The 72,089-nt window shown below is 32.5% G+C and overlaps 4 protein-coding genes across 4 annotated transcripts in view; 3 read left to right on the forward strand and 1 right to left on the reverse strand.

The window, feature by feature from the left end:
- LOC127254850 (11-beta-hydroxysteroid dehydrogenase A-like) overlaps positions 1–1,879 on the reverse strand; it is a 3,579-nt gene extending 1,700 nt beyond the window's left edge. Inside the window, exons 1-3 of the mRNA XM_051280160.1 lie at positions 1,572–1,879; positions 1,304–1,496; positions 1,136–1,221 (exon numbers count right to left, since the gene is read on the reverse strand). Coding sequence (XP_051136117.1) covers positions 1,136–1,221; positions 1,304–1,496; positions 1,572–1,760 — 468 coding nt within the window. The 5' untranslated portion in view covers positions 1,761–1,879. The remainder of the gene's footprint in view (positions 1–1,135; positions 1,222–1,303; positions 1,497–1,571) is intronic.
- Positions 1,880–25,111: 23,232 nt separating this feature from the next.
- Positions 25,112–25,558, forward strand: LOC127254375 (uncharacterized). Its single transcript, XM_051279465.1, has one exon. It carries the CDS (start codon positions 25,112–25,114, stop codon positions 25,556–25,558), a length of 447 nt encoding a protein of 148 aa, XP_051135422.1.
- Positions 25,559–43,209: 17,651 nt separating this feature from the next.
- On the forward strand, positions 43,210–47,317 carry LOC127254816 (palmitoyl-acyl carrier protein thioesterase, chloroplastic-like). Its single transcript, XM_051280117.1, has 6 exons — positions 43,210–43,724; positions 45,219–45,352; positions 45,864–45,977; positions 46,094–46,271; positions 46,368–46,436; positions 46,805–47,317. The coding sequence occupies exons 1-6, from the start codon at positions 43,314–43,316 to the stop codon at positions 47,102–47,104; spliced, it is 1,206 nt and encodes a 401-aa protein (XP_051136074.1). The 5' UTR covers positions 43,210–43,313; the 3' UTR covers positions 47,105–47,317.
- Positions 47,318–71,752: 24,435 nt separating this feature from the next.
- Positions 71,753–72,089, forward strand: part of LOC127254376 (uncharacterized) — a 2,469-nt gene continuing 2,132 nt past the window's right edge. Inside the window, exon 1 of the mRNA XM_051279467.1 lies at positions 71,753–72,089. This exon is cut by the window's right edge and continues 2,132 nt beyond it. Within this exon, the coding sequence (XP_051135424.1) occupies positions 71,753–72,089 (337 nt within the window).

The following is a 72,089-nucleotide window of genomic DNA, read 5'->3' on the forward strand; positions in this document are numbered from 1 at the left end:
AAAATATTTTAATTAAAAAAATTATGTAAAATATCAAATAAAGAATCATTCATATATATTTTTTTATTATATTAATTATTGTTTATTAAATTTTAATGTAAGATTTATATAATAAATGTATATAAATAAATTAATAATATTTGTCTTCTTTATTTGATTTATTTTTAATAGATTTATATATTTTACAAAATAAAATAATTTGTAGATAACAATTAATAATAGTAATTATTTTAAATTTACAAAAAATAAAATTATAATTTAATAATCAAATAATTTAAAAATAATTAATAAATACTCCAATAAAAATATATTTATATATGAAATAAATAAATAATTTTTAAGCATAAATAATTAATAAACAAAATCTAAAACGCGATGTAGATTATCTTTTAGCTTTTTCGAAATTAACTTTTTTAAGTTTAAAAAATTCTTTCAGAAAAGTAATTTACAAAAGATATCAATTAGCTTTGTGACGAGTTAAATAACTTTTTCTTCGAACACTCCCAAATCTTTTAAGAGCTTATAGCAAAAAAAATTATTATTCAAAATCAAACTTTCATAAGCATCGTTGCATAACATATACTATAATATTATATTATATGTTTATTTATAAAATATCACTTTCTCCCTCCTAACTAACTGATTTTTGTATTTTAGTGGAACACAGAAGTAAATAAAAATTAATTAAAAAAGATATAAGTGAAACAATTAAAATTAAACTAATTAAAATTACGGTATAAAAATAATTAAAATTAAAATTAAAATAATTAAATACTTTAATTAAAATAAAAAAAAAGTGTGATTAAAATGTATAATTTATATTTTATAAAAAAAAATAATAAATTATGGAAACATACGGAAATAAAAAGTCTGAATCAATGATGTGGTGGGTCGGACGGATATAGTAATTATTTAATACGAAATGTTATATTTATATTATGAAAACAATTTTCCATAGTTTATATATATCAAAAAAAAAATATTTCAAACTCAAATTTTAAACAAACAAATCAAATCAAATATTTTTGATATAATTTGTAAGAAGAAAATATATATTTAATTTTCATGTTAATTTGTAAATCGGCACCAGCATGTACGTGTAGTGTAATAGAAGAAGAAGAAGAGTAGCGAGTACCATAATCTCTCTAAAATCAGTGACGTCATGGACTTGGTCGAGCATAGCGACAGACATGATTCCAGCATTATTGACCAGATGATCCACTGCCAAATTAAAAGATATTATTATATAATTTACATGTAATTAATAATTAGCCATCATAAATAATTGATCATGGTACGGTACGTCTTCCAAAGGCATTGATAGCACGGTCAACGAGGCTCCGGCAGTCGTCGGGGTCGGCGACATCGGCGCGCACGGCGAGGACTTCCGGCGAGCCCAGATAGAGAGCCCTTTCGCCCACTTCTTCCAGGCTCTTCTCTCTCCGGGCAGCTAGAACCAGGCACGCCCCCCTCTTGGCATACTCATACGCAACGCTCTACAATTAATTAATTAATTTATTAATTTTAAATCATAATTAATTAAATTTTAGAGTGAGAGACGACAGACTTACTTCGCCGATGCCGGAGGAGGCACCGGTGATGAGGACAACCTTGCCGGCGACATCTTCGGTGAAAAGGGCGCCCAGAATGGAGAGGAAGAATTTGAATATGCGGAGGGGCGGAAGGACAAAAAGGAGGGTGAAGAAGGTGAAGGGAGGAGCTACCAAGTCGAGGAACGTGTGAATAATTGCATCCATCATCTCCGCCACCCCTACCACTATCACTAATAATTAATTAATTAATATACTTTATTAATTTCTCGATCGCGTTCGCCACCGATTCAATTAATTCTCGATCGGGATGGGATTGGGATGAGATGGAGGAATAACTTTTATAGACATATATATCAGATAAATTGTTATAGAAAGAAAGTAAAGGAGGAGTGGTGGCACCTCTGCATGGAAAGGAGACGACACGTATTTGGATGACGTTTCTCCTTTTAACAAACTTATAAATTGCGGGACAAGCGGTCGATCGGTCCCGGTCCAGGTTCGTTTTTATCTGGTTCACAAAAAATTAAATACTTCATCCGTTCCAAAACTATAATTTGAATTTTGTTTGACATGAGATTTAAAAAATATTAATATTATATTGGTAATAAGTAAAAGTTTTTTTTTTTGTCCTTGTGAATATATTAATGTAAAAAGTAATGACAATTACGTAATAATAATAAAAAATGAAGGGTAATTTTATAGTAATATAATTAATTATCGAAATGAGACTATTATTTTTTGAACGGACAAAAATAATAAATAAAATTATTGTATTAGGACTGAGGGAGTATAAGCTTTCCTAATTATATATATATATAAGAAATATATGGAAACAAATTACTCGTTCATTCCACCTGTTTTATTTATTATTTTTATTTTAGTTTGTCTCAATTTGTTTGTCATTTTTTTTGAGAAAATATAATTATATATATTTATCACATTTTATAATTTATATATTTTTAATCTTAATTATATTATTTTAATTTTAATCTATAATTAATTTTATTATATAATAATTATCTTTACTAATATATTTATTAATTACTCATTAATTATATTTTATCTAAATTCTCGTATCTATAATAATCGGATACAATAGGTGGGAGGGAGAGAGTATATATTTAATAGAGATGGTCAAGTCCGGTCGGATTTTAGATCTGATTTGGACCCGGCTATATCCGAATCCAACAATATATACCCAAATTGGATCCAAATAATATCCAACAAGATCCGATAGATTCAACATGCTTGCAATTTTTTTTATAATTCTTAGACTTGATATATATTTGAATTTATGTATTTTAATAAATTTTGTAAAAATATAAAATATTTTTAATATAATTTATATTGTTAGAACTATTAGAAAGTATTATTTTTTTTTATATATAATTATATATTACTAATATATTAATTAGGTCCGGGTCGAATTCACCCTTAAACTCGAGATCCGACTAGAACTAAAAAAAGTACACAATATCCGACTCATACCCGATCCGATATCCAAATAATTGAATCTAATCCTAAATAAATAGGTTAAATACAAATCAAATATTGAGTTTACACGAATCCATTGTCATCCATAATTTTTAAACAATAAATTCCCGATTATAATATTTAACAGCAGCTATATCTTATACATAAAAGAAAATATGTATATATTTATACATATTTGAATATTAATAATATCAAATATACTATACATTGGAAATGATAGGGTAGTCTAGTGACTACCTTTCAACCCCTTGATTATCAGGTCGAGATCTAACCTAACGAATCCCTTAATAAATATAATTAATTAGTCTACTCCTTAACCCTAAGTCCAAACCTTTATACGCAATCCTAACCTTTGGCCCATTTATTTAGTTGTTAGATTGGTTCGTTAGGTAGTTTCTTTTTTGTGCTCTTATAAGTAAGAATTTTGGGTGAGTGATAATGAGTTAGATTCAGAAATAGAAATCAAAACCGAGTGTCATAAATAGAGAGGGTAGAGAATGAGAGCCGGCAACTTATTCTAGTGAGTTTCAAGAATTTTTGTTGAGAATTCAAAGCCCTTCTTTGTGCCGATTCCGGTGGGTCTCAAGGGCTAAAGTGACGTGCCAACCTCCACCTTGCGGCTTGGTTAACTTGGGTCATTTTACATCTGGTCTAAGCCAAAATATATCGTCTCAAGAAGACAATCACTTGTTCGTCTTTGCTGGACAAACATAAGGGGTCAGAGATTGACGTTGTCCGTTTTGCTCAGGTCAATCCCAGTTGTTAGAAAGGTGCCAAGAACCAAACAAAAAAAACATTACTAATCAGAGTTTATGCAATGAGGAAGAAGTTGAAGCAGGATGAAGAATTTCACAATGTATATTTTTCACATGTTTGGGCCTATTATTTATATTTTTTGTAAAATAAGCCTAGTCCTATGTTTTTCTTTCTTTTTGCTAAGCCTAGACTCTTTTTTCTTCTTCAGTTAGTTTGTTATACTTGTATGTATATATTTGTACTATGCTTCGGTGAGTGAAATACGATTCATAAAATTCCAATCGCCTTCCTCACTTATCTCATGGTATCAGAGTTGAATCATCTGTTGCGGTGATTACTCTATTGTTCAAATTTCTCCCTCGATATCATACAGACTGCATAATGGCTACAGATTGAACTAATCCATCATCTGTGTCATCGAGGTCCAAGTCTAGTGCCTTAAGCTCTAACTTATTGATGTGCTTAATACCTCTATGGCATACTTGGAACTACATCCATCTTATCATCTTAGTATAAGTCTATTATCCACCAAACTCAAAGATGAGCTATATTGCGTTGCTTCTATACGAGAAGAAAAGAAAGAAATAGAGGAATATTTGAACAAGCAGGATATTATGGATTATTTCAAAAGATTGAATAATATGTATGACTCAATAAGAAGCAAGATACTGATGCAAGACTCCGTACCTTCTTTGAACATAATATTTGGAACTCTTATCAATTGTTGAAAAACAACAAAAAAATTTATGATTTAATGATCTATTCAAGTCCTATAATACTGATGAGCAACGACATGACTGCTGCTAAGACACTTGATAAGAAGAAAATGGATAAAAGGTAATTGGTTTATGAGCACCAAGAGAATAGACCATAGCAAGGACACTTGCTTCAAACTTCATGACACTCCATAATGATTTAAACCCATTCAAGATAAAAGAAAGAGAGAAGGGAAAGAGAACCTCTCAAACACTGAGGTAACCTTTCAAATAATTGTTGAAAGTACCTCTACAACTAAAACTACTAGCTAGAATACTGATGCTCTCACAAAATTGATTCAAAAGAAAATTCAAAAAGCTTTTGAGAATGTGAAAACACCACTTGAAGTTCTCAACATGTGGGAAATTGACCATTCAGGTAAATAGTGCTTACATATTTCAAATGACTCGAAAAATTATAGTTCCTAGATGTTGGATTTAGGGGCGGCAACATGTCATGTTAACAATAATTCTGCTCACTTAAAATACTTGGAGCCCCTGAAATAGCCAACCAAGATACACCTACCAAATTGGACTACTCAAGATGCTACTTATGCAGAAAATATTGAGCTAAATAATACAATCACCTTACATAATGCTTACCTTATTCCTGAATTGAAGTATTTTTTAATATTTTTGCATTACTTGTGCTTTGGTTCCAACTTATCAATGAAGTTTATGATTCATAAAAAACCAAAGAAATGAAGAAAAGTTAGGCAGAGGCAAGCTCAAGGGTGATCTATATCATCTTTTATTGGATTCATCCTTGCAGATCATGGCAAATAAGAAGAATTTTTCTTGGCATTACAGACTTGGATACCCATATAATAAATTTCTTGAAACATATGGCTTGTGGCCAAAATATTGTTAGTTCATAGACCTTGTGATACTTATCACTTCGCCAAAAAAAAAAAAAAAAAACATGTTAATTTAATAAAAGTGGTTCTTGTGCTCCTAGTTGCTTTGAGTTAAGTCACTTGGATATTTGAGGTCCATATAGCATTGTTTCTTCAAATAAAAGTAAATACTTTTTTTACTATAGTAGATGATCACAATAAGGCTACTTAGACATACTTGATGAAGTTAAAATCACAAACTACTATTGTATTCTCTGTGTTCTTGAAAATGGTGGAGACACAATTCAACTCAAAAGTAAAGAGTGTAAAAACAGATAATAGAACTAAGTTCACCAGTTGCAATTTTCAAGATGTATGTAGGGAAGTGAAATTCAACATCATAAGTCATATTCCTACAATTATCAACAAAATGAAAGGATTGATAGAATACACCAGCATCCATTGACTGTAATGAGAAACTTGTTGTTTAATTCAAATATGTCCACATCATTTTGGAGAGAGGCCCTATTTTCAACGACATACCTTATAAACTTGTTGCCAACACCGATACTTGTGTGAAAATATCCATATCAAATAATGTATGGTGTTCAACCTTAATTGAAGCACTTTAGAGCATTTGGGTGCCTTTGCATTGCCTTAAATATAGACTCCCACAAGTCTAAACTTGGCAAAAAAACAATAAAGGGAAATTTATAGGGTATGAATAAGGAACAAAAGACTGCAGAATTCTGAACCTTGAAACAAGTAAGGTGTAATACCCCTGGAATTGAGCCGGTATTAAGCCAACTCCCATAGATGAGCTGGTGTCAGGCCATTCGTGATTGAATAGGGGTTAAATGGATTTAATAGACTATTTATATCAACAATGTGCACATTCCTTTCCGGAAGCCCTACTGAAAGAACTCTAGAGTTAAGCGTGCTTGCTCTAGAGCAATTTGAGAATGTGTGACCCCCTGGGAAGTCTCCCAAGGGGCGTGTGAGTGAGGACAGAAGCGTTCTGAAAGGACTCATGTTGACCTGGGGCCAGTCTGCAATCCCGACACACTCAGCTTTGCGTGGCTTGCGGGCCGGGGGGTCACAGTTGGTATCAGAGCCAATCTGCGATTGCCCTCAGTCGTTTACCGGATTGGTGATGGGTCTAGCAGTTGATGATCCTTGGGGTACAATGTGGATGTTGCATTCTTAAGTGGGGGAGGGATGTAATGCAATGTTGATCCGTTGCTAGGCCAACTCCCGTGGATGAGCCGGTGTCAGGCCATCCGAGATTGAATAGTGGTTAAATAGATTGAATAGACTACTCATGTCAACAATGTCCACATTCCTTTTTCGTAAACCCTACTTAAAGAACTTTAGAGTTATGCGTGCTTAATCTAGAGAAATTTGAGGATAGGTGACCCCCTGAGAAGTCTTCCAGGGCCAGTATGCAATCCCAACAGGTCATATTGTGAAGATATGTGATCTTTTATGAAGAGATGTTGTTTGGTGTATCTTCTAATTCTAATTTAACTGATTCTGATTTCAAATTTTGATTCTGTGCAGAGATAATCCAAATTTGAAGAGCTTATTGTATGATAAATATTTGTGCTATAACATTAATCTCCTTGAGAATGAAGATGGTGAGCAAAACCCTCATTGGATAGCAGCCAAAAAAGTAAAGATTGATGCACTAAAAGCTAATGAGACTTGGGAACTAATAATCTTGGTTAAGGGATACCTTCAAAAGTATGGATCTAAATAACAGTGAGATTAGTCATTGTAGTAGCTAACAAAAAGGGATGGAACATTCAACAAATGAATGTCAATAACACTTTCTTGCATGGAATTGGAAAAAGAAATATACCTCAAACCCCCATTTGGTTACCTTGTTGATTTTGGTCAAGTTTGTAAACTTAAGAAATCACTTTATGGTCTCAATCAAGCTTCACGAGTTTGGTACAAAACTTTTGCTGAGAAGGTGATTCAATTTGGTTTTGAAAGATTTCCTCATGATCATTTCCTATTCATTAAATATCATAGAACTGATGTGTTGATCTTAACAGTGTACATAGATGATATCCTCTTGACAGAGTCATGCCCAAACCACATACAAAAAGCCAAAGCCTATTTTCACCAAACTTTCACAATAAAAGACTTGGGTGATGCTATTTTTTTTCCTTGGAATAAAGATTGTGCAGCTGGCTGAAGGGATATTCCTATCGTAGAAACAATACATCTTTGACATACTAGATGACGTGAAAATATTGGATTCCAAGTCCACCTTCAGTCCTTTACCTACTAGATTGAAACTTTCCACTATTGGTGATGAAACTCTTGTAGATCCAACACAATATAGGAGACTGGTAAGAGGGCTCCTATATCTCCATTTTTCTAGACCAAACTTGTGTTTGCTACTTAAAATATGAGTTAGTTTATGTATAGTACTTCCACTGCTCAATGGAAGGTAGCAACTTATCTCCTATGTTATTTAAAAAGGACTCTGAATCAATGCATTTTATTCAGCTTAGATTATTTTTTGCACTTGGAGGCTTATTGTGATGTTGATTGGGGAACCTGCTTGGATATTAGAAAATCCATCACATGGTATATCATATTCCTTGGCTCTCATTTCTTGGAAAGTCAAGAAACAATCAACCATTAGTGTATCTTCGACAAAGGCTGAATATAGAAGTCTGGGCACGACTACTTGTGAACGTCTTTGGATCTCATACCTTTTAAAGAGATTACGAGTGCATGTATAAGCTATTCTTTTATATTGTGATAACCAATCAGCTCTACACATAGCAAAAAATTTTGTTTTCAATGAGCGGACTAAGCACATAGCAATTGCATGTCACCTTGTTCGACATCATTATTTACAAGGCTTTATCTTCCTGTCTCGTATGACTACAAAAAAATGGTCATTTGTAGTGGATTCTAATCCAATACAAATATCTCCTCTCAAAAACTAGTTATTGTACCAAATATTTTTGTTACAAAGGTATTTTTTTTGGGTTGGTCTACCTTTTTAGTTTTGTTGCGGTATTTTTTCGTAATAACTACAATAATTTTAATTTTTAATTTCAATTAACTCTAAAATAATTTTAAATAATGTATCGTATATACATATATAATATAATATACACCCTCCGTCCCTTATTTATCTATCCATTTGCTTTTTGCACGGAGTTTTAGAAATATTAGTATTATATTTGAATGTAGTAGAAATAAAGGTAAAAAGACTAAACTAACATTATTAGTATTATATGATATAAAGGTGATGACATTTGTGTAATATATTGTAAATTTTAAAGGTATTTGTAATGTTAAGTAGATAGTAAAGTTACTAAAAAAGAAAATAGATATTATATTATGGGATATGCCAAAATAGAAATTGGATAGATTGTTAAAGGATAGAGAAGGTAATATAATATTTATATATTAATATATAAACACTAAAATTATAATAATCACTCAAAATTAAAATTAATCTATAAAAATTAAAATAAAAACAATAGGTGTACTTAAAATCAAAATTAAAATTTTAAAATTAAAATAAGAATAATGAGCGTATTTAAAATTATAGTTAAAATAATGAACGTATTTAAAATTAAAATTAAAATAATAAATGTATTTAAAATAAAATTAAAATAAGAATAATGAATGTATTTAAAATTATAATTAAAATAATAGGTGTAATTTTTAAATTTAAATTAATATATAAAAAATTAATTTAAATAATTGATATATTTAAAATTAAAATTAATATGTAAAAATTTAATAAAAATAAAATTATGAAATTAAAAAGCCCTACCTAGCCAGCGCTGTCCGGCTGTGTATTATTCTTCTTCGTTTCTTTTTCTTCTTTGTTCTACCTCTTTTTCTTCTTTTTTTTTTCTCTCCGATCTTCTTCTCCTTTCCGTCCCCGGTTCATTTTTGTCTGAGAAGCAGTCTTCTGCTGTGCGTCGCCGCCGCCGCCCTTGACCTGTCGACTGTGCGCCGCCGCCGCCCTCAAATCGTCGACCGCAAGCCGTCAAACAAGCCCAGACCTGCAACCAGTTTATGCTTTTAGGTTTGTATTTATCTATTTCTGTAAGATTTTTAAATTTTCTTACTACTTAGGTTTTTTCTTATACAAATATTATTCATATTGTTATATTTATGAAGGTTAATGTGATTTTTACTCCTTTTAAAGTATTTTTAGGGCTCCATTTATATTTTCTTACTTTCCCTACAAATTTTTATACTATTGGATCTTAGAATTATTTACCGGGCATGCGATAAGAGTGATAATTAAATATTGTTCATATGGTTAGATTTATACAAAATATTGTTCATATTAAAGAAATATTGATTGGATTTACAAGGCATGCTATTTTTTATTTAGGCCTTGTTCATATTTTCAAGGCATGTGTACTTTGATTTAGGCCTTGTTCATATTGTTAGATTTATACAAATATTTTTCATGCTATTAGAGTGATAATTAAATATTGTTCTTTTGTAAGGCTTAATTTAATTTTTTTTTTAGTTTTCCTTATATAAATATTGTTCATGTTGTTAGATTTATTAGAGTCTTATTATTTATTTATTTCTTTCTTTTTTTACTTTATTACAAGGTATATTGTGTTTACTTTAGTACATGAGATTTATGTTAATGGGATGATCAAAATTCTTCAAAATTTCTTTCTTAGATGGACAAGAGTTGGATTGACGAATCAAACCATATTTTGTCTATTTATTTGGATGACATGATCCAATTCTTAAACTACGCTTTTCATGGGAGAGACAAACTCGATTGTATGTTGTCCATGTACAGCTTGTTTAAATCGTACCATTAATACTTGTAGGGAGATATTGCTTCATTGCATTAGATACGAGTTTGACCCGTCTTATAGAGTGTAGACTAGCTATGTTGAAGTTAGGGGTGAAACATCAACTATCACGAAGGCCAGATCTAGGTCATCACTGTGGAAAGATGACCTAGATATGCTAATGTGCAATTATCTTATGTCTGACAACATGGGTGAAAGGGTCAATGAAGAAAACACTACAACCGATGTAGGTGACGACCATAGAGGTGATAACAATAGTGGGTAGAGGCAAATGCTTGAAGACATAAAAAACGATCTTATCCCAGAGTGTAACAAGATAAGCAGGCTTTCATTTATTGCACGTCTATTGCATTTGAAGGTTCTGTGTCAGTGGTTAAACAACTAGGTTGACCTAATATTAGAGATGTTGAGGGACGCCCTACCAGATGTTGTGATCTTGCTGAAAAATTATTACGAGGAAAAAAAAATAACAAAGAAGTTGGGATTAAATTATAAGAGTATAGATGCATGCATTAATAACTGTATGTTCACAGGAGATTACGCGGAACTCCATCTTGTGTGATTTGTGGGGCTAGTAGGTTCGTTGATGGTAGCCCTACTAAGGCAGTTAAAGAAGATAAGGTACTTTCCCTTAGTACTCCGTTTACAAAGATAGTTATTATCTTCGAAAATTGCAACTTCCATGCGCTGGCATACTGAAGGCCATGTCAATGATGGCCTATTGTGCCCTTCTGTTGATAGTGTAGCATGAAAGAACTTTGATCGTCGTCACCCATCATTTTCGGCTGACATGCGCAATGTGCAACTGGGGTTGGTCACTGATGGGTTTAATCCTTTAGGGAATATGAGTGTGAGCTATAGCATTTGGCCGGTAGTTCTTGTGATATACAATGTACTACCATGGTTATGCATGAAACAACCATCATTTATCATGTCTACAATTATTGATGGTCCCAAAGGACCCGGGGATCGCATTGACGTGTTTCTTCAACCATTTGTTGCTGAGCTAAAAGAATTATGGAGTACGGGTGTTATAATATACAATGGAGTAAGTAATAAGCATTTTCAAATGCGGGCCGCTTTAATCTGGACCATTAGTGATTTCCCAAGGTATGCCATGTTATTTGGCTGGCCAACACGCAGAGCAAATGCATGCCCTAATTGCGGTGTGAGAACACATTCTGAATACTTGAAAAATGACCATAAATTTTGCTACTATGACCACCGGCGATACTTGCCTGACGATTATAGAATACGTCTGGATCGACGTTCTTTTGATGGAATGATGAACTTTGCAGTACCTACGACACACATAAATTGTACAAAACTAGTACAACAAATATGCGATGTGCCAACTGCGTATGTGAAAGACGATTTAATTGCACAACATTTGGCTCTTCAATTTAGAAAGTTGCGTCGCTATAATCACGAAGAAGTGTTAGGGTGGAAAAACGAGAGCATATTCTTTGAATTACCATACTGAGCTGAGAACGATATACGACACAACTTTGATATGATGCACATTGAAAAAAATAATTTTGAAAATGTCCTTCACACTTTGCTAGGCACAAAGGGCAAAACAAAAGACAACCTTAATACAAGGAAGGATTTACAATTACTAAATATAAAAAGCTCTTTGCATCATGTTTCGAGACTCAATGGTGGATTTTATTTACCTGCAGCCTTTTATACCTTGTCTTTCTATAATCATTTCTCGAAAATGAGCATTGTGTGCTTGTACAACTTCATATCAAACATTGTCTATGTTTCTATTCTTTAGGGCATTACCGAGAGAAGTAGTTGTGTTGATAGAATTGTGCGGCTTTTTCAATTCAATGTGTTCAACCAACAACTCAGTTCATTAACTGGAGAAGTTATAGAAAATGATAGCTTTGACTCTCTACCATCTAAAGAAGTTATTTTCTCCGTCATTTTTTATGTGATAGAAATGTTTTTAAATATGATGAAATATTTGAATTAATATTTTAATATTTTATAGCCATTAAATATTTTGTGAATTGCATTTTGTTTCCGATGATATCCACATATTTTACTTATATATCCGTAGGTGATACCATTGATATAGTGAAGGTTTTTGTCACGGCTGCTATGTTTCCGGAGACTGCTCTTATTTTACGGACGACATTTGAAGCACAAACACTCGGTGATTTTGTCCACTTCGAGCCATTCAACTGGACATTCAAGGATGTACATAACCATATTTATAAGACTTTCTATTAGATTATAACTTAAACATCTCGTAAGTAAATTCTTATATACTTTTTCACTATGTTGGCAGCTCATTTGTCACCCGTAAATGTCGTGTATGTTCACTTTAACGTTGTATGACAGTATGGCATGTGATTGATTAACTTTTGTTTGTAGATTGATGCTGACTGAGTCCTTTCTGTTGGTTGAACTTATATTTTCTACTTTCTTTTGTGTGTTTGTTGTTATACTTTGTCGTATATGTTAGGCCGAATTGTGAAATAGTTATGTTCCTAGATAGTGCGTAGTTGGTGCAAATAATATTTTATGTAATATCTGTATATTTTATAATGTTGTTTCGGAGTATTTTTCTTGCATCGTACAGGTTATTATTAAAAAATAAAGATACTCTTTTTGTTACGAAACTATGGCTACTACAAATATCGGTACAAAAAATATCAATGCCGTTTAAAATAATTTTCTGACAATCAACTATTGTAACAAAATTTATACCGTAAAAATTACCGTTTAAAATGGATGAACATTTAATGTAACCGTTCTTTAATTACGAGAAATATCCGCTACAAATAAATCAAAAATTCAATGCGCGCGTTACAAAAACGGTTACAATAAGATTTCCCACGTGTCTTATAAATGCGTTGGCCGCCAATTTTGTTTTGTAACGAAAAAAGTCGGTATAGAGACCTTTTGTAGCTCGAGCATTTGTATTGTTGAAAATCCGGTACAAAATCATTACAAATAATTTTTTATAACGAAAACTTCGGAGTAAGCTGCAAATTGCAAACATTTTCAGAAAGGCATTGTATATTCCCATGTACTTGCTTAGCTCGAGAGGAGGGTGCCAAGAATTAGACACAAAAATCATTACTTACCAAAGTCTATGTAACGAGAAAGAAGTTGAAGCAGAATGAAGAATTTCTCAATATATATATATTTGTACGTTTTTGGCCCTATTACTTTGTATATCTTTTTGTAAAATAAGCCAAGACCATGTTTTTCCTTCTTCTCGCTAGGCCTATATTATCTTTTCTCCTTTTGTTAGTTTGTTAGACCTCTATGTATATATTTGTACTCTACTTCAGTGAGCAAAATACAATTCACAAAATTTTAATTGCCTTCCTCATTTTTCTCAAAAGTAAACACCGAGCTTTTCGCAGTTAGATCGGAGAAGGAGAATTCGTTGTCTGCAGGATATGTTCGAATCATCGAGATGCCAACTGCTATTACCGGAGAAGGTTACGACTAGTGAAAGTTGTTCGTCAATCTATTTGTGTAGTCGTCGGAGGATCATTGAATCTTCCGGAATTTGCTGCGCTCCAAATCCCCGCAGTCATCGTCCGACATCGTCGTTGTTGGAAATTAAACCAAGCTAGTAATTATTTTTTATTATATTTATTTTAGGAGATAAATATGATGTTACAGTTTAAATATCGTGGAGATAATAATTTAGTTTTTTATCATAGTGGAAACAACTGTTTTTTCTGAAGTTAAAAAGGAATAGAACTTCTGCGTATTTGATTATTGCATTTTTTCTAAGAAAGCTTTTGTTAATCCCTATGGCTGCATCTTGTTAATTTTATCGTGTGAGTGTATCAAATTGGTATCAGAGCTATGACGAATCTCAATTCAATATCCGTGTGTCATGTTCAAAAATTAAAGTGCAAGGCAAAGTTTGTAGTTGATCCTGAACAGGAGCACGGTGACGTATCAGAAACATTGGCATGTAATGTTGTCAATATTGGTGATGAAAATAAATAGTTTTTGGATAATGGATGCAGTAATCACACGTCCGAACAAAATGGATTATTTTTTAAACTTGATAGGTCATTTCGAGATGAAGTTACATTTGGGATAATTCTATTTTGTCCGTACAAGGAAAGAGGAAAATTTTCATCAAATTGAAGATTGGTGTTGTTGATTTTATTTCTGATGTTTATTATGTTTCTGGGCTTCATCATAATTTGTTAAATGTGGGCCAATTATTAGAGAAAAAGTATGACATCCATATTCATAATGGTTCTTGTAGTATTTCTGATAAAAAGTTTGGTTTGATTGCTACAGTACCAATGTCTTTTATTTGTTTATTTCCTCTGTCGTTAAATGCTGGGAAAGCTTGCCTGTTAAGTACTATGATTGGTGACAGTAATTGGTTATGGCATATGCGATTTGGTCACGTGAATTTTGACAGTTTAAAGTTTTAGGCAAGAAAAATGATGGTAAATGTATTGTCTAATATTCAACGTCCTGAGCGTGTTTGTGACACATGTGTTTTGGGGAAACAACATCGAGATTGTTTCCAAACTGAAAAATCTTGGAGGCCTAAGAAGCCACTTGAGTTAATTCATTTAGATTTTTGTTGTGTTGAAACTCTTTCAAATGGTGGTTATAGCTATTTTATTTCTTTCATTGACGATTTAGCCAGAAAGCATGGGTTTTTTTATCAGAGGTTTGTGGTATTTTTCAAAGTTTCAAGAAGTTTGTTGATATGCAAAGCGGCTGCCAGATAAAAATTTTGGGAACAGATAGAGGTCGGAAATATTTGGTCTGTGATGATTTTCTTGCGAAGCATGGTATCCAACATTAACTCACTACCAGATACACACCACAAGAAAATGGAGTCGCAGAAAGAAAAAACCGCACCATTATGAACATGGTTAGGTGTATGTTAAAATTAAAGAATATGCCAAAATCATTTTGGGCCGAAGCGGTAGCATGTGCGGTGTATTTTTTGAATAGGTGCCCTACTCGTAGTCTTCCAAGCAAGACTCCAGAAGAAGCTTGGAGTGGTAGAAAGTCATTTGTTGGACATCTTAAAGTGTTTGGTTGTATTGCATACTCACATGTTCCAGATCAACTGAGGCAAATGAGTACATTGTATATTCATTGGTTATAGTGACGTTTCCCGAGCCTATAAGTTATACAATCCAATAAAGCAAAAGGTCATTGTAAATAGGGATGTGACTTTTGATGAAGAATGAGTATGGGATTGGTCATCTGCAAATTCAAAATCAAGTGATGTGGTTTTGAATTATGAACAAGATTCTGGTGTAAATAATATTCCAATGTCACCTGGTAGTAGTAGTACACAGGGTGTTGCAACTACTAACAACAACTCACAAGGTGAGGCGGCATGTCGTCGACAACGGCAGCGTCATCTTCTAGTTCGCTTCCAAGATTATGTGATTCAACATGATGATGCTTTAAAAGATTGTTAATCTTGCTTTATTTTCGGATTGTGATCCATTAACTTATCAGGAGGCTGCTAGTGATGAGAGATGAGTGAAAGCAATGTGCGAAGAAATTCATGCTATTGAAAGAAGTAAAACTTGAGAACTTTTTGTACTTCCTCCAGAGAAGGAAGCTATTGGAGTGAAATGGGTATACAAGACTAAGTTTAAATCTAACGGGGAAATTGATAAATACAAGGCCATACTGGTGGTAAAATGATACAAAAAAAAAGCCTGGAATTGATTATTTGAAAGTGTTTGCACCTGTTGTAAGACTTGATACAGTTCGTTTGGTGGTTTCATTGGCTGCACAAAAGAATTGTAAAATTCATCAAATGGATGTCAAATTCGGATTTTTGAATGGCCGCTTAATGAAGAAGTGTATGTAGAGCAGTCCCCAGGATTTATTCGAAAAGACGAAGAGCATAAGGTGTATAAGTTAAAAAGAGCCTTATACGGTTTGACGGATTCAAAAAAGCTCCACGGGTGTGTTATTCTAGAATTGATTCATACTGTCTTGATCGAGGATTTCAACAATGCCCATATGAACACATATTGTACATTAAGTGCTCTTCTAAGAATGACATTATTCTTGTGTGTTTATATGTCGATGATTTGATTTTTAACGGAAATAACTTGAAGATGATTTCTGATTTTAGGGAGGTTATAATCAAAGAATTTGAAATGACAGATTTGGGACTGATGTCAATTTCGAATTTGATTATGGAATTTTCATTTTTCAAAAAAAATATGCCATTGATATATTAAAGAAATTCAAAATGGATGCTGCTAAGCTGGTTTGGACTCTTGTTGAGAAGAATCTGAAGCTAACAAAGGAAGCTTCAGGTGTTTTTGTGAATCCCACGTATTTTAAGAGTTTGATTGGAAGTCTAAGGTACTTGACAACTACCAGACCAGATATTACTTTTGCTGTTGGACTAGTTAGTCGATTTATGGAACATCCGAGGTAGTCGCACTTGCAGATAGCTAAAAGAATCTTGAGATATATTGGAGGTACGCACACAGATGATATTTTTTATTCTAGAGACAGTGAATTTGAGTTACATGGTTACACTGACAGTGATTGGGGAGGTGATACAGTTCAAAGAAAGAGTTCTTTTAGATATGCTTTTTTCATTGGCTTAGATATATTTTCTTGGAGTTCAAAGAAACAACATATGGTAGCTTTATTTGCCGCGGTAGCCGAGTATGTAGCAACCACAAATAGTGCTACTCAAGTTGTATGGTTGAGGGGCGTTTTAAATGTGTTAAAACAGAATCAAATCAGCCAAACAAAGATTTACTGTAATAGCAAGTTGGCAATTGAGATGTCCAAAAATCCGGTATTTCATGGTCGTAGCAAACACATTTATATTAAATATCATTTTATTTATGAGCTAGTTCGTGAGGGGAAGATTGTGTTAGAATTTTACAAATCTGGGAGCAGGTGGCTGATATTTTCACGAAGCAGTTGAAGATGGAAACATTTGTGAAGCTAAAGAAGATGCTGGGAATGTTTAACTTTGAGTAGCTTGATTTAAGGGAGGCAATGTTGGAAATTAAACCAAGTTAGTAACTATTTTAATTATAATACAATTAACTTAAAGTTATACTATTATTTTTTTTATTTTTAATTTATATATTATCATTGGATTAAAAAATATTTTTCTATCCAAATAAAAAATATACATTTACTTGTAACGCGTAGTTTAAAAATAATAGTATTTTAATGTTTAAAAATAATAGTATTTTAATTATAGTGAATAGTTACAAATAGTGTAAAAATAATTTTTCTCTAATTTTTTTTATATAAAAATAATAATATGATAGTAAATTAAGAATATTTGTAGAAAAAATAAAATATTTTTAAAATGATTACTTTGTAATTGAAAAATTATAAAAATATGAATATTTTGTGAATGAATGGAGGTAGTATAATTGAAATATTTAACTTTAATAATATATTTTTAATTATCCTAGATAAATTTTAAAATATAAATTATAGAAGTTTAGTAGAAAATATATTTATATCAATAATATACTTCACATTTTTGGTAATTTTGACGATTCAAAAATACTTTAAATTTTATTATATTAATTTTATTTTTATTTTAAAAAAAAAAACTATTTCTATGAAATTATTCATCCAAATATAAAATTCATAATTTTTTAACATATATGAATGATGTAAAAAGAATTACAAATATGTATGGATGAGAAAATAAAATATATATATATATAAAATGAATCATATCAATAAAAATATATATATATATATATTTAAATAAACAAAGTCGTTAATTCTAAACAATTATTCTATTTTTTTTTTTCTTCCAAGTAATTGTTTTAAGATAGAGCATCTTGAAACCTAAATGGAAAGCAAACCCTAAAACCACTGTCCCAAGCAAAGGGAAAGATTCTAATCCCCTTAACTATACATATTTGTGATCCAGGGCCAACATCGATCGATGTACATTACACATCCATATTAATTCCAGTTCATTCAACATATATATAAGATTTTGATAGAATTGAAGCAATCAAATTAAAGCTGCAATGCTGAACTGGGGTCCCATACTGATCGGATTGATTCTGTTCGTGGTGCTATCTCCAGGCATCGTCTTCCAGATTCCGGGCAATGCAAAGCATGTCGAGTTCGGGAGCTTCGGAACCAACGGGAAAGCTGTCATTGTCCACACCATGCTCTTCTTCGGAGCTTTCACCATTCTTGTTATGGCTCTACAACTTCGTATCTATTTTGGATAGCCAATTAAGTATATTCATATCAGTTTCCTGCTCCATGCATCCACCTACTAATTAATGTTTATATATAGTTATATATGGTTTCGACAGGTTTTTTCTTTACCGTGTAATAGAATTAATTAATTGGAAGGACTTCTCACAGAGATCTTCCTAATTGTAATTAATAGGGATTGAAATGTTTCATTGCTAGCTTGTGTGTGTCGATTTGGAAATGGACCTCAAAAATTGCTTCAAAATCAATTCTGTTACTATGAAAAAATAATATAAATAGTATTAAATGATTATTATAATAATTGTTTCGGGATCATTTTCTATATAATATTATTTAATTTAAAAGACACGGAATGTCTGAGCACATTCCATGACTATTGCTATAAGGTTTGGAATTTTGTCAATCCGTTATAAATGATCTTGGAATTTTTAAAATTTTATTATATCTATCATTTTTTAATAAAAAAAAGCTCAAAAATTTTCAAGTCCACTAATAGATCTCAAATTTCCATTGTTTTATTATATATACTATTTTTTCAATTCTGAAATATGTCTCACAATTTTTAAAATTTTATTATATTTATTATTTTTTTAATTAAAAATTTGTATCAAAATTTTACAAACTTTATTATGCATATTATAATTTTAATTAAGAAAATTGTTTCAGAATTTTTGAAACTTTATTATTATGTATTATTTATATTTTAATTAATTAAATAGTTTCAAAAATTTTAAGACTTAATTATATATTATATTATTTTTTTAATTAAAAAAATTATCTCAAATTTTTTTGAAGTTTTATTATATATGTTATTTATATTTTAATTAATTAAATAAAGTCTCAAAAATTTTGAGACTTTATTATATATATTATTTTTTAATTAAAAAAAATTTCTCAAAAATTTCGAGGTTTTATTATATACATTTTATTCATATTTGAATTAATTATAAACTCTTAGATATTCTGAGGCTTTATTTTATATATATATATATATATATATTAGTTTTTTAATTAAAATAATTATTTTAAAATTTCATTATATATATTATTTACTCCATCTTTTAATTAATTAAATAGTTTCAAAAAATTCAAAATTTTATCATCTATATATTTTTATTTTAATAAGAAGTTTCGAAATTTATGAACTTTTAGTATATATATATATACATATATATTTTTTTTTAATTTTAATAAATTCGAGTCTTTTTAAATAATTAAAATCCACGCTTCCAACTTCCTCCTAATTATTCAAATTCCCCTAATTTAAAATAATTTAAATATATAAAAAATTACTTTAAAGAAAATAAATAAAACTATCCAAACCCTAAAATATCCACGCGTCTCCAACCTCCTCCTATTTCTTCCTCAATTCCTTTATTCCTTCTCTCCTCTTCCTTCTTCGGTGGGAATGCAGCAGCGGCCGCAACAAAAGACATGGCACATACAAGCTCAGCCGCTGGACTCCTCCTTTATGAAATTCTTAATTTCTGTCCGGGACAGGATCATCGCCTTTTTCGGAAATGCTGGTTGTGCTGAAGCGGGTCTCAAACACTGGTTTAGTAAATAAAATGTTGCATGATATTTTTGTTGGAATATATGGGTATTTCAAGAATAAACGTGAAACCGAGTCGAGGATGGATCCTCTTTCCGAAAATTAGATACGCCTCGGTAGTGCCTTCGGTGGATGGCGTTCTAACCCAAAGATAAAACGGTTTTTGTCTTCAAAGAGAGTGACACCTCTAATCGTTGGAGCTCCAGCGAACAAAACGAGAGAAGAACTGAGCTGGGGAGGCTGCCAGAAAGCTAGAAGAGAGGAGAGAAGGATGAGAGGATTATTTGTTGTTGGTTATTAGAATGAAAGGGGAGACCCTTTATATAGGCGTCTCCACTCGACCAAAATGGCAGGGGATGAATTACAATCATAATTATGACCTTAATTATCGATGTAATTAATTATAAATTCAAACTTTCCGTTTGAAGCAGTCGTAATTGATTCTAATTACAAACCTTCCGTTTGTGACGATAGTAATTTATTCTAATTTCAAACTTTACATTTGAAACGATTGTAATTTATTCTAATTTTAAATCTTCCGTTTGAGATTATAATAAATCTATCCAACGGATAATGTTTTATCCAAATAATATTGCGACTTAGGCCATATACCCGGGTTTAATTTAGGGTTGCACAATTTGGTTTGTCTCGAGAAAGGCAAACTAGTCAAAATATTAACCAAACCCCATACACAATAAATAAATAATATTTGTTTATTTCTTCCAAATTAATTATATTAATTTGGTAAACCGGCCCGTCGCATTTTAACTAATAAAATAATCGATTGCAGATAACCGATTATCCAATAATCCCCCACATGAATGGAAATGCCCATAAAGGACAGAAACCCAGCTCAATCCTTGTGAGATATTGACACATCAGGATAGGTAGTTTTTGGTTTTAACCATCCATAGTCAACATTACAGAGTGTATTGGTGGCCCAGTTGATGTGATGCATTGAATTGTTCCACATTTGCGTGCACTTAGTCAATAATATTGACGTGTCGCTATCTCAGTCTCAACTTTGTTCTCACGCTTTGATCCATTTCGGTCATGGATCTCGTCTTTGGATTCATAAGTGTTTCATTTGAAGTGGCCCACACTTCACACTTATATAGGTAATCCTATATCAAGGTATCTAACTCACACCTTTAGGATCATTAAGAGTCATTGACTCAACCTCACCACTTTTGCACATTATAACACTCATTGCTTTTCAAGGAATTGTATTAAGTGTTCGTGCCGGACTCTTACAGTTTAGTTTTCCCATTGAACCAAGGCTTGGGATTTCCAAGTGATTTGGTTGGGTTACCACTGTAATTGTCTATATCTTGTGGATTTCAAACTCATTCCCTTTAGCAGTTTGTACATTTGATCTCTCTGCAACCCTTTGGGTAGCGGATCCGCTAGATTTTCTATTGATTTTACATATAAAATTAGTCAAAACCCCACTGGTGATCAAATGTCTTACAGTGTTATGTCTACGTCGAATATGTCGGGATTTACCGTTGTAAATTCCATTCTTAGCCATTGCTATTACAGCTTGGCTATTGCAGTGAATCATTATGGGAGGTACTAGTTTAGTCCAGTATGGAATATCATCCATGAAGTTCCTCAGCCATTCGGCTTCTTCGCCAGCTTTATCCAAGGTGATGAACTCCGATTCTATTGTGGATCGTGCAATGCACGTCTATTTTGTGGATTTCCATGAGACAACTCATCCTCCAATTGTAAATACATATCCACTTGTAGACAGTGAGTCTTTTGCATCGGATATCCAATTGGCATCGCAGTACCCTTCGAGTACCGGTAGATATTTCGCGTAATGTATGCCAAAATTCAGAGTAAATTTACGATAACTTAATACTCGTACTAGCGCTTTCCAGTGTTCATGACTGGGGTTGCTAGTATATCGACTCAGCTTGTTTACAGAGCAAGCCAGATCAGGCCTTGTACAATTTGTTAAGTACATTAGGCTTCCAATAATTTTTTCATAGTCTTCTTGAGCTACGGGGTCTCCCCTATTCTTGCTCAAGTGTACGCTGAAGTCCATTGGGGTTTTCACTGGAGTGTTTTCATAGGCATTGAATTTTCTCAGTATCTTTTCCACATAGTGAAACTGAGTCAGAACAGTACCTTTGTCTTGTCTTACAATCTTCATTCCATGGATGACGTCGACAACCCCCAAATATTTCATGTTGAAGTTACGACTCAACATGCATTTGACCTCATGGATCAGACTGACCTCTCTGGCCATGATTAGTAGGTCGTCTACATATAGACATATTATAATAAAACCGGAAGGTGTTTCTTTGGTGTAAACACACTTGTCACACTTGTTTATTTTGAAACCATTTGATAGCATAACGTTATCAAATCTCAAATGTCATTGTAAAGGTGTTTGTTTCAGCCAGTACAAAGACTTTATCAATCTGCACACCTTTTTCTCTTGGCCAGGAACGACATATCCCTCTGGTTGTTCCATATATATTTCTTCTTCTAATTCACCATTTAAAAAAGTAATCTTCACATCCATTTGGTGAATCTCAAGATTGTTCAAAGACGCAATCGAAAGAAGTATTCGAGTGGATGTTATCCTGGTTACCGGTGAATATGTGTCGAAGAAGTCAAACCCTTCGGTTTGTCTGTAGCCTTTTACTACGAGACGAGCTTTGTATTTGTCAATAGACCCATCAGCCTTGAGTTTTTTTTTCAAAATCCATTTACACCCTAGTGGTTTGCAACCTTCGGGTAGGTCAGATAACACCCAAGTGTTATTATGCATTATAGAGTCTATTTCATTATCTATTGCTTCCTTCCAAAAAAGGGGCATCAGGACTGGATAGTGCTTCCTTGATCGTTGTTGGATCATTGTCTAACATATACGTAAAAAAATCTGGACCAAAGGTTTTCTCGATCCTTGTCCTTTTGCTACGCCTAGGCTCTGAAGCCTCTTGATCAGGGCTATTAGTCATTTGTCTTTTTACGCCCTACAGTTCTTCATCTACGGATTTTGGATTTGACTGCATCCGTTCCTTACAAGGGTAGATATTTTCAAAGAATGTGGCATTCTTTGATTCTATCGTAGTTCCCTCGGTCATCCTAGGGATTTCCAATTTGTGAACTATGAAACGATAGGCACTACTGTTTAATGCGTATCCAATAAATATGCAGTCTACCATTTTTGGGGCGATAGCGATTTGCTTTGGAAGCGGAAATTTCACTTTTGCTAGGCACTCCCACACTTTGAATTATTTGTATGTGGGTTTCTTGTCTTTCCATAGTTCGTAAGGGGTGGCATCCTTACCCTTAAATGGAATCTTGTTCAGGATATAATTTGCAGTCAGTACCGCCTCCCCCCACAGGTTTTGGGGAAGTCCTGAACTTATCAACAAGGCATTCATCATTTCTTTAAATATTCGATTTTTGCATTCTGCAATGCCGTTCGATTGAGGTGAATATGGAGCCGTTGTCTGATGAATTATGCCACTTTCGTTACATAATTCTTCGAACGGGGCCACATATTCGCCACCTCTATCACTTCGAACTGTCTTGATTTTATAGTCAAGTTGATTTTCTGCCTCGGTTTTGAAGTTCTTGAAGGCCTCGATTGCTTCGTTCTTTTCCCTTAATAGGTAAAGATAGCAATACTTTGTGCAGTCATCGATAAAGGTGATGAAATATTTCTTTCCACCTCTAGTTTGCACAAATTTTAAATCACATACATCGGTGTGAATTAACTTTAATGGCTTAGTCTTCATTTCGACAGACGGGAAAAATAATTTTGCCATTTTGGCCTCCACACAAACTTCACATTTGTTTTGAGTGTTCACCTCTTTTATATTTAGTAAATTCATATTTACTAATCTCTTTATAGCATTTAGGTTTACATGACCTAGTCTACAATGCCATAAATCAGAATACTCAATCAAGTACGAAGAAGAAGCAACACTTTTATTATCAGTCGGTGGTGCTCGGAGCACGGCCATTACATTCAATTTGAACAACCCATTTGTAAGATAACCCTTAGTTAGGAACATCTCGTTTTTCGACAATATAAATTTATCTGCTACAAAGACCAGTTTAAAACCATGCCTAACTAGTAGCGATCCTGAGACAAGATTTTTCCGAATGTCTGGCACACACAGGACATTTTTCAGGGTTAGTTCTTTGTCAGAGGTCATCTTCAGCACCACGTTCCCTACGCCTCGGTCTCCTTGTAGGTCGAGAAGTTTGTTTTGTCGGAGAAAACATGGCAGGTTGCTCCGGTGTCAATATACCAAGCTCTCGGACTTTCCACATTATTTGTTTCATACACAACAGTGACAAGGTCGTCACTGTTGAGATCACGATCAGTTCGGTGGCTCCTCTCGACCAATTGGGAACTCGGCTTCTTCTTTTTCGGTGCCTTGCAGTCCTTAACCTGGTGTCCTGTTTTTCCACAGTTAAAACAGTTACCTGTAAACTTGGACTGTTTGGCTTTGCCCTTGTCCGTTTGAGTTGGGCGTGCACGTTTTTTGGGAGGATCTCCGACCAAGTTGGCTTTAGCGATATCTCCACTTTTAGCCTTGTGCTGCTTTCTGTTGTCTTCCTCTATCCGGATTCGGACAATCAGATCTTCAAGCCCCACTTGCTTTAGCTCATGCTTCAACCCGTGCTTGAAGTTGCTCCAACTCGAAGGCAATTTCTCGATCATTACACTCGTGATGAACTTTTCTGACAGTGACATCTCTTCATCGATAACAGAGTAAACAATATATTGAAATTCTTCCACTTGTTCGACAATAGGCTTGCCATCTACCATCTTATAGTCCATAAATCGGGCCACAACAAATATTTTAGACCCGGCATTCTCGGACTTATATTTTTTCTCAAGGGCATCCCACAACCCTTTCGCACTCTTTATTTTGCAATATACATTATAAAGAGAGTTAGAGAGACTACCTAATATAGCATTTCTTGTCATGTAGTCTCTGTGTGCCCACGATGCATAATTCATACGTCTGCTGATCCGTACTGGGCTCTGGGGTGATTGGGCCATCGTGCAACACGAACATGTCAAACCCAATCGCAGTCAGGTAGAAGAGCATCTTCTCCTGCCATCTCTTAAAGTCCACTCCCGTGAATGGTTGTGGAATTGTACATGGGGCATCATCCGCCAAGCCCAGGACCAACAGTTTGGGCCGCGAATGAAGCAGAGGGTGCGGCCACAAACCCAGGAAATCCCCCATATCCCCCAGGGGCAAATCTAGAAAACAAAGGGCTGTCCATAAAGGGAACTGGCCCAAGTGAAGGAGCAACTACGTTGTTTGCGGGTTCCGGCGACTCCTCCGGCGACTCCTCCGGTGACGGCTCCGGCAACATCTCCGGTGGAGATTCCGGCGACTCCTCCGGCGACATCTCCGGTTGCGGCTCCAGCGACTTTTCTGACGGCGGTTCCGGCAACTTCTCCGGCGGCGGTTCCGGCGACTTTTCGGGCGGGGGTTCCGGTGACAGCTCCGGCGGAGGTTCCGGAGACTTCTCCGGCGGAGGTTTCGGCGGTGGCTCCGGCGACGACTTCGGCAGGGGTTGACATTCTCGCAAAAGTACTATCTAATTTTCGATTGTTGGAATATATGGGTATTGCGAGAATAAACGTGAAACCGAGTCGATGATGGATCCTCTTTCCGAAAATTAGATACGCCTCGGTAGTGCCTCCGGTGGATGGCGTTCTACCCCAAAGATAAAACGGTTTCCGTCTCCAAAGAGAGTGGCACCTCTAATCGTTGGAGCTCCGGCGAACAAAAACGAGAGAGGAATTGAGCTGGGGAGGCTGCCGGGAAAGCTAGAAGAGAGGAGAGAAGGAAGAGAGGATTATTTGTTGTTGGTTATTAGAATAAAGGGGGAGACCCTTTATATAGGCGTCTCCACTCGACCAAAATGGCAGAGGATTAATTACGATCATAATTACGACCTTAATTATCGACGTAATTAATTATGAATTCAAACCTTCCGTTTGAAGCAGTTGTAATTGATTCTAATTACAAACCTTTGGTTTGTGACAATCGTAATTTATTCTAATTTCAAACCTTCCATTTGAAACGATTGTAATTTATTCTAATTGCAAACCTTCCGTTTGAGATTATAATAAATCTATCCAACGGATAATATTTTATCCAAATAATATTGCGACTTAGGCCATATACCCGGGTTTAATTTGGAGTTGCACAATTTGGTTTGTCTCAATACAGGGAAAATAGCCAAAATATTAACCAAACCCCATACACAAATAAATAAATAATTATATTAATTTGGTACACGGATCCATCGTATTTTCACTCACAAAATAATCGATTGCAGATAACCGATTATCCAACAATTTTCAGATCCCCGGGATCAAATGGCAGCTAGCCTAGTCGTCCAATCCCTCCCCAAACTTTGCCTTGGATCCTGCTGTCTCGACGAGTAAAATTAAGGCCTGTTGTTATCGTATTTTTTACTCTTTAATAGGTCTTTGCTAAAATGGACATTTAAACTTGAAGCTGCCAACGATTCAGTCTGGTGGATCACCTGGGTTCTTTACCGTATGCTGGATGCTCACCAAAATGGCCCTGCTTTATTTTTGACTTAGGATTAATTTTGTTTGTAATTAGTTTTTATTTTATTTTTTTTATGCCGTGGAAATCCATTATATATTTTTTTAATAACGTGAAAATCCGCAGCCTCTATCCAAAAGTGCGCACTGAGTAAATCTCTGATCGAACCTAATACCCTACAAACTAGACTCAACAGGCATGTGTAGCAGATGACCTTAGGTGTTAGGAGCTTGAAACCATAACCTCACGGTCACCTGTTCAACCTCCACACCACCAGAACATCATTTACCGGACTAATTAGTCTTTATTTTTAATTAGGCTTTGGTGGCTTGCCTCTGTTCTCGTATGCCGGCGTAGTTTTGTCTCTTTTTGTTCAGGGTGGACTGTCAATCTTGTGCTTACTGACCTCCCTCGATTTTCGGGAGCTCTGTAATTATTTTACCTACTCATTTATATAATTCTTTTCATCTTACCGATAATAAAAACAAAACATCTGATAAAAATAAAAAAATAAACTTTATCAACCTATATACAATCTAAACATATATAAAAAAAAATTAAATAGCTAGAATATTAAGAAAGAAGAAAAACATGCAAAATACCACACATGATCCTAATCTATTAAGTTATCCGGTCTAACATGTAGCAGCATTACACAATGGTATTATATACACTCACAAGGAACCAGTAATATTTGTTTGGAGGATTGAATAATAAAAATAATATTTTAATTTGATATTTTAATTTTTTTTAAAAGAAAATTCATTTTTATGAATAATATTTCATATAAAATCTTGGCAAAATTATCCATAACTCCCTTATGGTTTCGAAACTCAGGATAAATTCTTCATTTACTTTAAAAATTGCATGGTATCCCTTTATACTTTAAAATTTTTTGCATAAAACTCCACTGTGGTTTTAAAACTAAGCGTAAATCCCCACTTTACTTTAAAAAATTGCATGGCGCTCTCTTATGCTTTAAAAAATAATGCATGAAACCTCCGCCATGCAAAACATACAGATAGAAAATCACCTTCTCATCATAAAGGGAGTTTTCATGGGGGTGGGGTTTCATGCAACGTTTTCGGAAAGTATAAGGGGTTGTCATGCAATTTTTAAAGTATAAAGAGATTTTACACTGAATTTCAAAACCACAAAAGAATTACGAGCAGTTTTAACTAAAATTTTTAAACAAATAGTACGACCTAATAGATTAGAGTTTGTACCAATACATATATGCATTGGTGATAGCTATGATTGAGGGCCCTAAATCAGTGGTCGATATCAACTCACTTCAAGAGTAATATGCTCGTGGTAAGCTACAAAACTGGACCTCCAAATGTGGGCCTGTATATCTACAAAACATCTATCAAAACTCACGATGATATTCAATAAATGTTTTAATAAAATGCAGCCCTATATATAGAGTTGTTGGCTTTGTTCTTTTATCAAAATTTTTTTAACACTTTTTTTTTAAAATCAATATACTATAAATATTTATTATTTATATATTATAAATATTATTTTTTATATTTTATATAAAAAAATATTCTTTTAAATCAAACTATACCCAAACACAAAACAAACACACCCGTCATCTTTTATGAAAATTATAAATGAAGCTTAATAACTACTCTATTTCTTATTTAAATTTACATTAATTTTCTCATTAAAAAAATGAATTTTATTTTATTTTTCATTAAAAAATATTTTATTTTATTTTTTTATATTTTTCACTGTCAAAAGGTAAAAACTAACATTTATTAATCATTTTTTTTTTTTTGTTAAAAACTCTGTCCTCAACATTTGAGCATATATTTTAATAAGAGAAATAATGTGGGTTTCTTCTCAGAGCAATTGTAATGACTCTGTTATATAAAACTTTTAATGTCAGATTAGAAGTTTTTTTTAAGACTTCTCAAAATACATTACATAATAACTTTTATTTTAACGGGAAAAAATTGAAAATTTTGATCAGGCCATGGTGCGGAAGAAGCCCAATTCAAGTCATTCTTTGATTTTTTTATGTCTTTCTCTCTCCTCTACCTTGTTTCTCTCTCCACGTACTCTCTTTTTCTCTTTTCGTTTTTCTTTCTCTCTCCATCTTTTTTCTTTCTTCATTTATATTTCTTTCTCTTTCTCTTTCTTCCTCATCTCTTCTCTCTTTTTTTTTTCCTTTTCTTTCTTCTAAAATGAAGCTACTGTATTGCTTCTCTTTCTTTATCAACAAATGCATGATATTACTTGGACATATTAGATAATGATGCTTCCTTTTTATAGTTACCATTGCATTTTGTTGTTAAACATTCAAGATGGATAAACCATATATATACAAGAAACACACGAATTTAACCAAAGAACTTAAAGAATCTTTTATTAAACGAAAGCTACTGCTCGAACTCAGTTTACCTAATCGAAAAATAATCCCAACACCTACTGTAATGCACAATAACAATCCAAACACAACCGACATCCACGGAAATGCAACAAACATGCGAACCAAACCAAGATCTAAGGAAAACATCAACGATTTAAGCCTAATCCCTCCCAACAGACAATATAATCAATACACTGTAAAGGAATGCTCGAAATGGCAAATCGAACCGAGGAACAGCCTCAGCACAGGCTGTTTATCAAAGAACTCAGCCGAAGCCTTCAAATTGCCGGACAGATCACTGGAGAAACCCAAGGAAGATCGCTGGAATCGCCGTTGCGGGTTAGGGCTTTTAGAGAGAGGAATCGAGAGTCGGGGAGAGAGAAAGTGTGAGAGTCAGAGTCAGAGTGAGTGATGTCATGAACCGGGTAGAAGCATTATATATATTGCACTGTTTTGGACCGGTTCGGTTCTTTTGGGCGGTTCAGCAATGGACCGCCGGTTTCACAAAGAACCAGATTTGGTTCGGGTTACTGGATCCGGGTTTCAGGTTGTGCAGGTCTGTGCATTACCGGCCTCACTTGTCAGTGGCCAAAAATAACTCCACAATCTCCACCTTTTTGGGCATGGAGAAAGTGGCACATCATGGGTGTCATCACGGTCCGAGCTTCAATTGCTTTCAATCTTTTAACCTGCGGACTTACTTAGCAAGATTAGAATTCTCAATTTTTTTTTTAAAAAAAAAAATTTCATGGCAACATAGCAACATAAAACAGACCAATGCAGAAAACAGAACAGAAACCCAAAAAAATTTTAACTTACAGTTTAAAAAAAAACCTAATCAAAAGTATCGATATACACTATTTTCTTATACAAGTTAAATTTTGAAAAAGACAAAACCTTAGTTCTCATGTCCGCAGGGTTTATATTCAGTTGGAATTTTTTCAAGTTTCAGAAGACCTTTTGACACAATATCACGTATAAAGTGAAACCTAACGTCTATATGTGTAGTTCGGTCATGAAAAACTGGGTTTTTACACAGCTGGATCCCCGATTGACTATCTGAAAAAAATAGTTACATCATTTTTCAAATACCCAATTTCGCTTAACAATCCTTTTAACCATAAAACTTCTTTTAGAGCTTCTGTTATAGTCACATATTCAGATTTGGTAGTAGAAAGAGCAACTGTATGTTGAAGTTGAGACTTCCAACAAACACATGAACCACATAGTGTAAAGATATAAAATGTAGTTGACTTCCTAGAATCTCTATCATTAACATAATTAGAATCCACATACCCATTTAGTTTAATCTCACTTATGTGTTTACCAAAGACTAAACCAACATCAATAGTACCAACCAAATACCTAAACACACATTTTAAAGCATTCCAATGTTCCACACCCAAATTAGCCATATAGCGACTCAAACAAATAATGGCATATGCTAAATCATGCCTAGTACACACCATTAAGTATATGATTGAGCCTATGGCATTAGAGTAAGGAACATTCTTCATGTAAATTACATCATTTTCAGATTTTGGACATTGATCTTTAGAAAAAATAAAATTAGACGCTAAAGGGACTGATTAGTATTTTGAATCACACATTGAAATTTTTTTTAGAATTTTCTTAACATAAGTGGAATGGTTAAGAAAAATATATTATCCCTTCTATTCTTCACTATATTCATATCAAGTATTACTTTTGCATCCCCTAAATATTTCATATCAAATTTCTTGCTTAAACAATCTTTCATATGATTTATTGTCTCTAAACTAGGACCCATCAACAACATATCATCAACATACAACAGCAAGAACGTAGGGTGTTTACATGCTATCTTAAAATATAAGCAATGGTCAAAGTTACTTCTAATGAATTCCATAGATCTCATGCATTCATCAAATTTTCAGTTCCATTGCCTAGGGGACTGTTTTAATTCATAGAGTGATTTCTTTAAGAGACAAACATGATTTGTTTTATTTTTATCAAGATAACCTTCCGGTTGTTTCATGTATATCTTCTCAATTAAATCACCATGTAAAAATGTTGTTTTTACATCTAATTATATCAATTCCCAATCAAAATAAGCAACAAAAGTAAGCATGCATCTTATAGTGGAATATTTAACAACAGGCGCAAATATATCATTGTAATCTATACCTTCTTTTTTAGTATACCCCTTAGCTACTAACCTAGTTTTAAATCTAACTCTATTTTCATTTTGTTTGACTTTATATAGCCATTTACATTCAATTACAGAATAGTTAGGCAATTTTTGCACCAAATTCTAGGTATTATTATCCTTTAGAGATTTAATCTCTTTATTCATAGCCTTAACCCATTCATTTCTATGTTTTGCATTCACCTCATTATATGACTTTGGTTCATTCCCATCTAATGACTCAAACATATTATAAACAAATGAAGTAACATCAAAGTCATTTAACCTAGATGGAAGCCTAATTTTCCGCCTACTTCTATCCATAGTTAGTTGATAATTCTCAAGATTATAAAGTTCACATCCAGCAAGATCAGAAGCTGAATTCTCACTCAAATCTCTAGGGCTGAAGCCTGGATCAGAGGCTGAATCCTCCTCTGTGCTGTAATCTGGATCAGCACTGGCTGGTTCAGAAACAACCACATTTGGAGCCAAATTTTCACTTAATTCAGCCTCTTCTTTGGCTGAATTAGAATGAATTTGCTCCACCTCACTTTGAGTACTATTTGAGTTACTTATCACCGAATTATCATCAATTATAGATTGATTTTCTTTCAAACAGGGCATTTCACTTTCATTAAATGTTACATCTCGACTAATAAATGTTTTAAAACCAGGCTTTGAGTTTAACCACAACCTATATCCCTTTACTCATTCGGGATATCCTAGAAAGACACATTTCTCAGCCCTAGGCTCAAGTTTATCACTTTAAAACACGTATAAACGCTGAACAGCCAAAGACTCTTGAATTTAAAAAATTTATATCCCTACCACTCCAAATAGACTCGGGACAACCACCTTTTAAAGGTATTGAGGGAGATCTATTTATTAGGTAGGAGGCTGTTGATTCATATATTCCTAATTTTCTTATTACTGAATCAGCCAAGTTCAAGATAATACAAGATGATGCAAGTTCATCCAGCTCATTCCTCATTGCAGCAAGAATGTCAGTTGTTGGATCAACATCCATTGCTTTTATTAACCTTTGAGTTACAAGAACACTTCTCATTTTTTTTTCCAAATAACAAAATCAGTTTTTCCATCAAATGGTTGTTTATTAAAATAGGTTTGATTTGCCATTTTACAAATTTTAAAGGTAAAACTCACTGTAATTTTCAAAACAACCCAGACTTCACACAAAATCGGTTTTAAAAATAACAAACCAGATTCTGGTTTTGCTTGGCTAAGCCAGAATATGCAAACAACTTCAATTTTGACTTATTAATATCATCCAATCCTTGAGTTAGTTTCTTTTGAATACCAACTTTTAGGGCAGTTAATATTACTAATAGAAATAGTTATTTAACTGATTCAAAACAAGACTTGACAACTAAACACACAACTATCACAACAAATCACTTAACAACCAACTAAACAACCAACAGCCACAACCAATCACTTAACAATCAGCTAAACAACCAATCACTGAACAATCAACTAAACACAAGCACAACACTCAATTAGCACATTAACAACTTGTATTTAAACGAAATTTTACTCACTCCTTGCTCTGCAACAATTCTTTGGCTTTCTTTTCGTAATACAGGTCACTTAACCTATTAAAACTTGTTCACTGCGCACTTAATACACGAATTAGTAAAGTTTGGATGGTTTAGCTAAAAGGAAACCATACAAATCAACCAATATATGGGCGATTTCAAGTCTTAATCTCCTACAAGGCTAACTAAAGCCTATACAAGGAGAAAACAAAATTTACAGGGGTGTTTAAACACCACTTCACAAACAAGTTTTAATTTTGTAATGTTCTCAAACAAGATTTTGCACTGACTCAAATCTATTTACAAAAAAACTTTCTGGTTTTTACAATGAAAACAAGTTGTTCACCATTAAAACTCAATTTTCAACTTTCCAATAAACTAAAATGACTTACAGCCTCTGATACCACTTGTTGTTACATATTCAAGATCGATAAGCCATATATATACAAGAAACACACGAATTTAACCAAAGAATTTAAAGAATCTTTTATTAAACAAAAGCTACTGCTCGGATTCAGTTTACCCAATCGAAAAATAATCCCAACACCTACTGTAATGCACAATAACAACCCAAACGCAACCGACATCCACGGAAATGCAACAAACATGCGAACCAAACTACGATCTAAGGAAAACATCAACGATTTAAGCCTAATTCCTTCCAATAGACAATATAATCAATACACTGTAAAGGAATGCTTGAAATCGTAAATCGAACCGAGGAACAGCCTCAGCACAGGCTGTTTATCAAAGAACTCAGTCGAAGCCTTCAAATCGCCGGAGAAACGCAAGTAAGATCGCTGGAATCGCCGTCGCGGGTTAGGGCTTTTAGAGAGAGGAATTGAGAGTCGGGGAGAGAGAAAGTGTGAGAGTCAGAGTTAGAGTGAGTGATCTCATGAACCGGGCAGAAGCATTATATATATTGCACTATTCTGGACCGGTTAGATTCTTCTAGGCGGTTCAGCAATGGACCGCCGGTTTCACAAAGATTCGGATCTGGTTTGGGTCACTGGATCCTGATTTCGGGTTGTGCAAATTTGTGCATTATCAGCCTCGCTTGTCATTGGCCAAAAATAACTTCATCACAGTTGCTCTTAAAAAGTTGGAAAAATTGAGTTTTAGTTTGGATTGAAATTGAATTTTATAATAAGTTTGAAATTTTGTGTTCCTTTAAATTTGTAGATTTAGTTTAAGTTTTGAAAATTTTAATGTATATTGATTTGATAGGTAATAATATAATAATATAAATATATATTAAATTAATAATTATATAATTTGAATATTAATTTATATTAATAAAAAATAAATTATTTTATATTTTTATTTATTTATATAATATAAAATTTTATTTTTTATAAATTGATATACATCTTGTATATATTTTATTAAATTTTAATTATTAAAATAATGAAATAATTAATTTGTTGCAACTGTATGGTCGTTCCAAGCGAATGCAGTTTGCTGTGTGGGTTTTTGGACAAAATCACTTAGGTCATCCACATCGGTGAGTTTCTCGAAACCCACATGTCGGATAAAAAAAAATTAAAAATTAATTTTTTTTCATGTCAGCGTGTAGAGTTGGTTCCTTCTGTAGCGTCCTCACAAAACTCTAACATGGGTGTATTCTTGTCATGGCAAAAGAAAAATATTTTTTTTAGTTATCTTTTATACATTATATTTTTATTATATATATATTTATTAATAATTTTTACATTTTTATATTTTATAAAATTTTATTCTTTAAAATATGATACCAATATTAATATATTTTTGTTTAATAAAATTTTAATTAAATATAATTAATTAATAATAATAACAATTTAATTTTCTAATTATTTTATAATTTATTCATTAAATTACAAAAATAATTAAAATATATATAATTACTGAATAAATAATTGAAACAAAAATAAAAATAATATAAATTACAACATCGGATCGGATGTAAAACACATCGTAATAATATTAAAATCGACAAACATAACATAATACATAATGACCTAGAAAATAAAATATAAAAATCAATAAACATAACAACATACATAATAACCTAAAAAATAGAATATTAAAAGCAATAATATAACAACATAGATAATTAATCAGTTAATTAAACAATTTGTTGAATAATTTGGTCTTCAACTTTTTCTCGTCTGCATCCAAATTTTCACCTCTTCCCAAAAAAATATTAAAATTTTCAAACTTTTTTACTTGGATAAGATCAATATTCTTCTTCATTTTTTCTTCTCTCATGCAGACCAGTTTCTGACATATCGAAGGCCTAGGGCAAAACTTAAAAAGGAGGCCCCTACCAAATAATTTTTTTTTAAAAAATAATAATATTTCAGTTTTACAAAATATGCTTAATGCAAAACAAATTAAACATTAAACAATACAACTCAAAATATTTAAACCAACTATTAATATTTTGGATTATTTCATCAACTTCATATATTTTGCCGCCAGCCATGTTACCATATTTTGTTTCTTATTTTATGAGAGCTATTTTTACTGTATGTCTGCAGAATATAAATAAAAATACATAAGTATTATATAAAATTACTTCTCCTAGAATTTTTTTTTTTAATGCAAAATCATTAATAATATTATCAACATCAATGGTTTCTAGCATTTCTTTTTCAATAGATAACATAGCTAAACCATTCAATTTTCTTGTGACATAGATGACCTCAACTAAGTTTTCGGTAACTTTAATTTATAAAAACTTCACCGTTACATGAATGGTTAATAAAATTCGTTAAGAAATTGAAATGTTTGTATAACAATCAATAGCTCTAATATATTCAAGAATTTCAATAGGCGAATTTAAGTTATCTGGTAAAGTAACTTATAAAACTTTTTATTCAGTAATAAAATTTTCTAAATCAACATCACATAAATCATTATGAGATAAACTATTCGAAAAAAAACACTCTATTTTCAAAGTTTATCATCATTCAAAGATTTAAGCTTTTTAAAATTAAACAAAATTAAAAAATACTATTAAATTTGCTTAATTATTCATATCTCTTATTTAAGGATGTAATAGACATCAATAGATTTAGTTTAAGTTTTGAGAATTTTAATGTATATTGATTTTATAGGTTATAATATAATAATATAAATATATATATATATATTAAATTAAATTTATAAAATTAATAATTATATAATTTGAATATTAATTTATATTAATAAAAAATAAATAATTTTATATTTTTATTTATTTGTTATAAATTGATACACATATTTGTTATATATTTTGCTAAAATTTAATTATTTAAAATAATAAAATAATTAATTTGTTGCAAGTTGCATGGCCGTTTCAAGCTGCATGCATTTTGCTGTATGGGTTGTCGGACAAAATCACTCGTACCTATTGATGATAGGTGTCAGAAAAAGAAGGATATAGGAGGTTTGGTGCCTTTTGTGATAGGTAAATTATATTATATTTTTTTATTTTAGTAAAAATATATAAAATATTATTTATTTATTTATTATGTCAGATTTGATGGGTTAATATAAAGTTTGCACGAATATCATCTTGTGTAAATTTGATGTTTGATTCTAAATAAATACCTAAATTACACAAGTTTTATATAAATAAAAAAAAAGTAAAATATTTTAAATAATTTTTTGAATAAAATAATTCTTTATTTTATAGTTTTTTTTTTTAGATAAATTGTCTGTTCCACCAAAGATGATCATTTTTTATTTCTGGTAAATTTATCAATTTTAAACACACTTAAGCAAATTACAAATAAATTAATTAAATTTCTAATATCTTATACGATTCACTCTTTTTTTTTTTTATTTCCATCTCTCTTCAATTAACAAATATTTTTATTTACGCATAAAACTTTCTACTTTTTTTATAAAATTAATTTATGGTAATGATAAATAAATCTTTTATTTCTATTTTTTATTTATTTGTATTACTCCCTGCATCCCATAAGTAAATATCCATTTGCTTTTTGAACGTAGTTTTAGAAATATTAGTATTATATTGGGATATAGTAGAAATAAAGTAGAAATGACTAAAATAACCTTATTAGTATGTGTGATATAAAGATAATGATATTTGTGTAATATATTATAAGTTGTAAGGGTATTTGTAATGTTAGGTAGATAGTACAATTACTAAAAAAAGAAAATGGATACTTTGTTATGGGACGGACTAAAATAAAAAAATAGATATTTTGTTATGGAACCAAGGAAGTATATAAAATTTTATTGTCTACAAAATAATATCAAGATTATATATATTTTTATTGAGATATAATATTAAAAATATTTAAATACATATTTTAATTTTTTTAATTATTAAATAACTAATCATAATTGTCTAAATAATTAATTTATACCACTTAAATTCTCATGCTCAAACAAAATAGTTCATCTATCGGAACAGAAGAAGCAGTATTATATAATATCCAAAAACTCTCCATCATTTCGATAAAAAGATTTTTAAACGAAAAACACTTAAAAAAAAAAAAAAAAAAAAAAAAAAAAAAAAAGGGTGGGAAACCCATCCAAACAAACTCTTGGAGCCATTGACCCTTACAATATTCAAAGTAGTTAGACAAACTCGTGCGTATGAATAAATAAATGCATCTTCTTAAGTCAATGGAGTTTATAATAGTCCTCTGTCCCATATACCATGTCCATGCTCCGTCCCATATACCATGTCTATGTTGCTGTTTCTATCCGTCTCACATTTTATGTCACTTTCGTTTTTTGAAAAATGATTACATACTTTAATCTCATTTTAAAATTTTTAATTTATTTTTTTTAATTTTAATTAAACTAATTAGTTATTTTAATCTTAATTTATAATTATTTATATTATAAAATAATTATTTTCACTGATATATTTTTAATTATCTACTAATTACAATTCTTCTAAAATATCGTGTCTACAGTGTAGCAGATACGGTGCACGGCGCGGAGAGAGTAATATACATATGTACACAATTACATATACAGGCTTAGAAATTTCACCAATATAATAATCAATTTCCTAAAAGTAAACGTCAAGAAATCACATTTATCTTTTACTTGGAGTGTCACAATTATTTTTAATTATGATTTTTTATTTACATTAGTTTTTTTTCTTTTTTTTACTAAATTAGTTTTTAATTACATTTATCTTTATTTGCATTAATTTTTTTTTAGAAATAATTTAGAAAAAAACATCTAACAGAGTAAAAAAAAAAAATACTTTATCCGTCCCAGAAAAAATGTCTTGTCTTATTGAAAGTGGACACGGGAATTAAGGAATAATAATTGTTGAGCACAAATAATAATAATAATAATAAATAATGGCAGCAGGATTCTGGATGGGTCTGGATATAAGCCAAACGGCCCAGAAGTCGGAAAAAAAGAAGTCGGACATACGCGGAGGTCTGTCAAGAGGAAGGTCGGGCAAGGAAAAAATATGAACAGACGCGGAGGTCTGTCAAGAGGAAGGTCGGGCAAGGAAGAAGTATGGACAGACGCGGAGGTCTGTCAAGAGGACAGTCTGTCCATCTAAGTAGATAAGGCAAATAGAACCGGTCGGTTGCTCTGTGGTCGGGACCACAGTCAGTTGCTCTGTGGTCGGGACCACAGTTGGTTGGTCTGCAGTCGGGACCGAGGTCGGTTGGTCCGTGGTCGGGATCACAGTCGGTTGTTCTGTGGTCGGGACCACAGTCGGTTATTCTGTGGTCGGGACCACATTTGGTTGGTCTGCGGTCGGTTGGTTCTCAGTCGGTTAAATAGGTCGGATGGTCCAAAGTCGGTTGAGCAGGTCGGACGGTCCGCAATCGGTTGAGTCGGACGACACGGAGGTCGACTGATATGGAGGTCGGTTGATGCAGAGTTCAGACTAAGTGAGGTCGGGCGAAGAAGAATTAGACGGACGATACGTGGTCGGACGAGAGACCAGATGGTGGTCGCTTGACGGGGGGGCCAAGGAATCGTTTGGTCTAGCGATCAGTTAGTCTCTAGATTGGTCGGGTGGCACAGAGGTTGGACGAAACGAAGTCGGACAAGAAGGGACATAGCAGTGGATGTGCAGGTCGGACGAAAGGCATTTTTGGGACGGTTCAAATCATGAGAGGCAGTTCTGGGGCGGTTGGAGGAAGTTGCAACCAGCGAACGGTTGAAGGAAGTTGCAACACGTGTCAACAGAGGAGAACTTGGTGGACGGTTGACAGCAGTTGCTGTAACCGACCAAATGATGGTTCAAACCGTTTCTTTAAGGGGTTATTTAAGGTACCTAAAAAAAACCATCTTCAATCAACTTCAACAAAGTAAAGTTAGATTCGGGGATCACCACTTTAATTTTCCAGCATTTTATTTTCCAGTTAATTTTCTTATGTACCGTACAGTGTTTAGAGATTGGCACTAATTAATCAAGTTTAAAGATATTTTCCATATCTTTGAATTCTACTTTTTGTTTGTTGAAAAAATACATCAACAATAATATTTAAGTGAAATTGGTATAAAATATAAGATAAAAGACTAAAATACTCTTACTTTTTAAATGATTTTAAAAAGTAGGTTAGAGTAATAATTATGGATAGTTTTGAAAAGTAGGAATAATTTTGTTATAAAGTGGTGACCACAATTACTAAATAAGAAAATAAGACAATTATTTTGGGACGGATAAAAATACAAAAACAAGACAACCCTATTGGGACAAATGAAGTATAAACAATCAAAATTGTATCACATAAAAACGGTGCAAAAATTAAATAAAGCAAAAAAATAAACTAAATTAAATATAAAGATATAACATACGAAGTACTCCCTCCGTCCCATAAAAATGATACCATTTTTATTGGTTCCAAAAAAATATATCATTTCCTAATTTAGTAATGGTAGTGTTTATCTAGCATAATTAATACAATTACAATTTTCAATACATTATATAAATGCCACTATTTTTTATCACACAATTTAATATGGATATTTTTGTCTTTTTTACTATAAACCAATATAATACTAATATTAAAAAATTTACGTACAAAAAACAAATGTTACTCCTTTTGCGAGGCGGAGTTAGTATATTAATTAGGCACAAATTACCCATAACTCCCCTGTGGTTTCGCAACTCAGCGTAAATTCTCCATCTACTTTAAAAATTGAATGATGCCCCCTTATACTTTAAGAAATGTTGTATGAAACCACTTTGTGGTTTCGAAACTCCGCATAAATCCTCATTTTACTTTAAAAAATTGCATGACGCGCACTTATACTTTAAAAAATATTGCATAAAGCCCCCTTGCCATGCAAAACATATAGATAGGAAATCATCTTCTTATCACACGAGGAAAGTTTCATGGTGGTGGGGTTTCATGCAACGTTTTTTAAAGTATAAGGGGGTACCATGCAATTTTTTAAAGTACAGGGAGATTTTACGCTGAGTTTCGAAACCACGGGGGAGTTATAAGCAATTTTACCTATTAATTACCTTAACTAAAGGGTAGGAAAATTACATATATTTTTGTTTGATTGTGTTTTAAAATTGATTTTAATGAATATATTGATTTTTGTTTTTATTTAAACAATATATGATATGATATTTTATAAAAATAAAATAAAATATTTTTTACTCCCTCCATCCCATAAGTAAATATCCATTTGCTTTTTGCATATAGTTTTAAAAATATTAGTATTATATTGAGATATAGTAGGAATAAAGTAGAAATGACTAAAATAACCTTATTAGTATGTGTGATATAAATGTAATGACATTTGTATAATATATTGTAAGTTGTAAGGGTATTTGTAATGTTAGGTAGATAGTACAGTTACTAAAAAAGGAAATGGATACTGAGACGAACTAAAATGGAAAAATGGATACTTTATTATCACTACAAGAAAACATCATTTTTGTAACAAAATATTTGTGTCTCTAAATCTACTTTTTCCGTTACTAATGACATTAGAGACGGAATTATGAATGAAATTGCGTTAGCTACGTGAACTTTAGGGACGGAATTCCGTTACAAATATATTATTTTTTTATAGTGTACGAGACGGATTGAGTATTAAAAATTATGCATAGTGAATAGTGATAACTTTAATTTGCTATTACAACCAAACATTTTTTTTTAAAAAAAGAAATTTGTAGTTTAAAATTGATTTGAAATGATATTATATTTAAATTAATTTAAATAATATTTTGATATAATTTGTATATATAAAAAATAATAGCCCCTCCGTCCCACCACGTACAATTAACATCATTTTTATTTTAGCATGTCCCATAACAATTGACGTACTTTTATTATTGGCAAAATTTATTAAACCAAACCACATTTAACAAATTTAAATCAATTTGTGTGTTTGTTTGAGGGTTTGAATTTTGAGTTGGTATTTAAATAGTAAAAATTTTGAATTTGAATAGTTGTATGATGTGATATAAATAGGTGTTGATGTGATTTTTTGAATGTAAAATTGATTTTTAGTATAATATAAAAAATAAAAAATAGATGTTTGATTTGATGTTTTTGGGGGAAAAAATGAGATGAATAGTGTAAATCCAATCCAACCCCCCAAACAAACAATATATAACATCATACATTTGTAAGACCCAGTTAAACTTCATTATTTCTATCTTTCCTAGAGATTTATCTACATTTAAAATTTTATATTTTTTATAAAATTAATTTATGTTACTATAAATAATAAAAATATTTTTTTAATGGGTAAACTGTTTTTTTTATTCCCGTAACTTGACCCATTTATCATTTTAGTCCTATAAGTGGAGCCTGTCGCAAACTAGTCCCATAAGTGAAAAATTTTCGCTGTTTTAGTCCTCCGGCGCCGGAGACGCCCGCGTGGCTCGCCGGAGCTTACGTGTCCGCCAGGTATTCCGTCAGGTCAACGACACCTGGCGGACACGTGGATTTATTTATTTTTTTTCATTTTTTTCATTTTTTAAATTTTTTTTTATTGGACCAAATAAAAAAAATACAAATAAAATTTAAAATAAATTAAAAATAAGTTTTAAAAAAAAATTAAAAACACGGAAAAAAAAATAAAAAATCCACGTGTCCGCTAGGTCAGCGACACCTGGCGGACACGTCACCTCCGGCGAGCCACGCGGGCATCTCCGACGCTGGAGGACTAAAACAGCGAAAATTTTTCACTTATGGGACCAGTTTGCGACAGGTTCTACTTACAGGACTAAAATGATAAGGGGGTCCAGTTACCGAATTAAAAAAACAGTTTACCCAGTTTACCCTTTTTTTTAATTTACATGTATTATAAAAAATTTTATTCTTTGATGATATCCATATTGCAGGTAATATTTTTTTTTATTGTGATATAATTTTTAAAATATTTTAATACATATTTTATTTTTTTTTATCATACATATTAAATTTATTTTTAAATTAGGAATATTATTAATTATATAAAAAGTAATACTACAATAATATCATAATCACTATTATTAAGTAATTATATATCTCTTTAATTATTGTATTTCTAATGAAAGATGTTAACTATCTTGTAAGGGAGAGAGTATATTTTTATTGAATTTCGGTTTGAAATTACAATTAACATATTCTTAGTATTTAAGCAATTCCAGAAATTTTATAACATTACTTTTACTTTTTATCAAGACTAAAATGAATATTATATTATTTTATTATACTATATATTTTATAAAATATTAATTTATTTTAATATGCGTGTAAAAGTCAAATAAAAATTTATTAATGAACAGAGATAATATTAGTTATTAGAAATTATAAAAATGGAGTATTTTGGAGAATTTGTAATAGTGGAATATTTTTTATTTATTATTTTTTAAATATTTTCTAAGATAAAAATTATATATTTCTATTAAAAAGTTGAAATAATATATTAAGGGTTAGTTTAGTTGTGAATTGAAATAGAATATTAATTTAAATTTTTATTTAAATAATATTTTGAATTAGATTTATAAAAAAATAATATTACATCCGTGACTCTGAGGTCTCATCTATTTTTTGAGTGTTGATATTTGAATATTAATTATTATATCAAAATTTAGTACAAATTAAAAAAATTGCAAAAATATTTTCATTAGTGTCCTATAATACTAATGGAAGGACATTTGTACAAAAATTTATACAAATATAAATATATTTTTAATGTTAAATACAATAATGAAAAATAAATAGTACCTTTAGAGAATATATTTTTATTAAAAATATACATAATAATTAATATTATTGAAATTACATGAGAACAAACTCTACAAATAGGTAGAAATCCAAATTGTTCATAAACCACACGATTGACAAGTCTCTACTCCACCGTGTAAGCCAAATTAATTAAAGAAGCCTCCATTTTCTCCCCCACCAAATCGAGTGGTTAACCTACATTCAGCTCAAGGGACCCACCCCACCCCACCCCACCCCACCTTTTCGACAGCACAATTTCCCTAAAACATTGCTTTTCTAAGTTCGTCTGTCTGATGAGTAGATCACCTACCATTACCAACGTTCCAATTCCACTTTTCTACTCACCAAAACATTAAACACAAACTTAGATTAGACTAAGAGGTCTCATTCTCACATACAATTTCTTTCTTTATTACATCTGTCGTGCAATCCAATCCATCTGATGAATTAAAGTTTATCTACAAGAATCACGATCTTAATCTCTTCATTTCCATGGCGTTGATGCACAACAACAACAACGCCGCCACGGCCTTTCGTCTCGGCAAAGATTGTGCGGACAGGAAGGATTATTTCTCGACATTTCGACATGTGGGGTTTCCGAAGAGAAGTTGGTGTGTGAAGGTAATGGCGAACATGAAGACGACGGCGGCAACGGGCAATGTGGATATGGTTAATGGGAGAAAAGTGAAGAATGGTGTCCCTCTGGATAGGATACCTTTTTTGGAGAAGAGGAATAACAATACTACCCAGGAAGGGGAATTGAGCCTGCAGACAAACCATGATTATTTGCTGGGAAAGTTTGTCGAAGATCGGTTGGTTTACAGACAGTCGTTTGTTGTAAGATCGTATGAGATTGGACCTGATAAAACTGCAACCATGGAAACCCTGATGAATCTCCTCCAGGTTCGATCTTTTTTTTTTTTTTTAATTAGGGTAACTTGGATGTCTATTGTTTTAAGATGAACACATTAAATAAAATATAACAAAAAAAATACTTATAATCACTTATTTGAAAATTTTGTATCATATTTAAAACTGAATGAGATTTTCTGTATTTTAAAAAATATTGCATAAATTTTTTTTAAGAACGGGTGTGTTTAGTTGTGAGATTTGTTTCTTTTTATTTTACTATTCCAATTTTTTTTTTTCTTCTCAAAAAATCAAATCAAACACATATTTTTTATTTATTATATTATACTAAAATTAAATTTTTACATTCAAAAAATCACATCAAACATGTTTATATCACATCAAACAACTATTTTAATTCAAAATTTTACTATTCAAAACCAAAACCAAAAACCAAAATCTCACTAGTATTTTTTTAAAACATTACATGTAATCCCTTAAAATTATGACATTTGTTTGAGAAAGTCTGCGACATACTACTTTAAAATTTAAAAATTACATTAGATTCTCTTTTATTTTTTTTACAAATTATATAAAATTTTAAATTTAAATATTTGTTTTTGAAAACATAGCACTTAGTCTCTTAAAAATCATGAGGAGTCTCATGTGATTTTTAAATCTAGAAGGAAGAATGACATAAAATTTTCAAACTACAGGTGGATTATAAGTATTTTTTTCATAAAATATTGATTCTGTAGTGTATGTATTTTTAAAATTTTCGGCAATATTCATCTAAAGTATTATTATTATTATTTTTTCAAAGTTATAATATAAGAAACTTATTTTATCTCACAGGCTGTTATACTAAATTTTTACTATTTTAAAATTTTTTTCAAAGTTTTAAAACTCCAGAAATCATTATGTTGCAACAAAACATATATACCCGTATGTTATGGTAATGTAATTACATTGTATCACTTCCTCTGTGCTTTGGTAAAAAAAATCATTGTTTTTTCTGTAGTCTATAAATTTATGTGAGATTTATGTGTATTTGTTGAACATTTGTTCAAAATTTGATATACTTCTATGGACAATTTTATCTAGTTAAATCTTAGCATTTACTGTGTATTTTTTTATTTTATTTTATTTATAAAAAATTAACTAAAGGGACTCATTACAAGATTTTAAAAATAAATAAATTTAACCCAATTATAAATCAATGGGAGAATGATAACATTTCACTAAGTTATTACAGCTCACTACAAAAAAGTATCAATTTTGTAATAAGATTTTTTCGTTCTTAAATCTACTTTTTCCGTTACTAATGATATTAGAGACAAAATTAGGGACGGAATTACATTAGCTACGTGAACTTTAGGAACGGAATTCCGTTACAAATATACTATTCTTTTTTAGTGGAGGTTTTAATGTATTTTACCTTCATGTTTTGTTAAAACTCAAGTCCCACATATATAATGTATTTTTTTGTATTTATGGTTAATTGAGATAATGCCGTTGTCATGAACAAACATTCATATATGTACGTAGGAGACAGCCCTGAATCATGTCGCGAGCGCCGGGGTGGCTGGAAATGGATTTGGAGCCACCCGAGAGATGAGTGCTCGGAAGCTTATTTGGGTCGTAACTCGGATACATGTGCAAATCGAAAAATATAGCTCTTGGTATTTCTGTAAACTAATCCCCATCAACTCTGCTTTGCTGCATAAATTCATCCATAACTCATGAATTTACATCAATGGATATATATATATATATATATATATCTACTTACATGAAAATCAAGAAGAATTAGCCATGTCTATTCAATTAGTGAAAACAACTTCCTTATATATGTTTCTTCGAAAATCTCTATTTCCCATTTGGTTGGAGGGATTTGGGTTAAATATATTTCAAATAACTTCAATAAATTTATTAATTTCGTTTACAACATAGTGGATCTCAAATCTTCAAAATTATTTTAAATTCCAAATGATTTTTCATTTAAAATTTAAAATTTCTCTTTATATGATGCCATTTCAAATATTTTGTCCATCCAAATAATCAATTTTAATTATGAATACTTCAAATCCATTTATTTAAAATCCACTCTCAAATCCAAGTATAGGCTTATAGATCATCTCCTCTTCTTTACCTCAATAGTTATATATATATAATGTAAATGGTGATATATAGGGGAGACATGGTGGAGATAGACACTTGGGTGGATGCTGCCGGGAAAAATGGGATGCGTCGCGACTGGATTATCCGAGATTACGCCACTCAAAATATCATAACCAGAGCCACCAGGTTATCTCCTACAAATCTATGATCAGCCATCTTCATACAAGAGTTCATAACAATTGAAATGATAATCATTCGAACTCATCAAGTCTCATTACTCGATTTGTTTTGCCTTTGTGCAGTACGTGGGTTATCATGAACAGAGAAACAAGAAGGTTAAGTAAAATCCCTGAAGAAGTGAAGAAAGAGGTGGAGCCTTTCTACCTTAACCGAGCAGCGATCACCACTGAAAACACCGATAGCGACAGGATTGAGAAGCTCACCGACGAAACTGCTCAAAGAATTCGAACTGATTTGGCAGTAAGATATATATATATATATATATATTCATACACATTTTAGTTATGGATAATCTGATTAATATCTAAGAACATTTTGAATTCGATGATAATATAGCCTCGATGGAGTGACATGGATGCCAATCAACACGTAAACAATGTGAAATACATTGGGTGGCTTCTAGAGGTATTTTATACACATGAATATCACCATCAAGTTTCCATTGAACCAATTTTGAGCACGTCGAACACACGTGTGTGTGTATATATATATATATAGGGCCGTTGTTACTATGCTGATTATATATAATCCGCACATTACTAATAACACAAATAATATAAATACATGAACGGAGCATATAATACAATTGATTTTAGCGCACAAGGCCTACTAACACAGTACACAAAATAAAACTGATAGCAAAGGCTAACACACTATATAGCATGTGTTGTATATTATATTTTCATATATTAATGTTTATATTTTCATATGTATTGAGATTAATCAAAATCCTAATAGAAGCTATATATATATATATATACATATATTGGCAGAGTGTGCCAATAAATGTGCTGGAAGATTACAACCTGACAAGGATGACACTAGAGTATCGACGCGAATGTCGTCTGTCGAATGTTCTTCAATCCTTGACGAGCATCAAACCCAAAGTAGCAAAGGATGGAGACAACCAAGAAGGCGACGGAGCGACCAGATGTAATGAGGAAATTAGGGTTGGCAACAAAGACGATTTTGAATGCACACATTTGCTGAGAATGGAAGCCAATCATACAGAAATTGTTCGAGCCAGATCAGTCTGGCAGCCAAAGAAAGAGTCAGACAACAAAATCCCATAACTTATTTCAGATTTTTTAATTTTATTCTAATAAGTAAATTAGTGATTTTAATTTATTTGATTTCATGTATGCTGGCCCTTCTTCAATAACTGTTCTATCAATTATATCCTGTTGATTGTTTTTTACATTATTTTGTTTATTTTTATTTTCAAGAATTTGTTGTAGCTGCATGTGTATAAAGATTGAAGTAGGTACACGGAGGATTGCCTTCAATCAACTATCGACTCATTGTATTGTTTTAACATTATTTCAGACAAGATTATAGTAATCCAGATGATGTTTGATGTGTATTATATCTTTATATAACTATTTTGACCTTATGTGAAAAGCTGGTGTTAGAGTGGTGAATAATTGCATTCAATTCTGTGCTGACTGAAGGCAAAACTAAAATGAATAAACAAGTAGACACGCTTGGATTGGAGAAATTACTCAGGGGAATTTATATTCTGATTTCTTGGCTGATGGTTAAAAACTAAAACACAACATTTAGATATACACCAACAAATGGACTAACAAAAGAAAAAGACAAAAAAGTCAATCCGAAACATAACCATGAAGAATCAAGCACGAGAACAGCTCCCTTGATTATGGGAAGAATTTTTGACATGATCTTTTGTAAGATGGATTATGTTTGACAAACCCCCTCTAATCCATTCCCTTCAGTTGACCCCAATTGCACCAATTCTTGTGCGGAGCTCTAGAAATTGGATATGTAAGGGTAGGTTTGTCAAAATATCTATGAATCGCCTTTTGGACTCGGTATATTTGAGAACAATTTCTCCTTTATCGACACAATTGCGGATGAAGTGATATTGCGTGTCAATGTGCTTACTTCGGTCACAGAGGACAGGGTTCATATTGAGTGCTATAGTTGACTTGTTGTCCATCCTTAGTTTTCATGCATGTACCTTCAACGTCAATAATTCCTGCAGTAGTCGATGAAGCCATACCGCTTGGCAGGTTGCTATTGTAGCAGCAATGTACTCAACTTTGCAAGAAGAGAGAGCTACAACCCATTGATTTTGGGACTTCCAAGAGATCAAATTATTGTTGAGGAAAAAAAAGGATACTTGTTGTGCTCTTTCGATTACTGAGGTCACCAGAGATGTCGCTGTCACTGAATCCTGACACTAATAACCTTCTTTCCTCTTTTTTAGAGTAGATGACACCGAAAGATCGCATCCAAATATTGTATTTTAGGATTCACTTGACAGCACATATGTATTTATCCTATGGATCCTTCATGAAACAACTTACATATCCAATGGTGAAAGTGATGTCTGGTTGGGTGTAAGTCAGGTAACGTAGACTTCCTACTCCGCTTTGGTAGTACATGGCATCCACTAGTGGAACATTTGAAGTCTTGGATAACTTGAGCTTTTCTTCCATCAGTGTAAGGCAATGATTGAAATAAGTCATATGACTCTTTTAAAAAGCTTGTCACCGTAGGCATTCTGATAGGGTATGATCTCCCCAATGTTTTGGTTAACCTCAATGCCAAAGCAATATGTTATAAGACCAAAGTCAGATATAAGAAACCAAGACATCATATCCCCTTTGAACTTGTCGATCCCGACTTGACTTGTTCCAGTGATTATCAAGTCATCAATGTCGACACCAATGATTAGTGCTTTACCATATCTCCATTGAGTGTATTAAGCATGCTCGTCCATGCATTGGCCAAATCCCAAGTCATTGAGATTGTCATCTAGCTTGACATTCCAAGCATGCGGGGATTGGTGCAATACATACAATGATTTTCTTAATCTAAGAAACTTGTGCTCTTGCTCTTTTATGATGAACCCCGGTGGTGTTGCACATAGACTTCCTCCACCAATTCTCCGTTCAGCAATGCGGACTTCACATTCATGTAGTGTACGGACCAGCCTGATGTGCTTCTAGTGCCAACAAAAGTCACATCGACTCCATTCGTATGCCAAGGGCAAAAACTTCCTTGAAATCGACCCCCGCATTGCACATATTCTTCTGCCATGAGCCATTCCTTTTGTTTTCTGATGTTGCCATACTCATTTCTCTTTACATTGAAGACCCATTTTAACCCGATTGTGTGATGTCTAACAGAAATTTCAACTATCTCTTAGATTTGAACTCTTTTTCAATAAAGTTCATTTATTCCAAAATAGCTTAGTGCCAAGCTGGGTCGTGCTTTGAAACATCAAAAGTAGTTGGCTCCTCTATGCTTGCCTAGTTTAACTTACAGATGACAAGTTCCTAAAAAATGTCACCCATGAACTTGAACCACTATTATGGACCACCAGAGTTATCATTGTGAAGATCAGCTAAGGATTCGGTAGTTTGCAACAGAAGGTGTTCATCTGGGGATGAATCCGAGCTATGTTGTATTGTATGATGGTTAGAGCTGGCAAAAATAAGCATGCTCCAAAAATCTAATCTAATTTGGTACAAAAATTTATGCTTGAGTCTAAAAAAATAGGCCAAAACAATTTTGGGTTGTTCTTGGGCCCACTAAAGTCGGGCCGTGCCTAGCCTATCCCGAAGTTATAAATTAATAATATTTAAAATTAAATAGTTTTATAAAGATATTAATTACTAAATATACGTTAAAAATTGAAGTATAGTCTAATGTTTGAGGTTTTATGTTATTATTGGGTTATATGTTCAATTTTTATATTTTACATTTAAAATTTTATTAAGTTGTATATTAGATTTTTTTGAAAAAATAAATTGAAAATAACTTAAAATCGGGCTAGCCCAACCTATCTCAGTTTCGAAATTGGCTGTGCTCGGGTCTAGACTTCTAGGCCCGCATAAAACTTGGCCGGGATTGTCTCGACCTAAAATAAATCGAACTCGCTGGCCCAGTATAAAAAAATTGGGCCTGGTGGCATTAATCATCAGGCAATGGTGATGGTGTCACCTCGCTATTTTATTGTCAAGAATTTTTCAGTTCTATTTTTCCTTCTCATTGAATGTTATATCTCTGGAGAACTGGATGCGTTGCAATTGAATTGTACATTAGATAAGCTTTCGATCTAGCTTGTAATCAAGTATTTCTTTTTTTTTTTTGGCTATGATCATCTATCTTTTTCAGATTTGGACGGACTCCTTTACATAGCCATTGCACCCAATTGTGCATAAGAATGAGACAGTTGGGCGGGTCTCCTTCACATTTGCGACGCTACAAACAACATCATCCAATCTAAGATTTTTCTTGGCATCCGATTCAAGAGAAATAGCATAGTGGTGACCGTTTTTTTCAAAACTCAGTCAGCATCCTTTTTTCTTTGAGCAGACTCTGTGCCATGCTGATGATAGTTGGTTGCATCATTCAACGACACTATTTTTTGGGTGAATATGGTTCCATGAGTTGTTATGCAATCCATTGATCTGCATCACACTATTTAAAGTCGATTGAAATGAACTTTCCTCCTTGATCTGTTTGTAGGGCCCACAGACATCGCCTATTTCTAGCTTGACATCAACCTTGAACTTCATTATGACATGAAGGCTTGATCCTTGTTGACCTATCGCACGGTCAATCAAATATTTCACCTAATCCGTGATCACAATGTAATGTAATATAGGGGAAGGGATCGTCTCCACAGGGATTGTGGGATTCACTCTTTCATGTTCTAATGCAGTAAATAAAGGGAGAATTTTCTTTTATTATCGAGTGAAAATAAAATAATAAAGCAATTAAATTAAGGGGAACTGACTATCAAGGGGATGCCTGATTCAAGGGATGATGCAATTATGACACTTGTGTTTTATCATTAATTCAATAAAGTTAATTCTTATTAATGTATCAATAAATTGGTTATAGTTATCAACAAGCTCTGACAACCAATTTTTCCTTACAGTGCAGGTAATTAAAGTACGACCGTTAACTGCCCTTAATTAAGCAAATAAACCTAGGTGCGCCCATAAAAATATTGCCTACCCGCATTCTAATATAGTAAAACCCAATTTAAAACAATTACCACCTAAGAGGAGCAATTAGATTTGATTGTCTAACCCCCGGGAAGGAACTATTCAACCCGATTGTCACCTATTCAAGTGTGAATACAATTATGGATATCCTACCTGAATTGACTTTAGTTTATCAGACTAATTTAAATATCGGTACCAAAATATTCAATCAATCTAACAATCACAAGCGCTATTATCAGAATTAGACAAATATTGATAATAAAAAAAAACTTTTATAAAGAAAATCACAAATCTCCAAAACAAAAGAACCAAAACATTATCACCCCTCAAACCAGAAAAGTATCTACTCCATAATCAAATAACAAAGAACCAAAGAGAAAGATAAAGTCATAGTGGGAGGGGGAAATCTTCTCTGTCGATTTGTTCCTACGCGATCTATGAGTCTGTCAGTCTCCTACTCCTACGTGATCTATGAGTCTGTCAGTCTCCTGCTCTTGCGCGTCTCTGCCCTAGCCGTTCTCTCATCTCTGGAACGTGTGATCTCTCCCCCTTTTATTTAATTTTTGCCCTAATTGTTTTGTAGTTGGACTTTTGGGCCTTTAATTAAATTCCCATGTCAAGAGGGTGTAGTTAGCCATGGCCATGACTAACTAAGTTGTGCAAATCTGAATTTTTCTTTACTTTTTCTTCCAATTACGCCAAATTTGACATTTGCCCTGTGCATACACCAAATAAACAATACGCATATAAATTAGGTAGAATCCAATCAAAATCAATCAAATATCGCATATAATATAAACATTTAATGCATCCGATTTCTAACTATCACTTGCTTTCCAAGAGATACAATTACATGCAGTGACTGACATCATCTACTAGAAACAAGAAATAGTTTCATCTTTTTTGTGTTCTCAGTGTGATCGGTCAATATAGTTCACCATGCACGAAATAGGGTAGTCTTTTTTGCTCGATTCTATTTAGCTTTTTGAAAAGAAGTATGCCTTTATTTGCCAATATGACGACAATAAATTTTTTTTATCAAGATGATTGATCACCGAAAGCCTGTATTCCATGGCATCTAATACCTAAAAATTTGAATATATTTTCTATTTCCAAAATATATTTATTATTATTTTTTGTGTGAAAACTATCACAATATATGAATTATGACATGCATTATTCATATATTTCACTTGAGATGATCCAAATAACTTTAATTAAGATCTAATAACGATGACTTTAACTTAAGCGAAGTTCAAGCCAAATATGCCTTATTTCAGTGAAGCGGATCAAAGCAGATAAACTCATAGAAGTCTCTAATCCAATCTATTTTCTATATAAGCTCCAGAGGCCAACGAACTTCCACCATCCAAGTGAGCTATGTACTAGCGAAGCCAAACCATTAACCTAGCAAAAGTGAGCATCATGATAATTATGTCATTCACTTCTGACTCGTGATGAAGGTCTTCTCCGATCCAAGTGACATATTTCCCTCCAAATGTTGTAACCCATGCTAGTAGGAGAAAGTTCTGTGCCAATTCTCAACGAAGTAACTAGAGGCCATGAAGGGGCAAAATTGGAAGTTATGATAGTTCCAACTCGTTCAACCACTTAATTGCCTAATTGCTCAGGAGTTGTAATTAATTTTTCAACTATCAAAATGCCGCATTTGTATCCTATAAATAATGGCCAGATTTTTGTATTGTTGATATGTTATATACACTTACACAGATTCAATTTAGTGATTCTTGTACTTGTTCTTCAGAAGTTAAACTGTAGCTTAGCATGGAGTCCAGGGGAGTTATGGAAGTTCTCCACTCTTGACCTCTCTTAGCCACTGTCATTTTTTTTCCTAGATGATTTAATCTATACTTTCCAATAGAAAAATGTAGACAATTTACTGTTTAAAAAATACTTCATTTGTTTTACACACATCTCCATATTGACACTTGAGTTGTATAAGTTAGATTCTTGATAAATTTATGAAAGAGTTAGAGAAGAATTAACTATCTAAGCCTACGGTCGTACTGCATTATTAATAGAGAGTCGGTAGTTCGTAGCATGTAAGTACATGAGAGCATTGTTGACATACATAACTTTTTATCCGAATGCAATCTTGATCAAAAAGAGGTATCGGAAGAGTAGACCTACTAGTGAAACAATCTTAAAAAAATAATTATTTGTACATAGGTGTTTACCTATAAAGTCATAGAGATGTCTAGTGAGAATGACTTCTCTTTTGTATAATGTTCTTAATTGTGAACCTTAAATCCTATTGGAACTCGTAAGGCCAAGTACCGATTGAGTCAAGGGTTACACTTCGTACCCTCTATCCTAAGTACTTCTCTCACCATTTCACTTCATTCACCCTTCATTGACCTTTATCAAACTATATATGTGACTTTGCTCACTTCCTGCTCTTATTTCACTCACTACCTACCGAACCTTCACTCACGTACACCTCATGCATATTGTTCGCTCACCTAAACACATTCACAACATTCATTCATTAGATATAAATTTATTGATTTCTTAGATTAAATTTGCTTTGTTTGTTCGTTGATTTCATTACTAAGTATTTCTCTGATTTTATTTGAAGAATAAAAATTCTTGAGTTCAACTTGTAAACTCACAATAAAAAGAAGTATAAGAATAACTTTGGTAGTTGGTTAAGCAACTTAAACATCACTTCATATTATTCAATCTCTCTTGCTAATCCTACATACGCAAGAACTATGTTTGAGCAGACTGTGTAATTGAAATATACACTACTTTAGCAATATTTTTTTTGATTGAATTGATGATATGTTTGTGTTCTTCACAATCGGGACAACAATGTGATGATTATTCAAACAAAAATCTTACCATTTTAGAGAACAACATGAAATTTATTCAAACAAAATACTTACTAGTTCAACATAAACATGCATGAACATGACATTGAACAACACTACTTTGAACAACACTCTGTTCGACCAAGACTTAATTAAAAAAAATAAAATTTAGCAACACTACATCAACCGACACCCCATCAAGCAATCTCAAACACAATTTTAACCACGCAATTATAATCATAGCAACAAAAAAAATCCAAATGCTTTTTAATATGCGTTGAACCACCTTCAAGTCTGGCAACATTGTGTTTGTTCACAATATTAGTTTCCTTTAAATCATCAGCGAAGCAAAAGAAATTGTTAATCTCGGCTCCATTTATCTCATGGTTCCGGTAACTTGTGTTGAATGGTTTCGGTAACTTGTGCTAACCTCGGCTCTATTTAACAAATCCTCATCCGACAATTGCAAAATTATTTACCTTTGATATCTTTTGATGGACCAAATACATGTATCGCAACCAGTACACCACATTTTTATTTTCGGCATTTGTACCTCAATAAAAACTTAGTTTTTCTTTTTTTGTGGGAATTATTGCTGCTTGTAGACATCTCCCAGTAGACAATTAATTAGGTAAAATACCAAAAAACAAAAAATTCTTGCAGCTTGTCAGTTGGAAGAGTTGGAGGAATATTTGCAAAATTACTAGTGTTGTATAAGCCAAGTAAACTACCAATCAAAAAGTAAACATTCAAGCATGAATCAAATGATTTTCATTATAAAAACAACCGAGGGAAGTATCAAAATTGATTGGACCTTGAATCGAAAAGTAAACATCCAAGTAAACATAACGTAAAAATTCGTTCAATTCGAAAAGTAAACATTTGATAAAAAAATTTCCAATACAAATTCATTGTGCAAAGTCGAAGAACACATCATCAGATACAAACACATTGTGCGAAGTCTAAATCTATAGAAAAGGGGAATAATAAAACTGTTCTTCTTTTGATACTACTCAATAAATTTTGGATACAAATAATTACCTTTCTTGAGGAACCAACATCCAATTCCTGATTCTCGCTATACTATCTCACATTTGCGCGAAGTCGAAGAACACGTACACGTTCTGAGATATTTAAGATAGGGGAAAGACTAAAATGGGAATGTTAGGTTAGTTTTATGATGAAAACACAAAGATACTTGCAATATCCGCACATCTATACCAAACTCCATTAGGTTAAGCCATCTGGGGTTAGGCCCAAGGTTTTCAAAAATAAGGAGGGGTAATACCCAATCTATAAAGCACATAGAAGAATGATGTAAAGTTTCTACGCCACAAGTGTGTTATGAGAACACTTGTCTTCAATTTCTTTTATAAAGGTTTATTTATATTAACATGAGAATCATAGATGCTGCAAGTGGAGGCACAACGATGAACAAAGCTCCAAGAGCTCCATTGAACAATGCAAGGAAATCATAAAATCAACTTTCATTGAGCCTAGAAAGTGCACAAGGCCAATGGAATGTGCATGCCCGGAAGATCCCATTGGTGTTTGTCCTACCATGATTCATGGAAGGGATGTTAATGCCGTGGGATTCATTCACGGGACATATAACCGCTACCTAGTTTACAATCCAGAATGGAGAGATCAACTACTTGAATATGAAAATTAGAAACCCAAGTGCCTAACAATCCTCCACAACCCTCTCAAGCAATTCAAAATTATTCCCTATAAGATACAATGAAGATTATGTTTCCAAGGGGATGTAAGAATATGAATAAAGAACATATCTGTTTTTTTTAGTGGAAATTCAAATTTTCTTCAACCATTTGATCTAGTAAAAATTGAGGTTGAATTTTTTTTTTTCTTTTCTCACATTGGGGCAGAGTAAATGTCTCAGTCTTCACGGGATAACTCACATATTCCATTTTCTTTCTGTTCTGGTCGATTTCAAATGGAGAAAAGTAGCATCATAGTCAATTGTCACTATCTCTGCATGATCTTATTATTATTATTATTTTTTGATAATGTAGGAACCACTACTAGAAAAAAGGTTGATAATTGCGGAAATTTGTCGCAAATTTTAATTTGTGACAATTAAAAGTCACAGAAAGTAATTTCGTGACAAATTTATGTCACAACTTTTTGTTTTGACTATTCCGTAAATAATATTTGCTGAAAAAGCTACAAACAACTTTCATAACTATTTAAAGTAACGGCTTGTGTAACGAAAATGTCCAAGATATTTCTATTCCGTGTCTTTTGATTATTTCGTCACAAAAATTGTCACAAAATTTTTTCTTGACTATTTTAAGTTGCGGCAAAAATAACCAAAATATTTTCAACATTTTAAATTATTACAGATATTGTCATAATATAATTTTTGTGACTTTTTAAAATCAAATTTCACAACATAAGTAACGAAAATAACTATAAATTTTTCTTATTATTGTTTGTAGCTATTCAAAGTAATAACAAAATAATAAAATCATCTTCAATATCTTTATTCAATATCGTTCGTAGCTATTCAATTTTTTTGTTAAAAATTCATGATGATATATTAAATAAATATGTATATATTTTTAAAAGATAAATTTATAATCAATAATATTTATATAGTTAAAATATAATAACAAACAAAAAGTAATACGTTAGATCAGATAGCTAAGTTGGCATGACAGGTGATTAAATTAAGAAATAACTGTAAGGTCATTGGTAGAAAAATAGTGTGGTACGAAATAATTCCGAAAAAAATAATCATGTGTGGTTGCATTGAACACAAATTATAATATAATTTTTTTTCAAAATATAAAATCACGGAATTTTTACAGCTTTCGTTAATATAAAGTCACAGAGGTGTAATGGTATTATTTTGTAACTTATTGTCACGAAAATGTCACAATTATAAAATATTTACGAAATTTTGTTGCAGCTTCTGTTGCTATATAAAGTCACGGACATGTCATGGTATTATTCTATAACTTATTGTCAAAGAAATGTCACCACTTAAAAAAAGTCACCAGCAAAATTCAACAGAAATAGTTCCGTATATTTTTCCATGACTTTTTAGTAAAAAGTCACCAATTTGTACTAAAACCGTGATTTTTTTTACCGCAGCTATAGCCTAATTTTCTGGTAGTGAATCCACAGCCGCTACCGAAAGTGCGTACTGGGTAAACCTCCAATTGAATTTAATAAATACCCTGTAAATTAGGCCAGCCAAATTAGTATATTGAAATTGTAACAATGAAGTTTCATGGATAATGAATACGAATAGGAAAGCTACCTTATAGTACCTTAGACATTCTTCACATTGTAACAACACAAAATAATTTCAATTTCTTTTCCCACCTTATTCTAAAGACTTTTCTAATATTTTATGCATATCTCATGGGGTTTCTTTGGGTGTGTTTGTTTGTGAGTTCTAGTTTTTGGATTTGGATTTTTAATAGTAAAAAGTTAATTTTGAATAGTTGTATGATGTAATATAAATAGAGGTTGATGTAATGTTTTAATTGAAAAATAAATTTGTAGTATAATATAAAAAAAATAAAAACAATTGTTTATGTGATATTTTTGAAGAGAAAAAAAAAATTGAATAGTAAAAATATATAGTAAAACTCATAAAATAACTAAACCTTTGAGTCTCTTGGGAGTCCATAATTTATACTTTCACTGATAATCATCAAGTCAAAATTGATTTTTTGACTAATAATATTATTCGTCGTTATTAAATTTTTATATTTTATTGTGATGCTCAACATTAGTATATGAAAAGTGAAATGTGGAAGGTCCATAATGTATGTGTTAGTTTTATGTGCATTTATATGACCATTAGAGAAGAGATAAGTGAGATATATGACTTTTGATATAATTCACTCTAAAGACCACAATGATAAGAAATAACAACAACGAACAAATTCTTATTTTTTATTTTTTCAGTTAAATATATTGTAACATAAAATCCAATGGAGTTGAATAGTGTAAATTAGTAGGGTTTTTACAAAAGATTAAGGGTGTGTTCGGTTGAGAGATTTGGACAAAATCTCACTATTCATCCAAAATTTTCCCCCCAAAAACATCAAATCAAACACCTATTTTTTATTTTTTATATTATACTAAAAATCAATTTTACATTCAAAACATCACATCATCACCTATTTATATCACATCATACAACTATTCAAATTCAAAATTTTTACTATTCAAATCTCAACTCAAAATCCAAACCCCCAAACAAACACACCCTAGGGAATTGTAATGAAATAGCTTCTGAATCAAATAAAAAAGCTTAGAGACTCTAGAACATTCTATTTAATATTTACTTTAATTATTTGACTTACCAAATATAAATATAATATTTAATTTTCATAGCTATCAATTGCAAAAAAATATATTATTATGGTTATAGATTTAAAATATTATGACCATGATGTTATATTATATTGCCACAAACATTTGAAACGACAAGAGAAAAGAAAATATCACATTAATACTTATTTATAAAGTAATAGAAGATGAGATGATCTATTCACTATTTACTATTCATAAATTTTTTACCAAAAAAAATATCCAATCAAATACTTATTTTTTATTATGAATATTGTACCAAAACTATATGCTCCACTTAAACATCACCATAAAACATCACTACAAAAAAATATCAATTTTGTAACAAGACTTTTTCGTTGTTAAATCTACTTTTTCCGTTACTAATGATATTAGAGACGGAATTTGAGATGGAATTACGTTACCTACGTGAACTTTAGGAACGGAATTCCGTTACAAATATACTATTTTTTTTTTAGTGATATCATACAATATTTCAAGTCAAAATTTTTAGTATTCGAAAATCAAATTCGAATTTCCCAAACAAACACACCCTGAGAAAACAAAATCAGACTTTTGAATGTACATCCATACTCTTCCACGTGAGTCAATTCCTAATCGCCCAAAATTAAAGATTGATTTATTTTGTTTTTAACCTCCAATTTTTTAAAATGACTATTAAATGAAAAATAGTGTAAGGATTCTGGATCCTACTTCTCCAAATAGATCATTTAGTCACTTAATTATCTTCCCAGCTGCTTACTTCACTACAAAGAAAAAATTATTTTTGTAACAAATTTTTTTTTGTCTCTAAATCTATTTTTTCCGTTATTAATGACATGAGAGACGGAATTAAGAATAAAATTACGTTAGCTACGTGAATTTTAGGGACATAATTCCGTTACAAATATATTATTTTTTTGTAGTGCTCCTCTTGCAACTCTCTTTTTCTTTCTTCCTCAAACACTTCTATTTGTTTATTTATTCGTTGGTCAGAAGCTCGACGTATCGCTTTTGACCACATCCTAACTGTTTTCTAATCAAGTCTACTTCAACGCCTGAGCTTTCTTTGTCTTTCACACCCCATTACTATTTCTTTACCTATAACTAGGTCTTGATTTTATTATTCAATAAGGTTTGGTTCGCTCTTTTGGTGGTAAGGTATTTTATATTTTTGGTATTTTTTATTTTCTAGAGTCTAACATTTGTTTCTCAACAGAATCTTCTTGTACCTCAATATATATATATATATATATATACCTAATTGGGCCTCAGTTTATTTGTCCAGAGAAAATATGTTTGTGGTAAACAAACATCTGCATGAGTTTGATGCATAAAGTATTGCAAAATCTAACTAGTTGGATGACTAATTTTGAACTTGCTCAAATTCATGATAAGAAAATCTTAACATATATCATTTTATTCATACATTTTAATTATGAGTTGGACTGTTTGAACATTGTTAATTAGAAATTCCATAAAGGATCTTGAGTGTGAAATTTCGTCAAATGAACCTTCCATCTCAAATTGCTCCAGCTGCATGGCCTAGAAGTGCCTTCTTTGACTTTTTTTATTTAAATATCACAGTTCCATATATGAATGCATTTGGTATCAGACTTCATTGGTGGTTTGTTATCGTCTTATAAGATGCTCTCGGGTTTCATCTGACAGTACACTCCATGCCTCAGGCAATATCTAAAATGTACTATCTGCCCTAGTGACTTGTTTTCATCTTAGTGTAGGAAGAGAGCTTTTCTTGGGTATTGTTTCTTTAGTGTATATATCATCATCTGATGATGGATCGACCCACACTATGCCGTAGTAATCAGGACCCTCATTTATTTCTTTTTCATTCCTGGCAATAAGTATATTGATGATCATTTTCTCCACAAACTGCGACAAGCCATCCAGTATCGGAAAGAGACTCTGAGCCTTCAAAGCTAACCTCTTGGGCTCCTCGAAATTCTCTTTCTATCAATTTCTTTTCGGCCATCTCTTTGGCTTTTCTTGCTTCATCCTTATTGCATTCTAGTTTTGGCTTTATTTTAAAAAATAAATTAAATAGAGCACATATGAGGACCAAAAAAAAAAAAAAACCTGATAAGCGTATATGAAATGCATAATTGAGGTATGGCAATCCAGATTGTACTTGACAAATAAATTGATTAATAATCTACACTATAATTAAGTAATCTTCAAGGAAAATTAGTATTTAATACAGGTTCTACAACAAGTCGGCTCTGTTATATGTTTTAGGTTGTGCATTATCAAGTTACTATTTATTTTCTTCCCATCTATGAGTAAACTTACAAAAGTCCATGACATTCTCGAATATAAGGATAAGTCGAACTAGCTCAAACGAAAATAACTTAACATATATTACCTGATTTTTTATTTTTTTTTTATTAAATAATATGTGTGATGCCAAAATTGCTACTATAACGATTTATTAACAATGAAAATTTGTGTTTCGTGAATGAAAATTTCGGTAATCTAGAAAGTAAGTTAATGCATACAAGAATAGATCATAAACAAATAGAACGAACTTGAACTGTTTATACTAAAAGAACATAAAAAAAACAACTTTATTTTAAGGCTCTGCTCCTAGATTCACTGAAACATAAACAAACCCAACTTGAACCACAACAAATTGGACACATACAAAGCACCCAAACACAATCGGCCTTTTTTCATTGTAGCTAAGGACTGTAATGATACTGTAAAAATTCTTGTGACTTATAAAAAGATACAATTCTATAACTTCCGCGACGATCTAGTCATGGGATTGTTGCGACTTTTGTAGCTAAGAATATTTACGGTTTTGTTACTCATGACTAAAAATAATAATGACAATGCTACAAGTTTATAGACAAATATGACAATCAAGAAATTGAAACCTTTGTGCCTAAAGACAATTCATGATATCGTTATAATGATCGTTACTAAAAGGAACCATCATAGTGCTATAACTTTCATGACATACAACATACATAGTATTGTTGCAACCTGTGTTGCTCATAATAATTACAACGTTGTTGCAACTTTCGGCCTTTAAACCCTGACAATGCTATAGCTTCCCTAACAAAATAGTCACAGGCCTGCCGCGACTTTCATGACTAAACGTGGTCACGGTATTATTGTAGCTTTCATGACTTAAAAAACCATAACAATGCCACAATCTCTGCAAAAACCTAGAGTTACGAAAACCGTAGTAGTTTTGTGGCTATATAAAATCTTGGAAGTGTCTCCAAGTGTCTCCAAAAAGAGAAATAGTAGCCAATTTTTATTTTTATTTTTTATTTTTTGGGGCATGGGTTTTTCTCAAACATGTTACTAAAAACAAAAATGGTCAGATGATTTCAAATGTTTATGGTAAATTAAATATAATCTTGGAATCATGTAATTGACTATTTTATTAGTGGATTTACACTAACTATTTAGTTACAACAGCTTTATTATAGATGAGAACCTTGTTATGAATATTAGATAAGTAGGTCATTTTTTTACTTAAGTTGGGGAACTATTGAGAAGAAATCTTTGCTATGCTTGAAAACCGAGATTATAAAGTTATTGTTATGTGAAACTAACACATAAAATAATAAAGAAAAAGGTCATGCAGCAACAATAAAGAAATTTTTATGGTTGTTTTTTGTGGCCGATAATATTTATACTAATCAATTAACCAATTTGGAAAATTTTTGAATTTAATTTTCTATAATTAAATTCTTTTGATTTATTTAATCGGTTAATCAATAGAACATGCAACTTAGAACCATACCCGTACAAACTGATAAATGCATTTGCTAGCTTCAATTTGCTCCAGAATAAGTTAACAAAGGTTCAACTTCATTGGCTCCATCCTATAGAAGCATTTCAATGGAGGATTATTTGAATCTAAGTAGGACATATACTAAGGGTTTTTTTAACTCTATATTATAGATATATTTTTAACTCTATACTTCAAGCTAACAAAATAGTTTTTTGGTTTTAGTTTATTTTTGTAGCTGATAAAATTTATCTTGACAATTTCCATTTATCAAAAATACTATGTTCCTAATTCAATCAAACTAGAGCCATATTATTTCCAAACAACCAGCACTACAAGGAAAAATCATTTTTGTAACAAAATTTTTTTTCTCTAAATTTACTTTTTCCATTACTAATTATATTAGAGACAGAATTAGAAATAAAATTACGTTAGCTACGTGAACTTTAGGGACAAAATTCTGTTACAAATATATTATTTTTTTGTAGTGGAGTGCATTTGATCATTTTATAATGCATTAGGAACATAGTGTAAGGGAATGAGATTGGTGAAACAAGTGGAAGTGGAAATGTTATTTCAATGTCTCAGAAAATCATTGGAAATTTTATTTCAACGAGGAGGATGCTGATTATTTATAGGAAGAAAATAACAATATCTTTTTTCCTTTAGAATACTGTTGAAACGTGACTTGGATTTAGCGGTCTACCCGACCCTAAACCAAAGCAAAAGGGCTGTTTCAATTGGCAGGGTTCCTTTTGGGCTTATCCTAATTAATAACAAATAGGCTTAGGGTTTAGGGTGTTTTGGGGTGCTTATAAATAGACAACTATGGTTCTTAGTCGGATGACATATTGTAAATCTCTGAATCCGTACAATAAAATCTCTCCGGTTTCTGCCTGTGGACGTAGGTTGACACACCGTCACCGAACCACGTAAAACCTCTGTGTTCTTTATTTGCTTTCTTTCTCGTTTTCTCATAACAAGTGGTATCAGAGCCATATCCCATTGATTGAAGATGTCCTCGTATAAGTTTGATCTGGAGAAGTTCAATGGGTCGAATGACTTCACGCTCTGGAAGGTCAAGATGAGGGCACTTCTGGTTCAACAAGGATGTGCGGCTGCGTTGGAGGGAGAAGACAAGTTTCCTAAAGACACGAAGGAGGAGGTAAATAAGGAGACTTTGGCAAGGGCTCATTCCGCGATCTTGCTGTCAGTTACTGATGAGGTGTTATGGGAGGTTGTAGATCAAACAACGGCTTTTGGGTTATGGAATAAACTGTGTGAGAAGTACCAAAACAACTCTCTCATGAACAGGCTATATCAGAAGCAACGCCTTTACACCCTCCGGATGTCCGAAAGTACTCAGGTAAAGGATCATCTTGATACCTTTAACCGTATAATTCTTGATCTTCAAGGAGTTGAGGTTAAAGTAGATGATGAAGATCAAGCCCTAATTTTATTGTGTTCACTACCTGGTTCATATGAGAATTTTGTAGATACTATGCTATATGGTAGAACTACAATTTCTGTTAATGATGTGAAAGATGCCCTTATGTCCAAAGAATTGAAAAGAAAGGTTTCTCTGGAAGAGGGTTCTGGTTCAGGTCTGTTTGCAGGTAGGGGAAGACCACAGGAGAGGGGTAACGGGAATGGGAGGTTGCGTTCAAAATCAAAATCCTCTAGCAAAGTTAAGTGTTATCTTTGCAAGAAGAAAGGGCACGTTAAAAGAGATTGTCCACAAAAGAAGGGAAATACAAAAGTTGATTCTAGTAACAGTGGCAGCAGTGCTGCTGTGGTACAAGATAGTTCTGATGATGGGGACTTTGGTGAAGTTCTGACAGCATGTAGTGCTAGTACTGCTGATTCCTGGATTATGGATACCGGTGCTTCTCACCATATGATGTTTTTTCGTGATCTACTCACTTCTTTTAAGGAGTGGAATGGAACGGTGAAGTTAGGTGATTATGGGGTTCTAGCCGTAAAAGGGAGCGGGGTAGTGCAGATAAAATTGCATGACGGTACTGTCAGGAAATTTGACTGTTGGTATGTTCCTGAACTCAGAAAGAATTTGTTTTCTCTTGGCACCTTAGCCAAGAATGGTTTAAAATATCATGGTGAAGGTGAGTGGGTGAAAGTCTTGAAAGGTGCGCTGGTAATGATGAAGGGAAAACTGCAGCATGGAATTTATTTTCTATAGGGCAGTTCAGTAATGGGAACGGCGGCGGTATCCCAGTCCTTGGATAAACATGATGACAGGACAAATTTGTGGCACCGGCGATTAGGTCACATGAGTGAGCTAAGGTTGTCTGTGTTGAGCAAGCAGGGTTTATTTGGTGGAGATGTGATAGGTAAAATTCAATTCTGTGAGACTTGTGTCAAAGGGAAGCAACGCAGGGTGAGGTTTAGTACCGGTCATCACACTTCAAAACAAATTTTGGAGTATGTTCATTCAGATCTATGGGGTCCCTCTCCGGTGAAACCGCAGGGCGGGTGTTCTTACTTTGTCACTTTCATAGATGATTATTCGAGAAAAGTCTGATTGTACTTTCTAAAGACTAAAGATGAGGTGTTTGGGAAGTTCAAGGAATGGAAGACCATGGTTGAAAAACGGACGGGTAAACAGGTCAAGACTCTAAGAACTGATAATGGGTTGGAGTTCTGCAACGCTCCATTTGATGATTTCTGCAAGAAAGAAGGTATAGTGAGGCACCGCACTGTACGACACACACCACAACAAAATGGAGTTGCAGAGCGAATGAACCAAACCCTCATGGCGCGTGCTAGGTGTATGCGCATATTTGCTGGCTTATCTAAGCAATTATGGGCTGAAGCAGTAAACACTGCTAGCTATCTGGTTAATAGATCTCCATCAACTACAATTGACTTAAAGACTCTTCAAGAGGTATGGTCCGGTAAACCCTCTGATTACTCTAATCTAAAAATATTTGGATGCCCTGCATACGCTCATGTGAATGATGGTAAGCTGGAGCCGAGGGCGGTAAAATGCATATTTCTTGGGTATGCAACAGGAGTAAAAGGTTATCGACTGTGATGTACATAAGGTAAAAATCCTGGTTAATTTCTTATTAGCAGAGATGTAACCTTTGATGAATCTGCTATGCTTGATCAGAGTAGAGGTTGTGAAAGTATTGCAGGTACAAAAGATTGTAGTGCTAACCAGAGGGTGGAGTTTGAGACTCCTGACAGAGTTGTGTTAGAGGAAGAGCAGCAGGATAATACTATTGATCAATCCGATCAACCAGATCAGTCAAAACCTCAAGGGAAACCTGTTGAGGGGGAAGCTGATGACGCTGGTACTGGGAAGATTCCATAGCAGCAAGAAAGGGAAATAGAAATATTCAGAAACCAGCTAGGTTTGTAGGATGTGTCAATACGTGTGACATGAATTCTATTGCTTATGCACTAGCGGTTGGTGATGATCTTGGCTCTAATGAGCGAAAGACATATAAAGAAGCTGTGGCGAGTAAAGATGCAGAAACCTGGATTATGGTAATGAATGAAGAGATGCAGTCTCTTGAAAAGAACAAGACTTGGGATCTCGTTGCAATACCAAAAGGGGTGAAGCCAGTGGGATGCAAGTGGGTCTTTAAAAGAAAGGAGGGAATTCCTGGTGTTGAACTTGCTAGGTTCAAGGCGAGACTGGTGGCAAAAGGGTTTTCACAGAAGGAAGGAATCGATTACCATGAAGTCTTTTCTCCTGTGGTGAAACACAAAACCATTCGGGTTCTTTTGGCAATGGTGGGTGCTTTTGATCTGGAGCTGGAGCAGCTTGATGTAAAAACAACATTCCTTCATGGTAATCTAGAAGAACAGATTTACATGTCTCAACCGGAGGGGTTCTACAGTTCTAAAGGGGACCAGGTATGCTTGTTAAAGAAATCTTTGTATGGCTTGAAGCACTCTCCGAGGCAATGGTACAAGAGATTTGACTCATTCATGGTGTCTAATGGTTATACTCGTAATCAGTTTGATAACTGTGTTTACTCGAAGAAAGTTTCTACTGATTCCTTTGTGTATCTGCTGTTGTATGTGGATGATATGTTAATTGCAGCTAAAAACATGGCTGTAATTAATGACTTGAAGGCTCTACTAAAGGGTGAGTTTGAGATGAAGGATTTGGGTGCGGCAAAGAAAATACTTGGTATGGAGATCTGGCGTGATAGAGAAGCAAGACGGTTATGGGTTTCTCAAGAAAAGTATATTGAGAAATTTTTGCAAGCATTCTCTGTTGATCAGTCCAAACCGGTAAGTACCCCTTTGGCGGCACACTTTAAACTTGATCGAAGCACTATACCGGCTACAAATTAAGAGGTTAGTTACATGAAGACGGTTCCATATTCAAGTGCAGTTGGAAGTCTTATGTATGCGATGGTATGTACGAGACCGGATCTCACTTATGCGGTCAGTGTGGTGAGCAGGTTTATGGCTAATCCGGGTAAAGCTCACTGGGGAGCTGTAAAGTGGATCTTGCGATATTTGAAAGGAGCGTCTGATATTTGTCTGGTATATGATGATAAAGGCCACGGTGATGGTCTTGTTGGCTATGCAGACTCTGATTACGGGGGTGACTTGGTGAAACGAAGATCACTAACTTGTTTTATCTTCACTCTGTTTGGATGTGCAGTCAGTTGGAAGTCTACTTTACAACCTACGGTTGCATTGTCGACGACTGAGGCGGAATACATGTCAATGACTGAAGGTATTAAGGAGGGTATTTGGTTACATGGTCTGGTACAGAGTTTGGGTCTGAAGGTGGAAATACCGGTGTTATTCTGTGATAGTCAAAGTGCTTTGAGTTTGGCTAAAAGTCCAGTGTATCATGAGAGAACCAAACATATTGATGTAAGGTTGAATTTTATCCGTGATGTTCTGGAGGAAGACAAGTTTTCTATTCAGAAAGTAGCTACAGAACACAATCCAGCTGATATGTTGACAAAGGCGCTACCGACGGAGAAGTTTGAGCACTGCTTGAACTTGGTGAATATTCGTAGGAGGTAAAGTCCTCTCGGGGCATCTGGCACGAAGGAGACGACTGAGAGATACTAACGAACCTTTGGCGATTGGAGAAACTCCAAGTCAAGGTGAAGATTGTTGAAACGTGACTTGGATTTAGCGGTCTACCCGACCCTAAACCAAAGCAAAAGAGCTGTTTTAATTGGCAGGGTTCCTTTTGGGCTTATCGTAATTAATAACAAATAGGCTTAGGGTTTAGGGTGTTTTGGGGTGCTTATAAATAGACAACTATGGTTCTTAGTCAGATGACATATTGTAAATCTCTGAATCAGTACAATAAAATCTCTCCGGTTCCTGCCCATGGACGTAGGTTGACATACCGTCACCGAACCACGTAAAACCTCTGTGTTCTTTATTTGCTTTCTTTCTCGTTTTCTCATAACAAATACCATGAAAATGTATATAAATTCGATGATGTACTCATTTATATTGTGTTTAATTTAGTCTTGCAGTGCCATTCTTTTATTGGGTCGCATTCACATTTTAATTTGGAAAGTATTCAAATGTATAAATTTAAATCTTTAAAATTAATTACTCAAAAAATATAAATAAAACTATATTTATCATATTTAAGTATATATTAAAAGTATCACACTGTTTTAAAACAAAAATTACAATATTATTTTATTTTGAACTACTTACACATCTTAAAATCCCACAACTATTATTATATTATTAAAAAGTAGTCAATATTCATCATAAATGTTTCTAATAATATTATATTATTTATTCTTCTGCCACTAAAATATGTGACAAATTGTTGTAATCTTTCTTGAAAATAAAATTATATTCTATCCGTCATAAAAAGTTTATGCTCTTATATTTTGATGCGAGTTTTAATAAAAATTATAATAATAATTATTTTTTTTATTTTACAATAAAAAAAATATAAAAGTGTTATAGTTTTTTACTAACAAATAAAATGAAAATATTTTTTTTTATTATAATTAAAAAAGGAATGAATATAAATTTAAATGACTAAAACAATATTTACTAACTTGAACAAACCACACAATTGTGATGCATGAAAATTTAGGATGTGCTTTGAATAGTTGTTGGAATGATAATGTTTTCTATGAATATATTTTATATAGAGTCACAATGACCATGTAACAAAAACATAAAATCAAATTCTAAATTAAAGGAAAACAATCAAATTTTAAATAGTAGGAGAATGAATTTTATTATAGAAAATCTAGCAGTGTATTATTTTATACTCCCTCTGTCCCATGTAATATGGGTCTATTACTATAGACACGAGAATTTATGTAAAGTATAATCAGTAAGTATTCAAGAGGTGTATTACTAAAAATAATTATAGATTAAAATTAAGATAAGTAAATAGTTTAATTAAAATTAAGAAAATTATAAAATTTAAAATTTAAAATGCGATTAAAGTGCATAATTATATTTCCAAAAATAAAAATGACAAGTTATGTGGGACGGACGAAAATAGAAAATATGGACAAATTATGTGGGACGGAGGGAGTAATAATTTTAACATATATATTACATTTTATGATATATTTTTATGTATTTGTTCATTTTATCTTGTATGTAAAATCGATCATATAATACTATTAAACATAGAGAAAATTTGGCAGCATATTATTTTATAATAATTTTAACATATATTACATTTTCTGATATATTTTTATTTATTTATTCATTCTATCTTGTATGTAATATCGATCATATAATACTATTAAACATAGATTTATTTATTATAATTTTTTATAATATAAATTAGGTGGTGAAAAAAATTATCTAAATTTGTTGGACCTATCATCAATATAAAATAATAGGTGATTCACTACATTCATGACAAGAAATATTCATAATTTTGTTCCAAACTTTGTAACTACTTGTTACAATATTCGTGATAATATAACAAACTATGGACTAGTAAGAAATAGTAATGATATTGCTAAAATAGTAATGACAAGAAAAAATCTTGGTAATGCTAACACTACAGCAATCTTGCAATTTACTACAAGAAAAAATCATTTTTATAACAAAACCTTTTTTGTCTCTAAATCTATTTTTTTCCGTTACTAATGACATTAGAGACGGAAATAGGAATGAAATTACGTTAGCTACGTGAACTTTAGGGACGGAATTTTGTTACAAATATATTATTTTTTTTGTAGTGATTGTTGCATCCGTTGCACCTAAATATAATCACCATATTGTTACAATTGTATTATTTATAATTAACGATAGCAATGATGAAATTTTCATGATAATATATCAACCCTTGTATTGTTGCAACCTTTGTGGCTAAACATAGTGACCGTGATATTGCAATTATCTGTGACATAAAAAACAATTGTTGCCAACTTTTATTATTAATTAAAAATAGTCAAATTAGTATTTGTTATTTAAAAGACCATCACAATGCCACAATTTACGCAAATAGTCTAGGGTCACGAAATTGTTGCAACTTTCCCTTGCTATATAATTACGAAAGTGTCACATGTAATATATATCTTGTAATTTATTGTCACGAACATAACATATTCCCATTTTGGGAAAACCAGTAGTGAAAATCCACGGAAATTGCTCCGAACATTACGTGACCTATATATATATAAAATTATATGCATTAAAACATCGACGTTACACCTATTCTTTTTGTGGTGGTGGTCCCTGATATATGAACTTTGTATGTTGTATAAATTTACAATGCATTCTTGTGCTGTATCAGATTACAACGTAAACATATATATAACGAGATTGTGCTTGAAAAGTTAATGTAAAAAAAAAATAAAAAATTGTTGTTGCAAAGAAGAAGACTACATCACTTCAGCTCCATTTGGGCCGAGAAGTTCTACAACAAACTGATGAATATTCTAGTGCTACACATTACATCTATTCCGTTTCCATGAATTTGATTTGAAGATTTTCTCCATGTTGCACATTATTGTCACAAAACTTCCGTCGGGCCCGATTTGCATTAGGTTCGGCCGGAGGTTTGCGCACTTTCGGGTAACGGCTGTGGGTTCTCACGTAATCCAAAAAAAAAAAAACTATGCAATGTATTTGAAAAGAATTGAGGTATGGCTATGGCTTACTATTGGAAAGAATCATTTCATGCTGCAACTTCTAACTGCAGGTTTTCTTTTTGACTTTGCAAAGGTGCCAATTAGCTTTGTATGATTTTCAAGTAATAGATCTTGATCGAGGACTGCCGCTTCTCTTCAACAAAAAAAGTTCATGTTTATTGTCAACAACTTTGGAGGGTTTTTGGAGTAATATCTTGCAGGATATATTCATGGTGAGGTAATCATTATCATTCTTTTATCATATATGAAATTATTGATGACAATTAATTTAAAAAATATATAGGGATAGTAAAAGAGTTTATTTAAGCATTTAGTATTGTCTTAATCAATGTATTTGGAAAGGTTTATGTTTTTGTTTAAATGTAACATAATTTCATTCTAAATGTGACATACTAATATGTGATGCAAAACTCTGAAAGAAAATCAAAACCAGATAACCAAAATCTGAATGTCAGTTTGGTTGACTACTAACTACGGTTAAAAGGATGGGCGGAGTTTACAAATAAAAAGAGAAGTGGTACATTATTTCTTTATAATATATAATATTTATAAAAATAAAAAAATACTTAGGAAATAACTTTCATCAGGATTTTCCGGAACACACATCCTTCTATTCACACCGTTTCAGTTGAATTTATCATCTCTGAGTATTCAAAAAATTTCCTGTCGTTCCTAATTTGCAGAGCAGCAATTTTTCAAGCAGGCGCATCCACTAAACACATTGCCGTTCACAAAGGTAGTTATTTAGAATGTCCGAAAGGTTTTCTTAATCAAAATTTGCTTTTGTGGTCACAATTTGATCCGATCATTGTTTCAATCAACAATCTTTGTAATGAATTGTCAAATTATGTGGAGAGACCATATGATTATGCATGCGGTTTGAAGATTTTGAGAAGTTAGGGTTTTTCGATAACCCCAGTGTTCCTTTCCTGGTCTTTATTCAATTTTAAATTCTGCCGTTGAGGTTTTTCCCATTTTTTTAACTTCTTCTCCGTTTATGTTTTTCGCCTGCATCTCATTCGTCAACAAAATTTATTTTGAAGAGCAAATAATTTTTATGTTTTTATATATTTTGCGCAGATAGTTTACTAATTTAGCGCTTCTCTATTAGTATGTGATTTTGGAGATTTGATTTCAAGGTTGCAATTAGATCCGAAAAGTCTTAAAGACATTTACACTTTTAACCTATTAGGAACTTTTGAAGGCACAAATCATGTTAAAATCTGGAAGCACACATTGAATGATAGAGGGTTGAAAACATGTGGTTTGAGGATACATATGTTAATATAATTTTGTTTGTATACAAAAAGTAGTAGCAACTTTGGTGCCACACATATTCTTGAATCCAAAATTCAGGTAATATGGGTTATCTTATTTGTTGTTACGCCATTTTGGGTTTGCGCTAGTTTGACATATCCTTATATTCGTGTACATCATCAATACTTGTAAATGAAGCCGTACATGGGAAGAAAATAAATAGTAACTCGATGTTATGGAATCTAGATCATATTACAGCGCCACAATATTTTAGAACAAACATTGAATGCTAATTTTACTTGAAGATTATTTATGGATTGTCATACATCAATCATGCAGTCACTATATGCTTTTTGCTTTATTTCATGAATCTTCTTTTTTTCTTTTATTTGTTCTCATATGTACTCTTGTTAACTATGAGTGCAGTATTTGAGGTGAAAAAAGAACAAAAATGGAATGCAACAAGGAAGAAGCCATAAGGGCAAAAAAGATGGCTGAAAATAAATTACTTGAAAGAGACTTTCAGGGAGCCAAAAGGTTGGCTATGAAGGCACAGAACCTCTTTCCGGGACTGGATGGGTTGTCACAGTTCATTGAGATTGTCGATATGCACATCGCCAGCAGCCACAAGTTAGGTGACGCTCCTGATTACTACGGCATATTGGGGGTTGCTCCATCGGCTGATGATGATACACTGAAGAGACAGTATCGAAGAATGGCCCTCTCCCTGCACCCTGATAAGAACAAGTCAATAGGGGCAGACGCTGCATTTCAGATACTGTCGGAGG

This window comes from Andrographis paniculata, unplaced genomic scaffold, assembly GCF_009805555.1.
Source record: "Andrographis paniculata isolate CXL003 unplaced genomic scaffold, ASM980555v1 Contig52END, whole genome shotgun sequence".
Lineage (NCBI taxonomy): Eukaryota > Viridiplantae > Streptophyta > Magnoliopsida > Lamiales > Acanthaceae > Andrographis > Andrographis paniculata.

Bases quoted from the DNA above. Each gene is read 5' to 3' on its own strand.
- LOC127254816 (XM_051280117.1), top strand. From the start codon at position 43,314: ATGGCGTTGATGCACAACAACAACAACGCCGCCACGGCCTTTCGTCTC. The intron at 45,353-45,863 runs GTATTTCTGTAA...GGTGATATATAG, and splicing joins ATCGAAAAATATAGCTCTTG to GGGAGACATGGTGGAGATAG. The intron at 46,437-46,804 runs GTATTTTATACA...ATATATTGGCAG, and splicing joins ACATTGGGTGGCTTCTAGAG to AGTGTGCCAATAAATGTGCT.
- LOC127254375 (XM_051279465.1), top strand. From the start codon at position 25,112: ATGGTTGTGGAATTGTACATGGGGCATCATCCGCCAAGCCCAGGACCA.